Genomic DNA, 72,089 nt, shown 5'->3' with positions numbered 1-72,089 from the left:
TCCCTGAACACTGCTCAGCATGGAAATATTCATACAATTCCAGAATAAAATGCAAATTTCTCTATGGAGCAATCCTAGACTGACACCATTGCATCTGGTTATTGTACTTGGCGGTTCAAGCCCACCTAGGGACACGTCCTCATTTTGAAGCTCATTATTCTATGGATCTCAGCTTGATTAATGCTTAAAAGTCAGTGGGTACCTAGGCTACTGGATCATTGTGCTATAGACATTGCGATAGAGTAATCAATCCTCGACTACTTTATCATACGTTGTGCAATCATATATTAGCCATGTGTTGACTTAGTCCCCGAACGTCTTCATTAGCAATATTACTATAATTTAATCTGCCATATTACAAGTGCTATGGAGTGGCCCTTAATTTACATTTCTTCTATGATGGGATATAGCTGTCCTTGAAAAAACACTTGTCTGACATCTTTATTCATAGAATGCAAAAGGCAAGAGGCGACTTTGAGCATTGGAAAAAGACTCTTGTCGACCCACCCACCTCTTCATTTCCCTGAGCATGGCCATGTTGTAGGTGAGTTGGAGATTAATAATGATGTTGGGAGGGAGGTGATTCGCAAATGACAGAATGTGATGACGTGCAGCACGGAGCTGGTTGTAAACACGATTCCTCATCAATAATGCCTAATATTCTACAAAGTTATTGCCGAAAGGGATCTTCTGGTTCTTTAATATTAATATTTCATCGGTGGGGGTCCAATTTCCGGTACCCTTGCTGATCAGTAATGATGGCGTTGTAACACCTTCATTGTTTACACAGACTCAGTCCATGCATATGGTTGTGGCTATACCTGGAACTGCAGCTCAGTCCCATTCAAGTAAATAGGACTGAGCTGCAGTACCAGCAACAGCCACAAACATGTGCAGCGCTGTGCATTTCTCTTTCTTTTCCTTATATATTAGTTTTTTTTTTTGCTCTGTTACATTTCCCTGGGCCACCATATGGGTTGAGGGTGGGTTTGGGTGGGTAAACTAGTTAGTTGTTCTATGTATAGCATAGTTTTTTTCTTTTTTGGGCAAATTTTGATATGGCACTGTGGATTTAATTATGTTTTACATTTTCAATAAAATTAAGTTTAAATATAATGCAACAACACTCCAAAAAAAATAAAAATAAATAGATGTGGGACATTTATTCAGTTGATCAGCGGAGGTCCCAGAAGTCAGAGCCACACTGATCAAATACTAATACCATCAATATTAAAGTTCCATAACACCCATTTACAGGGTTATATAGGATCAGAAAGAAGGGTTGGGGTTTTTTTCTTGTTTTTTTTTTTTTGCATTGTAGCATTCATGTCAATGGAGCTGAGCTGCAATACCAAACACAGCGCATGTACAAGAGTGGTGCTGTTCCTGGAAGAAAAGAAAGTCCTTTATTCTAATGTCATGTACATGTAGTTGGTACTACATGCCTATGTTCTTTTCTGTGTTTGTGAAGGGTTTCTGTCTGGAAATGTTATGATGCACCATGGTGGGCACTATTATGGGGCTCCATGGTTGTTATTATTATTATTATTATTATGGAATTATTTGTAGCCAGCCAAGTTAAAGGGGTGCTGTGGTTAGCACTGACATGGGGGGCAGTGTTGTTGTCACTTTATGCTACCATTGTGTATGACCATCGATTGATATAGACTCAAGATTTAATATAACCTGCTCAATGTCAAGCCATAAATGAGATCTTCTACATGTTCATTCCTGCACGACACTATATTTCATATTATATTACACTTTAATAGTCCACATGACTATTTGTTGTATTGGTTAGTCTCTTATTAAAACTTCTCAACTCAAACCCTGGAAATTCAGGTGTCAAGGCATTAACCCTAGAATCCACCTACCACCTCCCCATGAGAACTGGTGGAAACCAATGATTTTCTTTCCCTTATTAAAAGTATTACCTCTGAAGAGTTACAAATTACAATCATTGGTTATAAGAATGTACAACAAGTGGCCATTGGTTGCGTTTGGAAGACCTTTGGTGCCCATACAAAATGCAATGTTGCAGCCAATCTGTGGGGTATATAGGGTTTAGGGGAATGACAGAATTTGTGTCCGATAGATTATCCATCAACAGTATATATTGGTCTTTGACTCTAGTCAGTCTCCAAAGGAAGGAGATGATGTCAGGATTCTCACCGGAGAAGTGAAACCTTGAGCCGTAATCAGTTTGGCAATGGCTAAACTGAGGTACAGAGTATAAGAAATCCCCCTATCCTTAATTCCTGGTCCCAACAATGAGGTATAGGCTTTTCTGGTAGTGGTCCCCAGAGTGGTCCCAGTTTAATAACAGGTATGCTACTGGAAACAACTGGAACTAGGCAGACGTGAAGTCGGGAACGGAACCACGGTTCATAACCAGAAGAGCTGTCAAGATGCAAAAAAAAAACCAGAGGATGAGATGAAGACATAAAAAGACAAGCCACGGGTCAAAACCAGGAGGTCAGACTACAAGTTTAAGGTTACACATCCGATGGAGCAAGACAAAAGCAAAATTCAGTGGCAAGGATAAGCTAAACTAGATCAAAAGAAGGCAACTTAATTCACAGGCAATGGTGTCAGGCCAGTTTGTACTTTAAATAGGCCGGACGTCTTCAGAGGGCACTGGTTGCTACGGCCACCCGACGTGGCTGGAAGATCATCACTGAATCAGGAGTGGTGAGTAGCGGGGCAGGTTTCTATAGCAACAAGACATGACCAGTGGCCTTAGACCAGGAAAGGTACGGCGGCTAGCAGGGGATCGTCGCTAGATCAGGGAGAGATAACACATGATAATTCTTCCTTAGTAGTTAAATTTCTTAAACTCAACTGGTCATCCATCGCGTCTTCATGCTAAATAAAATTTTTGACCACATGACCTACTTTTTGTTTTGTCCTGGTACACATCGCCCATTACTACCCATAAGATTATATAATAAGGGTTCACTTAATTATATTAGTTTTCTTCGGAGAACAGAAAAGTGAGTAACAGGCTTTTAATCTAAAGTCAATTTTAAGTCAACGACCAACAAATGGTGCCAAAACCTCACAACTCTCTCGATCATAGAGAACATTAATCGTTGCAAGTAGAACATAAGCCCTGACTGCGTCCTTTATCTTCCCAGTTTATGTATGAGTCTTGCCTCTAACAGCTGGTTTTGCTGGTATAATTAGGAAAAAGGATATTGTTGTTGTCACCAAAGGTTATTTATGAACAGCAAAAGTGCAGAATTGCAGCGTAAACATTCTCCTTTGATGGGCCGAAGATTTGCTCAAGTGTCTTCCATTTTCCACTGAGCATCATGAATGTTACAGGTAAGGACTTAAGTGGACATACTTTCCATGTGTAAATTAGAGACGTCGACTCAACTTCTTGAGTCCACAATCAATAAAGCTGTAAGAGTATTTTTAAACTTTTCTTCTGTGCCACATTTTCGTTATTATTATCTTGTAGTCCTTCCTAAATGTGCTGTGCAGCTTAAAATAATTGTGTTGCAATGAAATATTAATAGTCCTGCATTTGCTCAGTAGCCGGGGCACACCATCAAACATGTGCTTTACATTTTTTTTTTACCGGGCTTCTATTTATAATTCATGCGCCAGCTAGCGGGGCACTAAATACCTTTATACACTGATGCTCTATACTGAACTGTAAAAAATTTTTGTTTAACCATGTCAATAGGGCACTTGGGATATTCCACAATTAAGCAATTTACCCGTGTGTTAGTGAGCCGTTATAGCAGGGTCATTGCATGGGGTATGAATCCTTGAAACGACAAATAAGAGGATGTAAAGTCCATCTTGATTTTAGTGGTAATGCTCAGATCTTGGGCCTGTAGAGCATAGGAGTGTTCTATAGAAATGTGGATACCTCTGGGTTAGACTTGACTGGGTCAGGTTATGGCTCTCCACTGTCAAATCATAAGAGATATGAATGTAGAAAGCATCATTGGTGTAGCTATGGGGGGTTTGGAATATGTACTTACACCCAGGCTCTTGGACATGATGTTTCGGGGGTGGGGGGGGGGGGGCAAGGCCCCAACGATATATAAAAATTAAAGTAGCACTATAGAGTACAATTGAATACAATATTGATATTACTTCTATGCCCCTACGGTGGAGTACTCTTTGAATTTTGTAGATGCCATGTTTTGGTACATACACATTAGCGTTTCATTTATATTATTATTTTTTGGGCAGAAATTCAGAAAATGCAATTCCGTTGCAGTATTAATTTTTTTATTTTTTTTATGGGACATACACCAATCATCATAAAGGATGCTATAAATTTATTGTACAGGTTGTTATGGTTGTGACAATATCAAATCTTGGTATATTATTTTATATTTATTATGTAATGTTTATTAATATAAAAAAGTAATATTTGTGTTTTTGTTTTACTTTCTTATTATTCCTTTTTTGCTTTTTAATATTTCTTTCATTTTTCTATTTAAATCTACAAAACAGATATAAATTCTTATTCAATATAACAAAAATAGCTGACAAACACAATATACAAAAGTATTTATTACTCATTTTACTTTTTTTAATCCCATTGGGGAATTTTAAATTTTTCAACTATAGTGAACTGGTAAATGTCTAAATGCCAGTACATGATCCTTCGCACTAATAGTATACAGGCAGTTGTTGGGGTGTACCTACGTATGTTCTAACAACAGAGACTATGGTCAGACAGCCCTGGGGTCCTTCAATGAACTACGTAAGGTCCTCAATCGAGTCACAGAGTGTCCACACCTCGTTCTTTACCTTTGAGTGCCGTGATCAGTGTTGATTGTGGCACTTAAAGAGTCAACAGCGGAAATTAGAGGTTAACTCGTACAGCACTTTCAATGAGTTAAAGTGAATGTCCACCCTGGTTCAAAATTCTGTGCTAATTTCTTAATACTGTATATCTTTATAGCGCTCAGAGCTCAGTTATTCTGAAACAAAGGCACAAAACTCTGACATCGGCATACAGTTAAATATTACAATTTCGGTTGCCCGCAGCCACCACTAGAGGGTCCTTTGTAGCTTACTGCATACAGTTTATGCATTAAGGGGTTTTCCCATCTTGGACATTTAAGGCATATCCACAGGATATGCCATAAAAGTCCGATAGATACAGATACCACCTCTGGGACTCGCACCTATCTCTAGAATAGGGGCCCATAAACCCTGTTCTACGTTACTCGGCTCCCGCTGCCTCCCGGCCACAACCCGGTTAGGTGTTTGGGGGATACGGAAACAGTCAAGCTCATTGAGCTACTTGAGCTACATAGAAGTGAATGGGAGTTACGGAAACAGCATAGGACAGCGAGCACTCGGCTGTTTCCGTAACTCCCAACCACCTAACCAGGAAGTGGCCGGAAGGCAGCGGAGCCGAGTAAGCTAGAATGGGGTTTATTGGGCCCCCTTCTAGAGATAGGTGCAGGTCCCAGAGCTGGGACCCGCATCTATTGGACTTTTATGGCATATCCTGTGGATATGCCTTAAATGTCCAAGATGGGAAAACCCCTTTAAACGCAAAGATAACACATTAAACGCCTATGCTCCCTCTAGTGGTGGCTGCAGGCAATTAACATGTTATCTTTTAAATCGACGTCTAAGCATAAGGATTGGAAGACTTGTATCAGAAAAACAAAGCTCTAACTGTTGTATAGATATATTGAAAAATTACTCAGCACATAGTTTTCGACCTACAAAACGACATGATAATAAAAGGTGGACATTCACTTTAAAGTCATTTTAGGATTATTTATGTTAAATATCAGCCAGCAGAATACAATACAATTGGAACCGAATATATTTTTATCATATAGGGGATAGGAGTTAAAATGATTGTGTGTAGTTTTATCTTAAGACTCTCCAATCAGTTTTATTATCTTGTCTGTGTCACTATTTCTGAACTCTAGAAAGTGATAATGGGCCTGATAAGGACGAGAATAAAGAAGTAAACATCAGTAACGCTGTCAGGATCTGCACTCTTATAATTTAATAAAGAGGCTCCCCAGGATAACGTGGGAGATGAGGAGTTCTAATTGGAGAGCTGTGTCACCACTTATCGAATCTTCTCCATTATCTTGTCAAACGCTAATGTGGGGCCGATGTCTATATAATTATACCCTCCGAGTGAAACGTAAAGCTCTGTGCATTTCTATCATGCTCCAATAAATAATATACAATAGATCAGTGTGTACCTTGTCAAAACCATGTGGTAGAACACCTTTACTTGTTCAGTAAACAGGAGACATCATGTAAGACGATTTCTTAAGTGTCAGTGCATACCTGTGTCATTAAGGCATATATTAAATACACTCAACAGACACCAATTCTGATTATATAACAGCTACGGACCGTTGAAAATGTACAATAAGTACCAGTTTCAAAATGTCTTTAACCATTGTTTTGGAAAATAATCCGGGGGCTGCTAAAAAAGAATTAATTCTAGGCTTTTGCTGCTGCAGACTGACACTGTGTATATATACATTTCGTATTTATTAGGCATATATTTGGTTGTTCAGATATACCATTAAATAAATCACTTGTTTCTGATAAAGTTACTTGTTTCTGATGAACATTTAGCTGCTGTTGTTGGGCAATAATTGAAGTTTTATTGAGAATTAGGAGGTTTTGTAGTGCTCGTTTATGTCCACATGGTTTTTACAGGTAAAACAGCATACTGGTGAAATTTTTGACTGTAGCGTGGCTGCAACATTTGGCCCTTACCCTAAGAGATAAGCAATATTAAGATTCATCTCATTGAACAGCAAAGTGATAGTACCATTATTTATGCTAGCATTTCATTTTGGCTTGTCTTCCTCCATTAATCCAGAAAATGCAATAATCTGCCACCTATCAGGTCCCATTAAAGACAGATTAAAGGATTTCTACTGTATAGTCAGTATTAAGATAGTCTGTTAATAGCATTATATTAGGAAGTCTCTACTATAATATATACCAAAAGGTATTCACAGAGGTGGAGCATTACTTAAATGGTCGCTAACTTTTCCACAAACTTTCCACAAATTAATAGTACAATGAATATAGGAAACTTGCCTATTTCTCCATGGTTTACTGTTTTTATCCGTCTCCTTAAGACACCATACATTATCCACTTACTGAGGGATCAAATTACTCATGCCTATATAAGTCTATGGAGAGGGGAGCGGGAAGTAGGGAGCAGGAGAAGAAAGAGAGGCTGAGAGACAAACAGAAACGTTGCTGTAGCTTCTAGCAAGTATTCTAACTCACCCCAGTGCTGGATTCTCAGCTAGACTGTTCATTACTTCTGCATAATCACCTCTATGTTGCTGCTGCTTCTATATATTTGTAATAGAGATAGAAGAGGAATCTCCTTTTCTTTTTGTACTGTGTATAGGAGACATGATAGCAGTAAGGCTAGAGATAGAGCTTGTAGAGGAAAAAAACTGCTAAATAATGGAGAATACAAGTCATATGAGAGCCAGATATAGTGTTATTCCTCATATACACACATATGACAGCTTATTCTGAAAAGTCACATAAAAGTTTATCCCTATAATGCAATAGGTTTTAAGAAAAATCCTACTAAAAGAAAAGTGGCAGTATTGTTCAAAGCAAACGATCTTTGATAGGAAATTGACAGCGGGAATCTTATTGGATGCTGAATGTTTAAGCAGTCAATGACTAGCAGGGTAAAGCAGATCCCTTTTTTTTATTATTTGGTATTTAAAATTTGATGTTTCATTTCCTTATTTAACCCCTTAAGGACTGGCCTATTTTGAGCAATCTTTTAAAGTATTTTCATCGCCGTGTTCCAAGAGCCATAACTTTTTTTTCCTGCTGATACAACTCTATGAGAACTTGTTTTCTGTGGGACGAGTTGTATTTTTGCACCATTTTGGGGTACAAATAATTTATTGATGAAATATTATTACATTTTATTTATTTTACGGGTCGTTACAACTGTGACGATACCATAAATGTATAGTTTACTATTTTCAAACAATAAAATTAAACATTTGAATAAAGAAAGGGGTTTGTTTTTTTTTTGGGGGGGGGGGGGATAAATTCTGTCCTACTAGGAGACTCGAATTTGTGGTCATTGGATCACTTCTATAATGCTTAGTATTCCAAAGCATTATTTCCTGTCAGTGTATCACTGATGGCAATATTTTAGGTCATGCCTCTTACCTATGACAAAACGACTGCCATGGCATCCCATCGGCACCCCATGATAACGGTCGCTATATACTATGGCTTCTAAAGGATTAAACGGTTAGCATCAAAGGTTTCTCTGATCTCAGTCGATAAAGGGGAAGTCTAGTTTATTTAATTGCAGTCAGGTGACCGCAATTAGGACATAATAGTTCGTCCATTTGTGGGAAGGGGAACCTCCAGTCAAATTAGAGAAAATGGATAGGAGTATAGTTTAATGAGTGCTATGAAATAGTTTGCTCTATGAAATATGTGTGAGTCAGAGATATTGTAAATTATATTGTGAGCCCCATTGGGGTCATGCCAGATTGGCTGATGATCTTATTGGAGCCTCCCGACTCTCCCTTAAAGGGGTTGTCCGAGATCCCAACATTTTTTCAAAAACTGTGTCATACATTACCCCTTATACAGACAACCTAAATAAAGCATTATTTAAAAAAAAAATTCTACTTAGCACATTTCTTCTTTGAATTCAGCACAGTTTGTTTACATGCAGTTCAGCTCTGGTTTGTTGATCTTTCCTTGTGATGAAACTTTTTTCACGTGCACGCTCATTGCAGGCTGCAATGAGCGTGCACGTACCTTCCAAGAGTTCACGTGAGCTGTCCCTGCTCCTCCCCGCTGACCTCCTTCACTGGACTTGTCTCCTTGCTGACATTCTTGAAGGATGGTGACCAAATGTTCTCCCCCCATTATGTTTTTCACATTTATGTTTTATTTCTCTTTTCACCTCTTAGTTTCTACCCTAAGGGTATGTTCACACGCACTAATTACGGACATAATTCGGGCGTTTTTGCCCCGAATTACGTCCGAAAATAGCGCCTCAATAGCGCTGACAAACATCTGCCCATTGAAAGCAATGGGCAGACGTTTGTCTGTTCACACGAGGCGTATATTTACGCGCCGCTGTCAAATGACGGCGCATAAATAGACTCCCGCGTCAAAGAAGTGACCTGTCACTTCTTTGGGCATAATTGGAGCCGTTACTCATTGACTCCAATGAATAGCAGCGCCAATTACGCCCGTAATGGACGCGGCGTTCAAGCGCCTGCACATGCCGTTATGGCTGAAATTACGGTGATGTTTTCAGGCTGAAACATCCCCGTAATTTCAGCCGTTACGGACGCCCGCCGTGTGAACATACCCTAACCCTTGTCCGCCCTCTTCTATCTCATGTCTCTCTCCACTAAGGCTATGTTCACACAGAGTTTTTTGGCAGGAACAATATCTGCCTCAAAATTCCGTCTTGAAGTTTGCGGCAGATTTACCTCTCCCTGCACGTTGTTTTTTGCGTCGTTTTTCCCGGCGTTTTTTGTGCGCTGTTTGCGTTTTTCTTTGCCGATTTTTTTCGGGGCGTTTTTCGCTTACTTTATCTTGGCGTTTTTTGCTTGTTTGTTTGCGTCTTTTTTTGCGATGTTTTTGAATGTGTTTTCCGTTTCGTTTATCGTATCCTTTTTTTCGCGTCGTTTATCGTTTCTTTTTTTGCGTCGTTGTTGTCGGAAATTTTTTATGCGTTTTTCGTTGCGTCTTTCGTGTGGTTTTCCCCGTTTTTTTTCGCAGCCTTCTTTGCCTCTTTGTTTGCGGCTTTTTTCGCGTCATTTTCCACTATATTTTTTTCGTCGTTTTGCGTGTCGTTTATCATAGCCTTTTTTTCTACGCTTTTCGCGTATTTTTTGGGGTTTTTTTATTTCTGCGTTTTTCGTTGCGTCTTTCGTGGCGTTTTCCCTGTCGTTTTTCGTGGCGTTCTTTGCCTCTTTGTTTGCTGTTTTTTTCACGTTTTTTTTTAATGTTTTTCCCCGCGTTTATCGTAGCCTTTTTGGCGTTGTTTTTTTATTGTTTTTTTCGGCGTTGTTTGCGGCTTTTTTTGCGTTCGTCCAGCCCCGTCTTATGCCTCATGCACACTTGCGTGTAAGATTGACGCCCGTGAGAAACGCATATGAAAACAGGCCAATTTAAAATAATGGGTCGCGTGTGCTGTGCGTGGTTTTCACGATCAGCACATGGGCGAGATTCACCCTGTTGAGAATGGGGCCTTAGGCACGATTTACACAAGCGTAAATCACGTCCGTGTGCTGTGCTTTGAAAAAACGCACAACACACGCGACCCATTTATTTCAATGGGGCCGTTGACACATGCGTGACTTTTCACGCAGCGAGAGTCCGCTGCGTGAAACATACTGCATGTCCTCTATTGGTGCGTTATCCTGCACCTACACTCACATTGAAGTCAATGCATGCGTGAAAACCACGCACCGCACACACGTGTTTGGTGCGTGATTTACACAATTTGTTAGATGAAAAAAATGTGCTGGCTTTGTGAGTGCGTGAATAACACACGACAATCGAAAAGCACACCGATGCATAAGGGCGGATTTACACGAGCGTGTGCGTTTTGCGCACGCAAATACAGTGGCGTTTTGCGTGCATAAAATGCACTTGACAGCTCCGTGTCATGTTCATATGGTGCGCAGCTGCGTGCTTTTCCTGTTTACATTCATACTTTTTACTGCTGTTGCGCGAATCACGCACGTCCCACGGAAGTGCTTCTGTGTGGTGCGCGTGATTTTTACGCACCCATTGACTTCAATGAGTGCGTGATGCTCGAAAAACGCAGAAATATAGAACATGTCGCGAGTTTTACGCAGCGTACTTACGCTGGGCAAAACTCACGGACAGTCTGCATGCCCCCATAGACTTGCATAGGTCCGTGCGACCCGCGTGAAAACCACGCGGGTTGCACGGACGTATAGCACGTTCGTGTAAATCCGCCGTAACGCACACACACAGACATGATTGACGCAAGTTTTTCACGCGTGTAAAATACACACGCTCGTGTGCATGAAGCCTTACTAATGGACGCTGTTAGACAGTAATGAACTAGTAATACATTTTAAAATAAATGAGAACATAGAAAAAATATTGTAATGAAATAACACACATAACACTGGTTAACGATTTTATTAAAAATAAAAAAGGGTGTCATTGAAGTAGTCCTTGAACTGTAAAAAACACATAACTAAGAAAAAAAAAGTGATGCTTAGATACACTGCTCATGTGTGATACTGTCTGTTTGACCATGTATCTAAGCCTACCACAAGGTAGCCTTAGATACATTACCCAAGCAGACAGTGTCACACATGGGCCATGTATCTAAGAATACATGTTAGGCTTAGATACAGGGCCCCAAAACACAAATCTTATACAGGAATAAAAAGAATGTCATCTGGGGTCCTGTATCTAAGCATACATTGTGTTAGGCTTAGATACAGGCTCCATGTGTGACAAATTTTTTTAGCCACTGTATCTAAGCCTAACAATGTAGGCTTAGATACAGGACCCCAGAAGATCTTTTACAGTTTAATATTATACGCTCTGCTCCGGGACTCCTGACATCGTAGCAGAGCCTATAATAGCGTAGTGCGGCTCCTCCTTGGGCCTGCTCGGTGCTACGGCGCAACGGTGTCCCGCGGGCCGCAGATAACAGCCTCAAGGGCTGCATGCGACCCGTGTGCTGCATCGAGTTGTCTGATCCCCTATCAAAGCCTACTATGTGTAGGCTTTGATAGGGGAAGAACTAAAAGTACAGAGGTCACTGTACCTCTCTAGTCCGCGGGTGCCGTCCCTCTTCACTTTTTTCACTGTGAACACGCATAGGCGCGCTCACAGTGAAAAAAAGCTGCATAGGCTGGGCGGGCACCCGCAGAAACGACACATCTCCAGTGACGTGTCGTGTCCCATCCGAGGTCTCGCTGGGGCGAGACCATGTGATCGGGACACGACACGACAGTGGAGGAGGAAGAAAACGTGACGTCAGAAGACAGGTGATCTGAAGAAAAGAGCTGCCAGAACGGAGAACAGAAGCAAGATTGCACAGGTAAGTATATTAGGGAATAGTTAATGTGTGTATTGTGTGTTTAACTTTTAAATTAAAATATATCTCGGACAACCCCTTTAATGTCAGATGTCGAGAGAAAGAGGGATCTGTAATTTGGATTTCAACATACCCAATCCTTTGTACGCATAGAAGAAAAGCTTCTGGCATAAGGATCAGGCAGTAGTTTATGCCTTTCTCACCATTGAAATAAACATGGACGTTATGGCCACGGCTCGTGATTTAAAACATATATATGTATAAAATTTGGGCATAATTTTATTACAATTGATTATCCTGGTATGATTAAAAAGTTAAGTTTGAAAGCTGGGTAATGGAGGTCAACTCAATGCCTCAGCTGGTGATGGTCTTTGGGTAATTGTCCCATTGGCCATCCCTATATCCTTTCTAGTATATGTGACTGTGGGTTTCAAATCTGTCAGCAGTATTGATAATCGACTCCACTGCTTTATAAGAGGATCCATCTCTGAGACCGGTTGTTTTGGTGTAATATTCAAGTGAATATACCAAGTCCTGGGCCACTGAATAGTGCTTTGTATATCTGCTCAGTTTAAGTCTACATTTTATAACCAAGAAATATAATGGATCAGGTCTAGCGCCATTTCTTTGAGTACGATCCAATATCACGTCTTGCTCTGCTGGTACTGCCAACCTGCTATAGGGGCCAGCCTACAATTACTGTCGACAGTGGGAAACGGCTCATCAGAATAATGACTTCTTAAACGTATACTTTTTTCAGGATCTTCTATATATTACGTTTGGGTGTTTGTAGTTATACAGCTAAAATGGTTGATGTTTGATGTCCCAGAGCAAAGACGTAAGCATTGTTTTAACTGCAATCAATGAAAAAGTACTTTCGGTGTCAGAAAATCATCAGTAAATGCATTACAGAGAATTGACCTCTTGTGCTACTCGATCTTCAGACTCAGGACTCATTATAAAACCTCCTAATAACATGGTGCAAAAACCATTAAGTGCTATAACACTTAACAACCAGATAGATAGCTTCAGATAGTTTAATATTAGTTGAGAAATGGGCAACTGAAAGATGATGGGTGATTGGTTACATTAAAGGTGTTTTCTACTTTGGCCAATCCCTACTTGTTAGAAAGGTCCCTTAACAATAATAAGCCGTTCGCAAGGTGTCCCCCTTTTGAGACACCAATCGATCATCTGTAATTTCTAGGGAAACCTGGCAGTAAGTATTTCATTTATCTGCAGCGCCACCGCAGGGGAAATGAAGCATTACAAAGTGCCCAATTAAATCAATGGGATGTCTGTGTAATGCGGGACAGGACAGGTCCTCCAGAGCAAGAGACGCTCTTTATAACCACTCACCACTCTGGCCAAAAGATGAAGATCCTGAACAGAGGACCCACCCCCCTCTATTGACTTAGAATGCTCGAAAACAGTACATAAAAATGGTTCTTCTAGACTGGACAACCCTTTTAACAGATATAATTGACAGAGGCGGGGCAGGACAACTGCCCAGAGCCCGCATTTCCTAGGGGACACCATAGAGGGACCCCAAGGAGATACCTGAGAGTGGAGCATGAAAACCTTCACTACCCATGACTACCCGGGTCCTTACCATTAACAACTTCACTGCCCTAGACCACCAGGAACTTTACTATTAATCCTCTTCTCTATTTAGGCATTGTCTAGCGGTATTATTTGGACATTGAATGTCAGTATTGTGTGGGAAATATATGGCAGTGTTATGTATACAGTATATGGTAGTGTTATGTATATATGGTAGTGTTATGTATTTATGGTAGTGTTATATAGGTACTATATGGAGGTATTTTTTGGGCATTGTATGGTGGTATCATTTAGACATTGAATGGCAATTTTATTTCAACATTAAATGGTGGTATTATGTGGGAAATATATGGCATATGGGCCCCATATTGTAGTCTTATTTACTGTAGATATTATGTAAGGCATTGTGTAGTAGTATTATTCGGGCATTGTATGGCAGTATTTTGGTATAACCATTAGGGTAAAAAGGTGCATATGTATCTGTGATATGTATATATGTTTCAATTATGAGCAAAACAATCTAAAAATATTTATGGGGGTCTATTTTAATATTTAGTTGTTAATATTGATGGGGTTTATTTTAATATTTAGTTGTTAATATTGATGGGGTCTATTTTACTTGTTCAGGGCTTCTATATTCTAGAACATCGTCCTTGGAGAGAGGAATTACCCTCATGATACTCTGGATTTTAATACAAAGAAATGTAGCCGTTATTTATTACACATGCGTGAAAATTTCGGATTATGCTCTTTAATTAAGAGGTATAATAAAACACATTAACAATCTATATACCAAAAGGATTAAAACTAATGTATGTTTAATCTAAAAAGAACAAACTTCCTCATAAAATAAAGCAGATTATTATGGCTTTGAATACTTACATTTTGAACATTTAAGTGTTCCAGTGTTTTTTGTCCATAACCTTTAAATATCAATGAACATTTTGCTGTATTATCTTTTGTGTACACTTTGCTTTTCTGAAGCTTTTCTAATTAAATTAATATTCGTTTCCTGCAACCAATGCAATTGAACTGGCATTCATCTACTGCTGTAGGTTTGTCTTAAAAAATATGATGATATGAGTATTGATACTGAGTTCTTTCCTATGATAGATATATGACATGTCAGTGCTATTATTTTTGCATACCGGACAACAGTTCCAATTTTCCTGTGGACTGAAACTAAATTTATTTTTTTCATCCAAATTTGCATTAAAGCAACCATCCGGTCCTAGGAGAAAATTATAAATAGGATGGTATATATGGAGTAATATTACCTGGTACCCTCCACTTGCGCCCCATTGCTGTGGATCCGCTGCTTTGGGCTCCCCTCTGTGTTGTCCCAAAATGGGCAGAGCACTTCACAGACTGAGTCTAAGCCACTCCCTTTGTTATCGGATTGGTCAGAACTGCTCACGTGAGCTGCGTTGGCCAATCCGAGAACAGTTGGAGCATCTCAGACTCGTAGTAGGAGGAGCGTTGCATCCATATTGGGATAGCACAGAGGGGACCACAAAGCAGCGGATCCACCACAGAGGGGCGCAAGTGGAGTGTCCCAGTTAATATTACTCCATATACCTCATCATATTTAAAATGTTGTCGCAGGACTGGAGGGTCGCTTTAAAAGGGTATTTGCTTGCAATTTTGGGTCGCTCCAGTGTAGAACAGGGGAAAGGCTTAAGATATTCCACAATTTGGGAATCAAACGTTGGTAAGCAAGTTTTCGTATATTTTTATATATAATATGAAATACACCAGTCAAAAAACGGCATTATATCAAAATGGTGCAAAATATATGTTGCTTCAGCCCCCTCCCACCCAAATGTAAAGTGAGGCTCCGCCTTCATTAACCCCTTCCTGCATCACAATGTTTATGTACATTGAGGCTGAGAAAAGAATATAAACACTGTATGTGTCCATCAAATCCACATTATTCTGAGCAGCCAATCATTGCTCAACGTCATTTAACCATTAAATAGCCAGATCAGCGCTGATGACATAGCTTGGGTTCCTCCTGTCTGTTTTTAGGGTACGAAGCAATAACCGTGTGTAATGTATAGGTCATCCCCATGATCGTAGCTACAAGAAAAAGCACTTAGCAAGCAGCTACTAAACTGCGGCACATGATTCTGCTCAATCTGTGTGTTTGTAACTCCACTTGAATTGCTCTTTTTCCGCAGCAGTGGGTTTACAATAAGATTACATGTCTTCCTTTTGTGTTCATTCACTGACTTTCTGATAACCATCCTAATCACAGCCCTTTTCGGAGAACAAGATGCGCTTATGTAATTAGGTCTTGCCTTCGGTAAAATACAATATGGATCAATACGTCGTTTTCTTCTTTATTATTCATTCTATTGAAACGATTTGAGAAAAGGAAAAAATAAATGCAAAGCACTTTCAATTTTTATGACTCTTTTTTTTATCTACCCGTTATTGAGAGGTAAACTATCATATATACATTAGTGCGTGTGATGGGGCAAATGATATGGGGTCGGGCTAATGGATCTACAGATACAGGTTCAGGGCACCACGGTGATAGTTTTCATTATGAAGTACGGTAGTTTCTTCTTTATGAAAATAGTAAAATATGAAATAATTTTTTCCTATTTTCTGTTGTCTAAAACATGGGTGCGTCTTATAGTCAGGTGCGTCTTATAGTCCGAAAAATATGGTAATATACCGGGACCGTAAACTGTTGAGACGGTGCATCCAAAGGCCCTTTTACATGGGCCAAGTATCGGGAAAACGAGGGTTCATATGAATGCTCATTCCCGATCCAGGCCTGGTATAAACAGGTCAGCTGATGAATGAGAAACGCTCGATCATCGGCAAATCTGCTCGTTTACGCAGCCAATAAAATGGTTGCTCATCGGCAGTACATCTCCCTTTATAAACAGGGAGATCTGCTGGCAAATAGAAATGTATGGAAACGAACGATCATAGAAACGATCGCTCATCCCCATACATAGCCGATCATCATGTGAAAGAATCAAACGAGCGCCGATCAACGAGGGTCTTAAATTTAATTAAATTATTACTCTCCTCTCAGAAGGAAATCAGAGGCACCCAGAGGTACAGGATGGTCCCACAGATTTCCGTAGAACACATAATACTTCCCTGTGCATGAGCCCTAAGTTAGTAATTTTCTACCAAGATAAATTACTTGGTTTGTATAAACGGAAAATGTTTGTCCTAAATATCAGCCTCATATCTTTTCTTCATTTCCACTTTGGCATCTGCGATCAGTCTGTGTCAGCGGTGGGGAAGGAGACAGCCTGAGACAAGCTGAATCCAACGTTGTCCCTCGAAGAGACAAATGACATAAAGGGAAAGCTGATTATCAGCTCCGAGTTTGGTCATCATTAAAAGTACAAAGGATCAAGGCCTTACTTTGGCTGAACTATTAATCGTATAAGAGAAGCTCACTCTTGGACATACTGCCTCACTTTACAGTCAATTAACTGCCTAAGTTAGCATTCAGTTTAGTATCTACTTTTCTGCTTATTTTTTCTTTTCCACTATAGTGTGAGAAAGATGCCAAACCTTGCAAAATATGTTTTATGATTTGGCTCACATTGTAGATTTATGTTCTAAATCAGTGGTGGCCAAAGATCAGATTGTGATCTACTTGTAGACATCATAGGATGAACTAGTAGATGTTGATGTATTGCCCCCAGGAAGTTTACCTTTTGGCTTCCTCAAAGATGTTGGAAAACTGCCTCCTCGTAGGTTCCCGTTCAGTGTGTCTGTCACCAGACTATTTAAGGGAAAGGCTCATTGGCAAAGCATATACAGTAGGGTCTTGTAAATCTCTGTCACTCTCTGACAGGTAATATTCACTCTAGCCATGGGCAGAACTATCAGGGCAGCAGGCATGGATAGCAGCATCTATGGGAACCAGGGGCTTAACTAGATAGTGTGATGTCCAATTCCAACCCCAGCATAGGGCCCTATGCCCCTCCCAGCGTAAACTCCTCAATCCCCCTCAGATCAGACTCGAGACCCCTGAATCAGACATAAAAAGGAATTTACTCACCGCTCTTGTCTTGCCCCCTATCCCAACAGGTTGCAGCATCAAGCTCCGGCACACAAGGTCTGTGCTGTGGCACATACAAGGTCCTGACGCTGGGTAGCATCAAGACCATGAGACCTGCGACCATGATCGGAATGTTACTGTTGGGGGCCCACCTTCACTCAAGGTGAAGTGCAGTGGGAGATTCCAGTGGATAATGGAGGGTAAGAATGGTAGGGGCAATAGAAAACTGAACGCAGATTGCTGGAAGACTTGAGGAAGGGGAAAGAGGGCCATAAGATAGGATGGAGGTGAAATAATTCTAAACTTTTCATGTCATAAACTTACCTGCTGGTAATGGTGATCATAGAGAAGTAGGGCCTCTTTCCACATTTTTCTAAGGGGCCCCAGGGTGGCTTGTCATCCCCATGACTCTAGTACAGAGCAAGGAAGAGGAACAGCATAGTCATGTGTGAAGACAACATGGTTGTAACTAATTGTTATCACTATTATGGGGACTTCAATCACAGTTTTGGGGGCATTGGGGCATCTAATAATGGGGCATGTAATAAAAAAACTAAATGTACAGCAGTGTCCTCGTCATGCAACTTGTACTTGTCCCTGGTCTTCTGGTGGATCACCTAGTTTGGCCACTTATGTTCTAAATTCATCTTAACCAAACCACTGTGAGATCTGTCAGCAGCCTCGAAAGAGTTGTGTCGTTCCTACACTCCCTTTGAAAAGGAACGACAACTATTTCTTGTTACATCTTTCCTCTAACAGAGCCATATGAATGAACAGAGGAAATGGACAACGACGTGGAAATCATGATTTCATTTTCTAAATGTCATTATATGTCCCCTATATAGTAGGAAAACCAAGTTCTATAAAATTCGTTTTTTTACTGACATATATATAATCATTTTTTTTTTATCTCTCACATTTTTAGCAACGCTTGATCAGTTTACTATGTCACATTGGCCATAGCTGTTATTTGATCAGAGGATAGTTAGGTAACACACAGCCTCAGGACCACCAGGGCTCTGGCTGTTAGGCGACATGCTACATGTGGCTATTGGCAAAAACTGAACTTGTGCCCAAGGCCAGGATTAAATCTAACATTCAAAATAAGAGGGACATTTTGTGATTTTAGTCAACACTAAGAAAATTGACATTTCCAAGGACAAATCTTTGAAGCCTGGAACTGTCCCCGGAGATGATGGGCCCCAGGTGAATGGGCTGACATACAAAAAATAATCATAAAACGTCAAAAATTAATTACGGTCCTGAGCGAACATGATCTTGACATTTCATTTGGACTTGTCCCAGACTTTAGGTCATAACAAAGGACATAATGAAGCTCTGCGTGTAAAACGAATATATGAAATAAATATCTTTTATCGTCTGATCCAGAGTCATTTTTGAAATTTTTTTGAATAATTTATTACACCAACTAATCTGTTTTGGAAAGATCCAAACTAGTCTAGAGAAAATGAGAGCTACAATCTGATTGGTTGCTATAGGCAAAAAAAGCTAGTTTTCTGTATGTTTCTTGTACAGAGTCCTAATTTAACACACATGGTAGTGTATGAGGCCCTGCCGTACCTCTGTATGCCTCCAATTTTATGCGGAGGCATATGTAGGCATGCTCAGTGGGATGCCTTATAATGGAGTTATTCTCCCCAAAAGCATCTCCATAAAAAGAGAATATCATCTCCATAATACAATGCTATATCGAGTCACCTCTTCTTACTGGGCAAGGTGTTGATGGGATGGAGCAATGGAGTAATATATTTATTCACGAGTTAAAAAAGAATTCCTCCCAGAATGTAAAGTTTGTCCATATATTAGAAAATCAGTAGTTAGATCAGAAGCCAAAGTTTGGTAACTATATTCCTTATACTTATAGAGATAATGACATCTTATCATTCAGTTGTGGCGGCCATTTTTGCAAAACTGACAACAGGAAGTGCAGCCATATTGGTTTTCACTTTCGAATCAGCTTCTCAGAAACTGATGGCTCTCATTTCATCAGCATGTCCTGCCAATAACAAAGGGACAATTTCACCATCACTTTCTGCTAACTTCACATCCAATATGGCTGCACTTCCTGTTGCCACTTTTACAAAAATGGCCGCCACAACTAAATGAGGAAAGTGGCTCTATCTCTGTAAGTTAAATAGACATCATTACAAAACTTTGGCTACAACTCTAAGTTCTGATTAGCTGATTTATGGCCAAATTTTAATTTCAGCGTGCAAATGCTCTTTAAGATGCCCTTATATGCAGGCAATACTGAATGGACTATAGAGTGTAGAGATAGTAAATAAATGAAATAATGAATGTTGGTTACTTCTTGTAACCCTAGAGCAAAGTAACCAGACTGTACGTTCATTCCTTAATCATGTGAAATCTTTTTAATCCATATATCTTTCGAATTCCCGTCTGGATCTGAAAACCATTGATGCTTTTCAAGCTAAAAACAAAGTAGGTCCAAGCTCCGACATCTCTTCTGATATGTCGTCTCATGCATTCACAACTCCCACCATGAATCTTCAGACTGCAAACCCCCTCATACTGTTCTGCTTTTATTTATGTCCTTGGCAAAGGCTATTGTACGCGGCATTATGTTTGTAGGTTGCTAGACAAAGCTTTGCTCATACCATTTGATATGACCTACTTGTGGGTGTACAGAAATCCACAGCTCCAACTTTCTCTGAAGAGATTTTATTACAAAATATCTGGGTGGTTTACAAAAGTATATATAAAAAACTAGAAAACATTTTCAGGTCTGGTGGGATATAGAAATGGATTTGAGACTATCATTGTCCAAGGTGGTTTGAAGAAGATACTGTTTGGTTAGAGGGGGGGGGGGGGTGATCGTGTTTGTGAGAATAATATGGAAGGAGGATCAAAAACTTTATCCAGCTCATTTCCATGGTAACAAGTCTGTAACAGCAATCCGACTGCAAATGAGAGGGTCAGGAAACAGCAGCGTTATAACCTCTCTCGATGAATCAGCTTTTTAACCATCTGATTGCTCCGAAGACTTCCGGCATTCCACATTTAGCCATCTCTTCATTCTTATGATAGCAAACACAAACAAACACTGAATAAATCATCAAAGCAATAAATAATGCATCATATGCTCATCCAGAGGGGAAGCAAAGCCCATCCATTGGTACTTTGTACTCTGGTCTAGGGATCAAATGCTCTTGCCTTCTTCAAGTAGTCATTTTCGAGATTGGTTTCTCTAGTAAACAAGTTACGCATCTCACGTTGAAGAGACTCCTGGGGCAGTCATGTAGTACGCCGGTAAGAGGATGGCATTTATATATAAGGGGTTGTTTAACGAGGACAACCCCTTTCCATATGCCCTACTAGGGCGTTTGAATGTCATGGAGAGGTGTGTCCTCTTCGCGCTATGTCTATGTGCTCTGGTGGACTTGGCTCATACATGCATTAAATGGAAGGCTTTTTTTATTTTAATGGGCACCATGTAATACTACATTTCCACTGCGGAGGAGCCAGACCCATGAATTTTCTACATTTGTGAGATGGCCCCTTTAAATTTTGTATTGTTTTTGTAAAAAAAAAATAATTGTCTTTAAATTACAATCTATTTTCTAGACTTTTAATATACTGGATTTACTATTCTCCCTATTACAAGGCTTTATGGATGGACAAATCCATATAGTCATTTTATTTTATTGTGTTTTCAATGGAACATAAAAAAAACTGTCAATAAGAGATGGACAGATCTGTTGGAAGGGTGAATAGATCTTAAGCAAAATTTTATCAAGAATTGCTCAATATTTCAGAATTTCACTAAAGTGAAGGTAGGCAAGGAAGTATTAAAGTGGATCTGTCTAGTCTTATATCTGAGAGCAGCATGGGACAGAAAAGGAGAAACTGAGCTCGGGAATATATAGTTTTCTATGGTTTGATTCAGTATTTTCATGGAAAAAAGCTGTTTAACTGTTGCTAGGACTCATAGAGAAAGCCTGTGAGTCCCGCCTCCCCGCCCACACAACTTTGTATACATGGAAAACTGTCAATCACTGTGTGTGGGCGGGGGCAGCAAGACTCACAGGCTTTCTCTATGAGTCCTAGCAACAGTTAAATAGCTTTTTCTATGAAAATACTGAATCAAATCACAGAAACTGATATATCCCTGAGCTCAGCATCTCGCCCCCTTTCATAAGCTTTTATTTGATAAGACGTGACAGATTTGGTTTTAGAAAGGAAGGAGACATCATGTAATGTTTCCTGAGTAATAAGAATGAGCAAAACAAATTACTAACTAACCATAAAGGTGTTCGGGGACTTTACAAATTGGACATAGGAATTGCAAGCGGGACAACCACAACTCCTTTCCAGTTTCTGATCACACTGTCAGAAGACAAAGGGCACGTCCGCCTTTGCTATCAAATTTTGTAAGGCTCCAATGCATATAAAATGCATACAAAATGAAGCAACTTTGCAAATAATTTTTTATTAAAAATCTCCTACTGTTATGTGAGTACAGTAAGCATGCAGACCTACATGTCTTCATGGTTACAAACTTCAAACATACATTGTACAGTCTCATCCTGCATTCATTCCCTCTTCCATAAGTTCCCTACTTCTTACTAACCTATATTTATTGGATAAAAGGAAGTATGGAGACACATAAGGCAGCATAGAATCTGTAAACACAAAGCAGTAGACCTATGAAGAACTTGCTTCTGATGTACTTTAGATGCATTGGAGCAAAAGTGGACATATCCTTTAAGTGGACTATCCCTTTAAGCCTAGTCATATCCCTTTTAATTTATATATTCAGAGGTTGATTAGATAGTAAATTATGTTGGTGATGCTTTTATGCGATAAATACTTGAGAATTTATTCTTTGAATTGTAGTAGTTTTTTTTTAGATTTCTAGTGTGCCATTGATGCCTTGGACAACTTTGTGTAGAAATGATTTTCCCAAATATTCTAAAATGAGTTTGAGAGACACCTGCCATGTTGATTTGTCATTTTCATTCAAGCAATATTAGCACTGTATGTTCAATCTTTCTTTAATACCATGACAATTATATTATGTACTCCCATTACCATGATGAATGACTGTCTAAATAACGACCTTAGGATCCAGTAATCTTATAACAGTGTCGTAAGACCACATCAGAAGTAGCTCCTTCATACCATTAAGCCACCATCAGATGTTGATATCTGTCCACTCACATGATAGTCTCTTCTCCCCAGAATTTTTAGCACCTATTAATATAAAAGAATACAGAATTAGTGCAACGTCTTCCATATGGTATCGGGATGGTCCTCTGGTCCCAAATTCTACTCATCGTGTCAATCTTCCTTGTTGGAAGCTGATAAAATGGCGACAATAACCATAATGTGGTGCCAACGTTCATCGTTGAGTTCTCATCGCATGGATAAGTATTTCATATTTTTCAAAAAGACCAACATAAGATACTTTACACTCAGGGGGATCTTGACATATGCAGCTACTGTAATAAAAATGTATTCATTATAGCAATACATTATGTAAACTAAGTTTTGGTGGAGGACACCTTCACATGTACCATACATTCTCAGTGGTGCACCTGGGGGTCCTAGAATCGAAAGTTCTCATTTTGGCGTTGCTTGGGGGAAGCTGCCTTGTAGCCATCAATTTTTTGCTAAAAGGCCAACATAATGTAGGAGACTTCAACCTGAATTGTGGCCATTATAGTAATACATTATGTAAACTGAGTTTTGGTGGAGTGCACCTTCATAAGTACATTATCAGAGGCGCATATGGGGGGTCCTAGCATCCAATGTTCCTCTACTGGCGATGCTTGGGCGAGGCAGGCTCACAGCCATGGTGGCTTCTACAGGCACTTGCGTGCCGAGTTCTTGTATTTATACTGTTAAGTAGTGGAGTCCTACTCCAGAACCACCATACGTCGAAGTGACGTACATTTCCCAGATATTGTGGGTTCTACAGGCAACCAGAATTTTTATAATTTAACTCTATGACTTTGTGACGGGAAGCAGGGATTTGAATATTTGTTAGAGAATAAACAGACTTCCACCCCCAAAAAGAAATTATTATTATTATTATTATTATTATTATTATTATTATTATATTAGGACATAGTTTGGACCTCTTTATCTGCACTCTTTAGCCCTTACTGGAATAGACCACCACAAATTATACTAGTTATTCTTACACCATCCTAAACCAGGAAAAATATTAGGTATTAACCCATAACCACTTTATAGCATTACAATTTTTGTCATTAACCCATTAACCACACCAGACCCACTAAAGATGACCACTACAGGGCGTGACTCACCTTGCTTGGGCACAGAACTCTTTGATTCACATGCCCCTTGTGCTGGTTTTGTGCTTTGTGACACCTCTTCTTTAGTAGTAAAATCTGTAGATAATGGCAGTTCCTCTGGAGCCCCAGTCATCTTGACACAGGAGTGAGCACAGGCCATTCCTTGTTGTCCATTGGTCTGGGAATACACATTATTGACCCTGGCTTTCCCTCCTTCCTCCTGGCCACTGTATACTTTATATCGGATCATTAGGATAATGATAAAAACCAACACAGAAGCTACAATGATTCCACCAATGATGATGATCATGGTGCCTCCAAGGAACTGGGTGTGGAGTGGTTGGCACTGTCCATTCTCCTCTTTCGTGTTGAACTGAGCACATCCTACAACACGTGTGGCAGTGAGTGAAGTCATCCCGTCATCATAGACAGCCAGGACACAGAGGTCATACTCACGTCCAGGAGCCAAGTCATTGACCAAGAAGCTTCGATTGTTTGGCGGTATCATTCTGTATGAAAAGGATAAAAGGTCAAGGTGAGGGTGCATATAAAGTGATGAACGGACTGTAGAAATGGAAATGGACTGTTGTCATTATGAAGAATATTATGTGGTCATATTTAGCATTGATTATCCATTATCCATGTAGACTGTTGTCTTATTTCTGTTTTAGTGTCTTGTTACTTTACCTGCTGACTATAGAGAAGTCTTTTGTAAAACTTGGCGATTCTTAATTATTTATAGTACTACTTATGTTTTTATTAACATAGATTCATTTGTCGGCTTGGTTACTTCTTCTCCTTGAGGAGGTTCTTTGATTTACAGGCATCTTTGGTGTCTTCATTTGATTTACGCAATGTTCTTTGCCATCCTCACTGTGATTATGAATCTCATGTTTCTGTTATGCTGAGTTTTATGCATTTTATGGTGTTGTGTATAATTATTTGTCGTTAATATTAACCAATTTTTCAAATTGCCTTGTTTCGTATGATGATACAGAAAAATGCATAACATTACAGGCGGTGCCTCAGTTGTTAACATTACAGTCTCGAAGCACTGGGTGCATGGGCTCAAATCAGGCCCTGGCAATGTGTACAGAAATTTTGTATGTTCTCCCTGGATTTGCCACAGGCCTTCTCAGTATGCCAGTCAATTGGCTACCTACTAAATTGGCTATGTAGCCTGAGTGCATGTTTGAGCCATGGAAATTAGATTGTGACTGACCAGTTGTGCTTTAGGAAGTGCCCCAAGGGCCCAAGGCCAGCGGTGGCCAGCAGCCTCTTAGTCACTAGGGCCTACAAAATAAAATGCAAGTCATAAGTGTTCCTCAAATACATTTTATTAACCCAAATTAAGTGCATTATGGCTATAAAGGTTGGTAAGGGGCACATGGTTAATGCCCATGGTCTCTGATCACTTTCAGTCCACCCCAATGATAAATAAATACATGCATGGCATGGTGGCAGGGGCAGCCTTTTGATAGATGTTGAATAATAATTGATTTTCTGATGGTCACAAATGCCCCTAAGGCGCCTTTTTATCAGTGGTGGTCGTACACCCGTAAGGCCAGCCATGTGGGGTGGCTGAGGTTGGCACTGTTGCTTTGCAATGCTAGGGTCAAGTGTTCAAACCGACCTGTTTAGCATTTATGCTACAATTTTCTTTCACATTAAAAGGGTTTATTAACTGGTTAATAAGGCTATGTCAATACCCCATAGATAAAACATGTTAGTATTAACATTTTTATCAAAACTTAAAAATAAATTTCAGTGGAGGTGTAAATCCCCCTGCGGCCGCCCACCACCACCACTCTACAATCCACTGAAGAAAAATAAAATAAAAAGCACTTACTTAGAGATCGATGATCCAGTAGCTGTAACTGAAAGTAACATCAGCCCTGCCCTGCTATTAAATATGAGTGACAACACTGGATCTTCACAAGAGCGTGGAGCATTGACGTACTATAGTAGCCAAGGCCACCAGAGGAAATGATTTTTTAGACCCACCACTTTTAATTGCATCATGGTCCTTGTTGTTATCATTGTACACACAGGACATATCACCAGTATATCTAATAGGTTTTTTTCTGAATCATCCCATAAGAAATAGACCCTGGGGACAAGTAATTGGCTCCAAAGTCAGTTCCAAATGGGGTTTTCTTCTGCTTGGCCTTTTTATATAGATAGATTTGTGTTAGAACTTGAACCCACTAGAAGAGCCTCTGGTACTCTGGTGGGCCAGTTCGACCCTGCTGTGGAGTCCTGTCTTTGTCACGCACAAGCCATGTCCCCCAATCCTAAACAATGGCACAAACATACACTACCGTTCAAAAGTTTAGGGTCACTTAGAAATTTCCTTATTTTTCAAAGAAAAGCACAGTTTTTTTCAATGAAGATAACATTAAATTAATCAGAAATACACTCTATACATTGTTAATGTGCTAAATGACTATTCTAGCTGCAAACGTCTGGTTTTTAATGCAATATCTACATAGGTGTATAGAGGCCCATTTCCAGCAACCATCACTCCAGTGTTCTAATGGTACATTGTGTTTGCTAACTGTGTTAGAAGGCTAATGGATGATTAGAAAACACTTGAAAACCCTTGTGCAATTATGTTAGCACCGCTGTAAACAGTTTTGCTGTTTAGAGGAGCTATAAAACTGACCTTCCTTTGAGCTAGTTGAGAATCTGGAGCATTACATTTGTGGGTTCGATTAAACTCTCACAATGGCTAGAAAAAGAGAGCTTTCATGTGAAACTCGACAGTCTATTCTTGTTCTTAGAAATGAAGGCTATTCCATGCGAGAAATTGCCAAGAAACTGAAGATTTCCTACAACGGTGTGTACTACTCCCTTCAGAGGACAGCACACACAGGCTCTAACCAGAGTAGAAAGAGAAGTGTGAGGCCCCGCTGCACAACTGAGCAGCAAGACAAGTACATTAGAGTCTCTAGTTTGAGAAATAGACGCCTCACAGGTCCTCAACTGGCAGCTTCATTAAATAGTACCCGCAAAACGCCAGTGTCAACGTCTACAGTGAAGAGGCGACTCCGGGATGCTGGCCTTCAGGGCAGAGTGGCAATGAAAAAGCCATATCTGAGACTGGCTAATAAAAGGAAAAGATTAATATGGGCAAAAGCACACAGACATTGGACAGAGGAAGATTGGAAAAAAGTGTTATGGACATACGAATCGAAGTTTGAGGTGTTTGGATCACACAGAAGAACATTTGTGAGACGCAGAACAACTGAAAAGATGCTGGAAGAGTGCCTGACGCCATCTGTCAAGCATGGTGGAGGTAATGTGATCGTCTGGGGTTGCTTTGGTGCTGGTAAAGTGGGAGATTTGTACAAGGTAAAAGGGATTTTGAATAAGGAAGGCTATCACTCCATTTTGCAATGCCATGCCATACTCTGTGGACAGTGCTTGTCAGTGCAATTTCATCCCACAACAGGACAATGACCCAAAGCACACCTCCAAATTATGCAAGAACTATTTAGGGAAGAAGCCGGCAGCTGGTATTCTATCTGTAATGGAGTGGCCAGCGCAGTCACCAGATCTCAACCCCATAGAGCTGTTGTGGGAGCAGCTTGACCGTATGGTACGCAAGAAGTGCCCATCAAGCCAATCCAACTTGTGGGAGGGCTTTCTGGAAGCATGGGGTGAAATTTCTCCCGATTACCTCAGCAAATTAACAGCTAGAATGCCAAAGGTCTGCAATGCTGTAATTGCTGCAAATGGAGCATTCTTCGACGAAAGCAAAGTTTGAAGGAGAAAATTATTATTTCAAATAAAAATCATTATTTCTAACCTTGTCAATGTCTTGGCTATATTTTCTAGTCATTTTGCAACTCATTTGATAAATATAAGTGTGAGTTTTCATGGAAAACACAAAATTGTCTGGGTGACCCCAAACTTTTGAACGGTAGTGTATATTACTCAGGCTGGCGCCAAGCTAAAAAGTACTTATTAGGTTATTCTGAGTTCATTTAGGCTCGGACTCTATTTTATCAACCAAAGAGAAGAGCTGCTACAATAGGCAACATGTAATGCATGATGTGAAATGTCTAATTTCCCCTGCAGCACCACACTGAGTACTCACTGGCCACCGACCCTCCGAAAATATTTAGGCCACTTCAGACAAGCAAAATAGGGGTGAATTTTTGCCCCCATAATATTGCTGCAAATTCTGGCATTATAGGCATATATATTGCTCTTCGAAGCAGGACAGTATTTGCACCCATAATACGCTCGTCTGAAACCGACCCCTGTCAGCTTATCACTGCGGGGGGCAAGGGGAGCTTTCAGGAGATCCTTTCACTATTCTTTCTGTCTTATATATGTGTGTAAAGCTGCGTTATTTTTGTGGGTTCTTTTTGTTCAAATACAGATGTGTCCACCCTTACCTTTGCTTGAATTTAGTTGAGGCCTGAAATTTCTCATGAAATCAACTTAATATAGTATCAAGACATGCTAGCAAAACCCTAGACAGGCTGCAAACCACATCACAACCACTGGGTGGCCACACACAGACACATATAGAATAGACATCTCGTGACAAAGTATCGCGAAATGATGTTTCTTTTCTAATCTGGTAATCTTGTACCACACATCTCATCAAACCTTTAGATAAGGGGAAGATAACAAAGGACACATCTGTATGCTGTGGCCAGATTTTATTTTAAGGTCTATAGTAAAATAATTGTAAGTTTTCATGCACAGCGTGTTGATTTTTGCCATTTTTGTGGCATTTTTGGGATGAGTAACATTTTTATCAAAGTGAAGCATGATTTATGTATTTAAGATTTCTGGTGTTTTATCCATAGGCTTCTCTAAAGGACTTAAAAAACGCCAGGGAACAAAAATGATACTAAAAACACTTGAAATGCACGGTGTTTTTTTACATGCGTTTTAAAACAAAAAGTGGGTGTGAAGGAGACATTACAGTCAGAGTACTCATGATTCTAATTTAAAAAATAGGGATACTTGCCAGTGACTCTCAAATACAAGCAAACCTAAGACAACGCAATAATGACACATAAAGCTTTGAAAAAATGAGCTCTATGTAAATCAAGAGAGTTTTTATATAGATAGAAAGCCATTACAAGAGAAAGCGTCGCATTTTATAACCAGCTTCAGGATCTGAATCAATTAAAAGTAAATAATCAACGCTTTAACTAGGACAATTTCTACCCTAGGCAAAGAGTTTTGTAATTATGCCCCCACCCCTAATCGAATGTTATATTTTAGGCCATAAAAGAGCTACTAAGAATTAACAGCATCGTATAGACACATCTTTAGCTTCGCGGTCAGTCATATACAGTGCACAGTATTTTCTTACACTGTTTTTCAATTTAACGTTAAAAAGTGGGTCTCTTTCTGGGACTCAGCCTGTCCATGTATTATATGTACAGCCCATTGATAGCATGTAATGCTAAATTTGCCCTGTGGGAGTGCTACAGAGGAATTAAACACTTTTTTTTTCAAGAAACCCTTCTACAAACAATGGATTATCCAAAACGGACACCACTGGCACCATTCATTCTCAGGAAGATCAAAAGAGGATAATACGAAATAAATCTAACATGGAGTATCCTCTGTTCAGTTTAGGGCTGAATAAGCACCCAGAAAAGGTAATCTATATCTTTGTCTTATGCTGAAAATGATAAGATCTGTCAACAGAAAATTAATAAGTATGGCCAGTTTTCTAAGCCCTATAAGTCCTCACACTTTGCAAGTCCGTCTAAATCTAGTGCACCTGCAATAAACTGTGGCATCAATGATGTAAAGCGGGCAGCTCATTTATGGACATGGTCATGAGGTTAAGCAATGTAGTGTAGGGTCTTAGGGATATCAAGGACATGACATAAACTAAGGGCCTGTTCACATCAGCGTTGGCTTTCCGGTGAGGGGTTCCATCTGAGGTTTCCTTCGGGTGAAGCCCTCAACGGAAAGGCAAATGCAAACCTTAGCTTCCGTAGGTATCACCATTGAAAACAATGGTGACGGAAACATTGCTAATGGTTTCCTGTTTGCCTTTCCGTTGAGGGGTTCACCCGAAGGAAACCTCAGACGGAACCCCTCAATGGAAAGCCAACGCTGATGTGAACAGGCCCTAAAACTGCCCCATCCTGAGTCCTGGAGTCCCTTTATTAATAAATAATTTGACTTCCATTTTTAGAATATTGTGCCAATAAATTTATTTTGTTTCCTAACTGGTCCTGGCAGATATGTATCAGTAAGAAATTGCGTATTCATTCTTCATCTATTTAACATATTAAAGGGTAACTAAACATTCAACAAACTTCTAACATGTCATAGTGACATGTCAGAAGTTTTGATTGGTGGGGGTCCGAGCACTGAGACCCCCACCAATCTCTAAAACAAAGCGTCAGAATGGCTCGTGTCGTGTGAGCGCTGAGCCGCTTTGTTTCTATTCAGCTTTTTCTGGAAATCAATGTATCGGAGTATGGGCTCAATACAAAGTCTATGGGCCAGTACACCGCTACATCGGCTTTCCGGCAAAAGTCGAACAGAAACGAAGTGGCTAAGCGCTCACATAAGGACTTCTGCCGTTTCGTTTTAGCGATTGGTGGGGGTCTCAGTGCTCGGATCCCCACCAATCAAAACGTGTGACGTGTCACTTTGTTTATTGAACATTTGTTGAACGTTTAGTTACCCTTTAATTATGTAAAATAGATGAAGAATGAATACAAAATTTCTTACTGATACTTATATCCCTTTGTCATGCACCACCCGTTCAGGTCCTGCGCTAGATATAACACAGTATATCAGTTTTACCTGGAGTGTTCCTTTGGCCCTGTTCACAGAGTTTTATTCAAGCAGAAAAAATCTGCCCCAGAATTCCTTCAGGAATTTTGAGGCAGATTTTGAACTGCCTCTATGTATTTTTCAGCGTTTTTTGCAGCGTTTTTCATGTGTTTCCTCCTATTCGGACCTGCTATGGTTTCCTTACTCTGGAGCCTACCCGTGACCAACTTTGACAGGTGACAGGGACGGCGTCCACACAAGAAGTCTTGTAATAGCCACCCATTTTTTCATTGTATCTCTTATTCTCTTCGTCTATTCTTGAGCTCTACTGGATGATTTGATTGCTAGACTGTGGCAGACGTCCTTTTCCAGGCTCGGTGCCATATAGGATGTGATTCTGTTTCAATAGGGTGCTGATGTGTTATATACCCAATATTTAGTATCTTTTAATAAGTATAATTAACCCCTTCATGACCAGTCTGGCCAAGCTATTTTTTACGTTTTTCCATCATCGCATTCGAAGAGCTATAAATTCTTTATTTTTGCATCAACATAGCTGTACAATGACTCGTTTTTTGCGGGACTAATTGTATTTTTTAGTAGCACCATTTTGGGGTACATATAATTTATTGATTAACTTTTTTTGGTGGGGGATAGAAAAAAAAACAGCAACACTTTTTTGTGTCCTAAATTTACGCTGTTTACCGTGTGGTATAAATAACACAACAACTTTATTCAGCCGGTCGTTACGATTGCGGCGATACCAAATGTATCTAGTTTGTTTTATGTTTTACCACTTTTACACAGTAAAAACACTTTTTTTTTTCAAAATTATTAGTTTTTTTGTCGCCATATTTTAGGGGCCATAAATTTTTTAGTTTTCCGCCGATGCATCTCTATGAGGGCTTTTTTTTTTTTTTTTTTTGCAGGACGACTTGTTGTTTTTATTGGTACCATTTTGGAGTAGATGCAACTTTTTGATCACTTTTTTTGCATTGTTTTTTAATCTTATATGCGGGTTAAATAATATAATAGCTTTATATGTGGGAGCGTTACAGATGTGGCGATACCAAATATATGTAATTTCTTAAAAAAAATTTTTTATTGAGCGCCCCATCTGAGGGGTTAAACGAGCGGGATCGATACGGATATTGATCCCGCCCACTCGAGCAGATCTGCTCCCAGCCTTCAGCTATCTCCAGTAGATGAGAGCAGGGAGATTTACCTGCTCCCGGCAGTGCTAATTTATACCGATGCAGTGTCATAAAAAGGCTACTGCATCGGAATAAAGCCCATTAGTGGCCGCCGTAAAAACACCTATGGGCGGTCACTAGCGGTTATTTTTTAGTATCTACTTCTGGTGACATCTATGTGAACGGCAATTTGACGAGCTAGAAAAATACACTGGATATAGCTAATAAATATCTCATATAGATTGGTCATTACCTTTTTCTAGATGAGAATTCTTATGTTGCTCACGAGGGCCAACGCTAGCTACAAATAGTAACCCTACAATCCTATAATTGGATTGTCCAGTTGAGTTCCATAATAGGATTCATATATATTCGTACACTGTATGATAGATCACTGAGAGATCGACCTTTAGGAAATGATGTATAAAACTTAGAGGAAGGTTATATTTTAAGCAGTCTATGTATTAATATTCTATTTATACGTGAATTTGTTTAGAAATGCCAAGGTGGCGTGAATGGTTTTCTTTTGAAAGAAGAGGATTATTTGTGGATAATTCCACATCACACATATTAAGAAGCTATCCGCTATAATTTATTACAGTAATTAACTCCCTGCCTCCACAAGTAATGGAAACGCAGGGTCCCATCGTTCAGTGACCTTCAATTCTCCAGCCTCTTGCCTTGCCAATAACGCCACATATTTTGGACTCAACACACTAAAACTGTTCAAATAATACCCAACGTAATACTTTTTTTTTTTTGTATTATATGGGAATTCATTAAAGTCTGTGATATATCTTATTAGATAAAAGTGACATGTACCTCACCTTCCAGCAGCCTTTAGTTTCCTTTTCTCTGCCTGCAGGCTCTATGGCAGTTTTCAGTCCACAAAAGAATCTTATCTTGAGTTATACAGTAAATGGAAGTCAGGTAGGAGGGGAGGAGGGGGATGCAGATGCAGTTTTTTTTCCTCTATTTCTTTGTGTCTGTAAGGGTATGTTCACACTGAATTGTTTTTATGCTGTTTTTGACTCTGAAACCGTGTTGGAAACTGCGCCAAAAAATGGCCGAAAACGCCTCCCATTGATTTCAATGGGAGGCGGAGGCATTTTTTTCCAGCGAGTGGTAAAAAACAATTACTGGAAAAAGAAGCATCATGCCCTTTTTTCAGGCGTTTCCATTTCTGACCTCCCATTGGCATCAATGGGAGGCAGAGAAAGCAGTTTTCACAGTGTTTTTGCTTATAGCGCTCAATGGCCGCGGCCGAAAAATGCGGCAAAGAGAGTGCAGGCAGGTCAAAATCTGCTTTAAGGCAGATTTTTCCTCCTGCAAAAAATTCTATGTGAACAAGGCCTAAGACTGCATATGTACTGTGAGACTGGGAGTAGAAATGGGGACATATCAGATTTATTTTATAAAGATTTATACATTTTAAAATGCTGCACCACTTTTGACTGGTATTGGCTAAATAGTCAGCAACGAAAAAAATCTAGCATGGTTTTAAAAATACCTCCATAGCCTTTCTCCTTCTTTTACTTAGTATAGAACAAAAGCTCCAGTTGGTTCCCGGAAACGGTCAACAGGTAGGATACCATTTGACCGTTTTGGAAGGTTCCCCTTTAATAATACAGCAAACTTGTTCTCGGTTTTCAATAGGATTTATTACGACTAATAAAGTAAATGGGTTGTTTTTATTGTGAATAGCGTCATATAGATACGTTATAGAAATCTATGAGTATTTTCCTTTTGTTCTGCTGCTCGGGCCACCACTTCTCATTTCATGGTTAGTGGCTGCAAAGCAAAGGAGCTGGACTAGCGCTACTTACAGCCAGTATGGTGCTTCCTATTTGTATGTACTCTGGAATAGGGGCTGGCGGGGAATATGCCCTAGGTGTTGAGTACAATGGGGGTTGCCAACAAACCACAAACCACTCTGCCTTGGCCAGGGTACTTGACTAGGGCAGTGACCTTTGCCATGGGTGAAGGGAAACCTGTCAGGTTTCCGAGTACACACGAGCAAGACTGGACGGACGTGCCTGGACCTGTGTCATTCATTTCTGTTTGCCTGGCTACTGTTGGCCCAGACTTGGAACTACTGTGCATGCTAAATCTATTAGCACACCTGATAACACAGGGTAGAGAAGAAAGAATTATACATGTATGGCCACCACATTGGGCATCACTGGTGAATACAGCATGTCTTGGAAAGTTGGCACTCTATTGGACTATGAAGTCTGTGTCGAGACTACCCCTTTAATTTTAGCCTAGTCAGTCATGAGATACTAATAGAGATAAGGATCACTCTGATCTGCCCATTAACCAGAGAAAAAATTTACTTTTGTAAAGAACACTGTGTTGTTTCAGACTTGTTAGAACGATCAGGCACGATGTTAGCCGCGGCAGTCATCAGATATTACAAGAAGCACAAAAATACTTGTGTAATCCTTTTCCAGGGAACCATCTGTTCCTAAATAACCTCAAATGGCTTATAATATTTCGATATTTTTTTTTGGTGTGTAAAGCCGAAAGAATGTTTCCTGCATTTTCTAACATAGTTAAATTGTCATTTCTTAATTTTTGGTTGCAACCTTTGCATGACATGAACTAATCTTGTGTTAAATGGACACTAACTTTTCAAACAATTTATGCTAATCTAATAGTAATAGTAAACCTGATATAGATCAATTTTGTCATTTACTTACTGTTAAAATGTAGGTTTTTTTATCCATGCAAATTCTGTGTGAAGTTACTGCCACTAGGTGTCCCTCTTCCTGTAATCTGCTGTCCAACCTCTATTGTCAAGAAAAGTCCATCCCTGTTCACAGAGCAGAAATTACGGACTGCAGATGGTGGAGGGGGGGTGTCTTCACTGCATGCCCATACAAGTCTATGAAGAGGGGAGGGGGAGTAAGAGTCGGGAGCAGAGAGAGTGTGACTCATTAGCACATGTTGCATGTAAGTCTATGGAGTAGGAAGCGGTGAGCAGGGGGAGAAAGTAGAAGCAGAAAGAGGAGACACAGGCTGCTGGTAAGATTTGTATGTCACCCCAGTGCTGGAGTCTCAGCTACACTGCTCTGTAATTCTGTATAATCTCATTAATCTCCTCCATGCTGCAGTTTATAAATAAATAAATATATATATATTATATATATATAAAATAGATAGAGACAGGAGAGCAGGATTATCCAGAAATAGTGTTATTCCTCGTGTACACAGCTTATTCTGAAAAGTCACCTGAAAAGTTAGGTATTCTTTAAGCACAAAATATTAAAATAAAGCTACACCTTCTGAAGACACAGCACTAAGATATGCCATCACCTACTTAATGATGGTGGTCTGAACATTGAATAAGGAGGTATCAGACGCAGCGAACCAGGTACCATATCTGGTATTGCAACACAGCTCACTTCATTCTCAAGATAGGTCCGGGTCCCAGCAGTCAAACCCCCACCGATCAGCAAGTGAAAGGTTTTCTCAGTACATAAGGCCAAAGACTAGGTAGTCTAGTTAACAGTTTAGCGAATTGAATTACAGAGTCAGACTCACCCACAAGAGAACCGATGGATCTTCTGGTGGAACCTGGGTTATGGTTCATTAATGAGCATTGAACAGGATTAGGCCCATGAGATGTAGGAGTCTAAAGCTGATATGGACTGTGTGCAATGAAAACAACAGAGTTAATGATGTGATTAAACTAGACATGTACTGTTTATCTGAATGGTGGACCTTCAGAATCATCTCCTCTGGCGAACCTAAGGTAATCTAGTCCATTACCGCTGATATATTATTATACAATACTCTATGATGCTATGCATTCTGGAAGGGTTAATTTTAATTCTTTCTCAAACTACATTGCCATAAATGTGTAAAGACCACACTTCCCAGAATGAAAATCAGTAGAGCAAGCTCTTCTGGGATATATGAGGTCAGCAGTCAGAGGAGCCAGCAGAATTCTCAATACTGCTGTGACGGAGAATGGCGTTTATGGTAGCTCAAGGTCAGTACAAGATAAGAAAAGAAGAATTCACAAGGTTGCAAAGCATTAGATTACATCTAAAATACAAATTGTAAATGATTATCCAAAATTAATCTACACTTTAAAGGGGTTGACTCATGAAAGACATTGGTGGTATATCGCTAGGCTATGATGAGACAACCCCTTTAAGCTATATTGTTTTCCATAACTCAATATTTATAAGGATAAGCATGATATTTTATGTTATCACCAGGGATTGCGAAGGGTTTACCACCAGGGATCAACACATGCCGGCTTCCCTAGGGAGGAGGTGAGAGATGCTGGCGGCCTCCAGGGAAGGTAGGATGGCAGTGATCGGCGGCCGTCAGCATTACACCTAGTAGTGGCTGCAGGCTAACAGAAATTTGTCAGTTAACTCAGACTTTGAGAAGAGACGCGGGGGATTTGGAGCTCTGTAACAGAAAAATGCAGTGCCAACCCCATTAAAGATATATTATAAAATTAAACAAATTTTTTTTTAGATTTTTGGGCCTAAAAATGAAATAGTATTCCAATTAACTTTAAGAACTTGTTTGTTTGTTTGGTTTTTCAGTGCCCTACATTACTGGGTGCCCATTACAACCATTCTGTAAATACTCTGTGGTCCTCCAAAGTCAAGAGTTATGCTGGTTGCACCAATCAGCGTCAGTTAACAGAGTGGATTCCTGAGCAGCTTAAAGGCTATGCATAACTTTTGTTTTTATATACAATATGTTAGTGGTTACCTGGAGTTAAAGTAGTTGCTCCCCCCTTCTATGCAGTTTCAGTCTTTTCTCATGTGAATATGTTTCTCCCAGTAATACATATTGGATGTGATGTCTGTGAGTCCAGGATGCTGCTGTCTTCACTAGCTCTCATGTATCAGCACAGATATATTCCTGTACTGCTTTCTCCTTCTATAGCCTAAGAAGAATCTCTTCTTCCCTGTGCTGGCAAACACTGATGCTAAGGAGTGTGTGATTTTCTCCTCTTTCTTATCTTTAAAAAAGATTGGGAAAGCGCTTCATAGGACAGACACGTAGAGAGAGACTTGGTAAACAGTAACAGCGGGGACTTTGTAAAGGCGTTACCCTTTGAATGTTCTACTCATCTTATGGTGTTTTGCACAGGACACAACACCTATTGAAGGCTTGGGTATACATTTGTTGGCTTTCACCTTGTCTTTTGAACGGGATTCCTACTCTCTTTACATAGATAGACAACCTATGTGATTCATCCCCTCCCCCTGTGTTCTTCCGTCCCTATCCTAACTCTGATACGGATAACCTGTGTAATTTGCCCACCCTGACCACTTGAATGTTTCCATTTGCTCCGCACTTTGTACAACCTCCTCCTCCCTGCTGCTTTCTCTAACACTAAGACAAGGGAGGGGAAGAGCAGAAAGAGCCGACATAGTCAGGATCAATGTGCTATTGGATCTATGTCAGAAACAGTATGAAAATTGGCTGCGTACAGGAGTTGCAAACTCATTGACTCTACAGCAGCGAAATGGAGACTAGAAATTGGCTGTGTACAGGAGTTGCAAACTCATTGACTCTACAGCAGCGAAATGGAGACTAGAAAGTTTCTTAAAGAGTACCTAAACTTTTGTTTTTTCCCCATAAATTAATAGTACAAGCTAAGATAAGAAACGTAATATCTTAGTACAGAAAAATGCTTTTTACTCTACTTATCAGACTCCTCTTCTACTCCTCTCTGCCTCCTGTACTGATCACTTACTTACTGATAAAATCCATACACAGGGATCAGGTTACAGCTACTACCCATTAAAGTCTATGGAGAGGTGAAGGGAGGAGGAGGAGGCAAGTGGTGTTAGAGGGAGACAGAGGAGAGAGACACACAGATGCTGCGGCAGCTACAAGTAAGTGTTTTATCTTACCCCAGTAGTGGATTCAAAGCTACACTGCTTAGTACTACTATATAATGTCCTCCATACTGCTGCCTTTATATGTGTGATAGAGATAGGGAACAGTATTCTTTCTATCTGCTATGAAGTCTCCCATACACAGCACAGTCTCCTCCTCTAGAGTTGAGCTCAGGAAAAACTGACAACTAGAAATAGAGCCTACGAAAGCGGAAAACTGCTTGTAAAATGTGGGATACAAATCATATAATGGTCAGATATAGTATTATTCCCCATGTACACACACATGACAGCTTATTATAAAAAGTAATCTGAAAGGTATAGGTATGCATTAATTTTGCATTTAGGAAACAAATTAACAATAAAAAAAATGTCATTGCAAAGGTGTCCTTAACCTTTAACGTTGCCTAATACAAAAATAAAAAAAATTAGATGTCTGAAGCATGAACCCCCAAAATTGTTGTATTGCTGGACAAAGGTTCAAGCAGCCACTAGCTAGGCCTGATACAACTACAGATAAAGAGCATCAAAGCCCTCACTGAACAAGCATCCAAGATCTATCCCATGGACTTGTTCAAAAGTAGGTAAACCTCCATATAGAATTGCTCGACATCAAAGGTTAAGTACCTTTGTAAATGTTTTGCTTACCTTGTGCAGATCCACATTTGTAATTGCAATTTACCATATTTTTTGGACTATAAGATGCAGTTTTTAGCAAGAAAAAATCTTGCTAAAAAGTCCCTGCGTCTTATAGTCAGCAGTCAAGGGACCCGGCTGCGCTGGGCCCCCTGACCGCTTCCTTACCTAACCCCTTACTGACGCATGATGTGCCAGCGCATCATGGAGCGGGGGGGTTATGTTTGGAGCGGGCTCATGCGTTGAGCCCGCTCGATACACTCGATGCGCTGCTCTAACGGCCAGGGATAGCGATGACGCTGTTCCTGGCCGTTTAACTAGTTAAATGCCGCAGTCAATAGTGACCGCAGCATTTATAGGGGTTTTTCCACAAAGGACATTTATGACAGATAAACGGGATGTGGGTTTCGAGTCCAGATAGACCTCTGGGACCCGCTTCTATCTCTAGAACGGGGCCCCCTAAATCCCGTTCTAGCTTTTTGTGCTCTCCCGGCCACTTAATGATTACACGTCGCATTACGGAAACATCGTAACTCACTGAACTACACTGTTTACGTAACTCCCATAGTACTGAATAGTAGTTAAAGAAACCGTGTACAGTAGCGCGCATGCTACGCTGCTTCTGTAACTGCCATTCACTACTATGGGAGTTACGGAAACAGCGTAGCTCAGCGAGTTACGCTGTTTCCGTAAGTCATCCATGTATTGCAGTGTATTGTACCAGCGTTCGCCGGTTCAAGTCCGCTAGGAGAACTAATACAATGTGTAAAAAAAAAAAGTTAGATACATTTTCAGGAGTGTAAGATAAATAAAAAAATATTAAAAGTCCAAGAAAAACCTTTTCACATTTTTCCCCAAGCACAATGTAAAAATTATAAAGATTGGTATCGCTGCATTCGTAAAAGTCCGAACTATTACAATATACCATTATTTAACTCGCACGGTGAACGGCGTAAAAAAAATAAAAATGAAAAAAACTGAATCTTTGTTTTTTGGTCACCTTAGCGCTAAAAAAATGAAATAAAAGGTGATCAAAAAACGTATGTACCAAAAAATGCTGCCAATAAAAACTACAACCATCACACCGCTCAATCGATGAAAAAACATAAAAGTTATGGCTCTCACAATGTGGTGAAACAGAACAATTTTTTTTAACCTAGTTTTTTCTTTGTGAAAATAGTTAAATATGAAATAATTTTTTCCTATTTTCTGTTGTCTAAAACCTGGGTGCGTCTTATAGTCCGAAAAATACGGTAAGTCAAGTGTCCGTAACAGAACCTGCATGTTCTGTAGTCTGCTTCCGCCAAGCAGTACTTCATTTACCTATTACAGCTTGTACTGGTTTTTCTAGGGTTAGAAACAGGTAGACCAGCAAGCTGACCCTTCCACAGGCATTTAAAAGCAGTTCAGAAAAAATAAATAAATCTATTAATTTATACCTTATTGTTAATAGCAATCACGACTGGGCATATTGTGGCTACTTATATCAGACATTGCAATACAGTAAATGGGATGTATTATAAGATCATAAAAAGAGTTGATAAATCCGTGACCTTAGCAACATTATAAATCATGGTTATCATATATGTGATCAAATAAGGCAAGAAATAAGCCAAATTTCACATGAATAAGCCCTTGACGAACACATGGCACACACCAAGGTTGAATGGCTCATTTTAAGCCATTACTGCTTCACCTCCCATAAGGCAATAGAAAAACATGGAACATTAGAGATTCATAGAAATGGGATTAAGCTGGCTCATGTAACGGAAAGACCACAGAGCAACAGAAACTGGACAGACTACAGTGAACACAAACAAGACTGAAGACCAAAGACTGAAGATTATGGGTAGAAGAACTAGAACTGATAGCATGCTAATATAAAAGAAGTATTGGACCAAGTCAAAAACGGAGACAGTAAACTGAAGCCATAGATAAGTGCTGGATGGCAGGCAGAGAATAAAGCCTGAAGAGATAATACGCTGGGCTTACCATAGTGAATGTGCAAGGCCTGGGAGAGCCTTTTTATAGAGAATACTTGCAGAAGAATATATTGAGATACATTTTTGCTAGGGATTATTATTTCGTATTACAATAAACCATGAATGTAAAATGTAAAACCAGCCACTTAGTGCAGGGCTATTCAGCAGAGGGCAATTCGGAAAGGTCCTAGTGTTGATTCCCAGAAGATCATGAAGTCTCCCAAACTAATTGTATATATTATATAACCTGTGATTTTACAAAATCATTCAGGATTGCCCAAATATACTTTGTGCAGTTAAGGACTGAGTTTCTGAGTATTCATTGCCCTAGTCCTCAGAACCACCTAAGAAAACCTAGTCACAGTCCTTAGAGTCCCCTGGCCAAAACTCATGTGAATGTCTCTACCTCAGAGGACGTTGGAAAAATACTGCCATAGTATCAAAAACGAGGACTAAATAATACTGTCATACAGGGCTTATAGTGTCATACTGTTTGCACATGTTCGAGCATACAGTGCTATTTTCTGCCAGGATTTTCTACCATACAATATATACAAGATATACATACAATATATACCCCCAAATACACTACCGGTTGGCAATCCAGATCGGGCCAGTGACGTTGATTGCTGCGGGCGTCCGGGGCATATGCTTCAGATTTTGTTCTCGTGCACCCGAATCAACAGGCAAAGAGCCCTACAATCAACTGTATTTGCGTCTTTGGGATGCGGATACAGTTAATAACTGGGGAGGGGCACGGGGGAAACTTGCCGCTCAGCGTATATCTCAAAGGAACTGGTGAATATTGAATTTGTTTTTTCCCTCTGTGGTTCACTTCATTTTAAGGGTGTTATGGGGAGCCCTATTACTAATAAGGGATCTATGGGTACTATGGTGGACACAATATACATAGGGCACTCTGCGAAGAATTATTACTATAGGGGCACTATTGCTAATAGGGGCACTCTGGGGGAGCATTGTTACTACTGGGGCACTATGGGGCAAGATTTTTGCTAATGGGGCATTCTAGAGGAGAATTATCTCTACAGGGGGCACTATAGGGGAACTCAGGCACAGTTACTTTGGGGCAGTATGGGGGAGCATGGTAATGATTAAGGGCATTCTGGTTGGCACAGTTACTTTTGGGACACTGTAGGAGAGCACTATTACTGTTGGGAGCACTCGGCTTTACACAATTATTTTTGAAGCACTGCTATTTTCAGGGGCTCTACCTACTTGGCAAAATTATTTTTGGACCAATTAGTGGGCATTATTACTGACAGGGGCATTATCATCTTGGCACAATTATTTTTTGGGGACACGATGCTTGTGGCACTATTACTGTCAGGGCCACTATTTGCTTTGCACAATTATTTTTGGAGGCACTATGTGTGGCACTAATTACTGTATTAGGCACTATCTGTTTGGTACTAGTATTTTCAGGCGGACTATCTGTATGGCACCAATATATCTGGAGTACAATATTTTGGGGCCACTGTGCAGCACAGCAGGCACAGTATTAGGGGTAGCAGCAGGATGACACGTTTACGGCACCAGGATAGGGTGTCTGTGTTGAAAGGGTGGAAAATATGATGGAAAAGTAAAGAACCGAAGATGGCTAGACAGCAAACTTTTCAGAGACGTGTCATGGCTGGAGCGTTCATGGCATCTGGGCAAATAGTAAAAGATGAGGAAATAGAACATTTACAATCAGATAAGACGTCACCTGTGACTCTCTGGATGTAATTGTGTATTTTGTCTGTGGCTGCGTCTCATGAGTATAGAAGAGGCTGGACGCAGCCTGCAGGGCTTAAGGGAAAGCCGACATGACCGTCCTGGTAGGGAAAGGGTTAATTAGGTGAGGGAGAGTTGGAGGGGGGACGGGGAGGAGTTAGGGGGGACGGGGGCCGTTACTGAGCTTCCCGCTGTTTTTCGGCATTGAGCCGGAAGCAGCGGGAGGATTAACACGGGAAAAGTAAGCTCCCCGTTGCCCGCGCTACTCAGCATGTCAGAGGCAGTAATGTTAGAGCGGCTGCGTGCCGCTGCTGTGCACCACGGTCCCGGATGGCTAGAGGAGACCGTGGCTGCAATAACGAGGATCCCGGACGCCGTTTCGCCACGTCAGGCCCGGCGTTCGGGGTCTGTTGCAGGGGACAGGCTCCCCTCCCCCGGCCCCCTTACAAGCATGGCTATGGCGGCGGGGGGGAGTCGGCAACAACCGCTCCTGCTCAGAGCAGGCAGAGAGCGTTGCCGGGGGTGACGGCGACTCAGGCCGGGTCGACCCGTCCCTCTCGGCGGTCCCGACCTCCAGAGCGCCTCAGTCCGGAGGCAGTCCCGCGGACACGGCGTCGCAGAGGGAGCCCGATCCCGGACGCTGCAGGCCAGGCAGCTGGGAGGATCGCCCCTTCCCAGGCCCTGCGTCCTGGCAGGAATCCCAGGCCGCGACGGGGTCCGGCGGTAAGCAGGGAGTCGCAGGCTGGGCTCCCTGTCACCCCTCCCCCATCAGATGGAAGATTTGGAGGACAAGGTACGGCCGCCCCGCCTGGTGATGTTCCGGCCAGGGGGCAGGCTTCGTCAGGATCGTCTAGACGGACGCCTAGATCTGCAGCGACGTCGAGGCAACAGGTCCGGTCGGAAGTCTGGGTCCCGGCGGTCGGGCGGCAGGTTGCCGGCCCATCGGTCAGCGCGTCTTCATCCCCGTTCCGAAGATGTCGTTGGGATGGACAGTCGTCGGCGAGAGAAGAGCTGGAGGAAGGTGAACTGGACGTGTATCGTCGAGGTCAGGATGGTCCGGCTGACGGGAACACAGCGCCTGTGCAGCCCGGTGAGTGTATAACTCCATCATTGTCTTATCCAGCGATTTTTATGTCGGGTGTCGGCGGGGGGGCTGCTAGCATTGCATCGGTGGCCGGTAGTGGCGCGGGCGGACGCGACGGAGCGGGTCTGGCGGACTTAGTGGGTTGCTTACGGGAGCTGGTCGGGCGCCTAGATAGGGCCGCGGCGCCGGTAGTCACGGAAGTGTCCCCTGCGGTAGTTTGGGAAGGCCCCAGGGACGTGGGATCGTTACAGGCGCGGCCCGTGACGGCGGTTAGAGAGGCGGTCGCGGTGTCGGTACAGACCGAGGCACAAAAGGATGGCGATCGGGTGCGTATTGATGATCGTGCTCGGGGGGAGGTATACGTTTGTTTTGAAGGTCCGTTGGGGGCGCATTTAAAGCAGGAGGTGCGCGAGCGGATCTGGAAGGACGAATATGTTGAGATTTTTTCTCTCTTGCCGCTCGCTAAATTTAATTTGGATAAGAGCAAGCGGGACGAGAGTAAAAAGGACGAGGAGGAACGGCGGCGGTATAGGCTTATCCCGCAGACGTTCGTTAATTGGTCGCAGGCGTTCGCCATATTGGCTAGTGTGATAGGGGAAAAGGCGCCGGAAAATTGTTCGGCGTTGTTTTGTTATTTTTATGCCATTGGGGAGGCTCATAGGGCGTATGGGGGTCAGGCGTGGCTGCGATACGATGAGCAATTCCGTCAGCGGAAGGCGGTTCGGCCGGCGATTCGGTGGGACCAGAAGGATATTGCTCTCTGGTTACGGGTTACGGCTCCGGTTAGGCAGTCCTTTCCCGGGAGCGCCGGCCAGGGAGGCCAGTCTAGTCAGGTTGGACAAAGCGGCGGGGGAAAGGCGGGGTTTTGCTGGCAATTTAATGAAGGCCAGTTCAAGTTCGGGGCCACGTGCAAGTTCAAGCACGGTGTTCCGAGTGTAATGGTGCATCACACGGGGCGGCAAAATGTCTGCGGAAAAAGAGGTCAAGGGGGTGTCGCCGGTGAGGGTGGAAAAGATGGCCCCTTATCTAAATGAGTATCCGGATAGGGCGGCGGCTAAGTTGCTTTCCGAAGGGTTTCGTGTTGGTTTTGTTATTCCTCCGCCTCCTTATGAGGTTCCGGTGACGCGGAGGAATTTAAAATCGGCTTACTTGCATGCAAAAGTCGTGTCGGAAAAGTTGTTAAAAGAAGTTTCGTTGGGCCGCATGTCGGGGCCGTTTGTTGAGTCGCCTGTAAAAGATTTAGTTGTGTCCCCGTTGGGTGTTGTCCCTAAACGCGAGCCCGGAAAATTTCGTTTGATTCAACATTTATCATATCCCAAGGGTTCCTCGGTAAATGACGGGATTGATCACGAGTTGTGCTCCGTAGTCTATACCTCATTCGATAAGGCGGTGGGTTTAGTGCGGGCTGCGGGTCCAGGTGCGCTGCTAGCAAAAACTGACATCGAGGCGGCGTTCAGGTTGTTGCCAGTTCATCCAGAAAGCCAACGGCTATTGGGTTGTTTTTGGGATGGGGCTTTTTACGTGGATCGGTGCCTTCCGATGGGGTGTTCCCTTTCTTGTGCATACTTCGAGGCGTTTAGTAGCTTCGTAGAGTGGGTAACGAGGGGAGTATCCGGGGTCGACTCGTTGATCCATTACTTAGATTTTTTGTGCGTTGGCCCGGGGGGTTCGCCGGTTTGCGGTAATTTGCTTCATGCACTACAGAAGGTGGCGAGGGATTTTGGGATTCCTTTGGCGTCAGAAAAAACGGAGGGCCCGGTAGTGACCATTTGTTTTTTGGGAATTGAAATAGACTCGGTGGCAATGGAGTGTCGTCTCCCTGCGGATAAGTTGGGTGCTTTGAGGCTGGAGGTACGGCGGGCTTGTAGACTGAAGAAAATGACGCTGCGGGAGCTTCAGTCGTTGCTGGGGAAGTTGAATTTCGCCTGCCGGATTATGCCGATGGGGAGGGTGTTTGGTAGGAGGTTGGCGGCGGCAACGGCGGGAGTGCGTGCGCCGCATCATTTTGTGCGACTCAAGGAGGAGCACCGAGCTGATCTTCAGGTTTGGGATGACTTCTTGGGCCAGTACAATGGTCGCTCGCTATGGATGGCCCCAGCGCAGGATACGAGTGATTTGAATATTTTTACGGATGCGGCTGGGGCGGGCGGTTTTGGAGCTTACGGGGGAGGTCCGTGGTGCGCAGGTCAATGGCCGGCTAGTTGGGTGTCCAGTGGACTCACGCGGAATCTGGCCCTGCTCGAGCTGTTTCCCATCGTGGTGGCGGCTACCATTTGGGGGGACAGGCTCAGGGATAAGAAGGTCCGTTTTTACTGCGACAACATGGGGGTGGTGCTGGCCATTAATAATATCACGGCGTCCTCTCCTCCGGTAGTTCAATTGTTGCGACATTTAGTGCTGGTGTGTTTGTCGTTGAACGCGTGGGTGGTGGCGGTGCATGTCCCGGGAGTACGGAATTGTATCGCTGATGCTCTTTCTCGCTCGCAGTGGGACCGGTTTCGGCAATTGGCACCGGGAGCGGAACGTCTCGGTTTGGCTTGTCCGGAACATCTTTGGGATCTGGTATCGGTCCCGTAGAACAACTGTTACAAAGGTCTTTGGCGCGCACGACGTGGAGTGCTTATGCTGCTTGTTGGAGGCAGTGGGAGGAGTGGGTAAGAGATTTGGGTGACGTCAATACGGATAGAGACAGGTTGGTGGCACTTTTGTACTGGTTAGGGGACGCCTGGGAGGCGGGGTTTTCAGTGGCAAAGGTGAACCGGTTCATATCTGCGGTGGCGTTTGGGTTTAAGTTGCGGGGTTTTCAGGATGTATCGAAGGAATTTCTGGTGTCGCAGGCTTTGAAGGGGTTGCGCCGAGGTAGGGTGGAGGCAGATAGTAGAAGGCCTGTGTCGTTTTCTTTGCTTAGCTCGTTGGGCGGTTCATTAGCATCGGTCTGTCGTTCTGCAGACGAAATGGATTTGTTTCGGTTAGCTTTTTCGTTAGCGTTCTTTGGGGCATTTAGAATAGGTGAGTTGGTGTCGCCAAGTACTAAACAGGCAGGGGGGCTGAGATCTGGGGAGGTGAGCCTATTCGCAGATCGGCTGGAGGTATGGTTGCGTCGGTCAAAAACTGACCAAGTAGGGAAGGGTAAGCTGATAGTTTTGTTCGCCCTCCCGGGGTCGGTTATGTGCCCAGTAGAGTGCATGCGGGGTTTTACGCCAAAAAGGGGGTCTCCAGATTTGCCTTTGTTACGTCATGTGGACGGGTCGTTTTTGTCCAGGTTTCAGTTTGGAGCTGTATTTAAAAAATGTTTGACGGCGGTTGGTGTTGCGGCAGGCTCATATTCATCTCATTCCTTCAGGATTGGCGCAGCAACTGAAGCGGGGCGCTGTGGGTTGGATGATGAGGGGGTGCGGCGTATTGGTCGTTGGGAGTCCAACAGGTTTAAGTCCTATGTTCGCCCCCATATGTTATGAGGTTTGTTGTTAACGCTTTAAAATGTTATATGGTGGTGCCTAATTGTTTTTTCCGTTTCAGATTCGCCTCCGTGTTTGGTGTGGTTGATGGGTCATTCTTACGTGCACTGGGGGGCTTTGAGGGCAGACGTCCGCCCGGATGGTCGCCAGTTGCGCATTTCGCGACAGGATGCGGTTGTGCATTGGCTGGGTTTTAGAGGTATGTCGTGGAGCAGGGTGTTGGCGGAATTTCAGACATATGCTCGGCTTGATAGGGTTCCGGAGGTTTTAGTGCTGCACGTGGGTGGGAATGACTTAGGAGTCCGCCCCTTTTGTGAGTTGGTGCGGGATATCAAACACGATATGTTGTGTTTGTGGGTTTCTTATCCCAAGTTGGTGATAGTGTGGTCGGACATAGTCCCAAGGAAACATTGGCGGTTAGCTAGATCTGTGGAGAGAGTCAATAAGGCTCGCATTAAAGTTAATCGGGCGGTGTCCCGTTTTGTGGCAAAAAGCGGGGGCATTTGTGTGCGGCACAGGGATTTGGAGTCAGGAGTGGGGAACTTCTGGAGGAGTGATGGGGTTCATCTGACCGAGGTTGGCATTGATATTTGGAGCTTGGCGATAGCAGAAGGCATAGAAAGGGCGGTGGTGGTGTGGAGGAACTCACAGGCTTAAGGTGGTCAAGGCCTGTTTCGCTGTGGCGGGGGGAGTCCTTGAGGCCAGTCAGTACAAAATGGTGGGGGGGTCGCATCGGGGGTATGCGTCCCCCAAAAAAGGTACATGGTTGAAGACTTCATCGGGTGTTATCCCTTTGAAGTGGTCTTCTGGTAGAAGGTATATCACTTGAAGGCTTCATCGGGTGTTATCCCTTTGAAGTGGACTTCTAGTGGTCGGTATATCACTTGAGGGCTTCATCGGGTGTTATCCCCTTGAAGTGGACTTCTAGTGGTTGGAGCCATCTGCAGAGGTGAACGGTGCTTCCGAGCTGGTTTACGGCTGGAGGTAATTGGTGGTTTGCAGATGGCTAATTCGGTGTGTTCTTAAAAAAGGAATATCTGAAGGGGCTTCAAGGACTTCCTCTGCTCGGGTTAATGTTAACGTTAAATTGTTATTTACTATTCTGACCCATGTTGGGTCATGTGAATTATTAGGAGGAATTCTCTGGCGGATTCCTAACTAGTTATCCGAATGTTTCGGATTTAAATAGTTTTTATAAAACTGTGAAATTAATAAACGGCTGCTGTGGCCATTTCACATCCAACCTCGGTGTCATGTGTCTTTACTAAAGTGGGGGTGGTGGGATAGTATGGTCTAAGGTTAACACACGACTCTACTTAGGCAGGTCAAGAAGAGGCTGGACGCAGCCTGCAGGGCTTAAGGGAAAGCCGACATGACCGTCCTGGTAGGGAAAGGGTTAATTAGGTGAGGGAGAGTTGGAGGGAGTTGGAGGGGGGACGGGGAGGAGTTAGGGGGGACGGGGGCCGTTACTGAGCTTCCCGCTGTTTTTCGGCATTGAGCCGGAAGCAGCGGGAGGATTAACACGGGAAAAGTAAGCTCCCACCCTCCCGCCCTTGGTTTGTTACTCCTGTGGGTCTTATGTACGTCCGTCTATGAGCGTTGTGTTTTTATTTGTGTGCTTATTTAACATGTTTTTTCTTTTTTCCGGAGTAGGTTCTGTTGTCATGGCAGCTGGCGGGGGGAGTCCTTGAGGCCAGTCAGTACAAAATGGTGGGGGGGTCGCATCGGGGGTATGCGTCCCCCAAAAAAGGTACATGGTTGAAGACTTCATCGGGTGTTATCCCTTTGAAGTGGTCTTCTGGTAGAAGGTATATCACTTGAAGGCTTCATCGGGTGTTATCCCTTTGAAGTGGACTTCTAGTGGTCGGTATATCACTTGAGGGCTTCATCGGGTGTTATCCCCTTGAAGTGGACTTCTAGTGGTTGGAGCCATCTGCAGAGGTGAACGGTGCTTCCGAGCTGGTTTACGGCTGGAGGTAATTGGTGGTTTGCAGATGGCTAATTCGGTGTGTTCTTAAAAAAGGAATATCTGAAGGGGCTTCAAGGACTTCCTCTGCTCGGGTTAATGTTAACGTTAAATTGTTATTTACGATTCTGACCCATGTTGGGTCATGTGAATTATTAGGAGGAATTCTCTGGCGGATTCCTAACTAGTTATCCGAATGTTTCGGATTTAAATTGTTTTTATAAAACTGTGAAATTAATAAACGGCTGCTGTGGCCATTTCACATCCAACCTCGGTGTCATGTGTCTTTACTAAAGTGGGGGTGGTGGGATAGTATGGTCTAAGGTTAACACACGACTCTACTTAGGCAGGTCATGGACTTTCCTCTATATTCTGTAGTACTGAATTAAATAAATATAGTAATATCCATCGAGGGACCGCGTTTATTAAGACCCTAGTAATGCCCCTGATACCGATCACACTGGTCCCCCACGATCCTGCCACAATTACAAGTACCAAGTAGATGTCAGGATCCTCCCAAGTCACAACAGTCGATCTCCACCTCTGTATGGTTGCCTACCCCTGGTATACACTATACAGACCACTTTGCAAAAATACAGCTGGGAGAAAATTTACAGCAAGCCAAGTGTGGTGGGAATGGACAGAAAAACGCCCCTAAATAGTGGTGGCCCTTGGGCAAAAGCCTCTTTGTCACTTAAATATAAAATTTGGCCTTGAAACCACTACACTGTAAAACCTGGAGAAACAATAGTAGAGTCTGCATCTGTTTATACTAGCAGGCGAATGAGTGACCAGAATACATTTAGGGAATTTAAGGGAAAGAAGTTCATAAGTTTACGTAATGTTTTCTCCATATCTGTTCTGCATCCTGCAAAAAAATTCTCGAGGTTGACGATTCCAAGCAACAGCAGCTTATGTCATAGTTTCCGACATCATTAACAAGACTAGGTGGACTATTGTGCTCAACAACCCTCGAGCTTAAACTTCCAGTTTTCATTGAAGTTAGGCCTTGTGGACACGGCCACAGTATGGATCTATATGGTGTGAATCAATAATACGGTGCCAATAGCCTGCCCTTTCTCCATACTATACCTCTGTGTTCTAATTTTACATCAAGATCCATTATTTCTACAAGAATCCGAAAGAAAAAACCTCATGACTTGGTTTTTCACATTCCCTATTACTGTAAGATACTACCCTAGAAGAATTACTTCTTGATAAGAATATCTTCATGGAAGCATCATATGGTAGCACATCGGCAGTACATAATATGGACCCATAGGGACTCTGTGTGCTGCCAAACAGGGTTGGCGCACGTGGCAATGCCATGTGCAGGGACCCTTAGGTTTTAACATAATTTTAGCACAAGCTTTAGTCTAAGAGGATAATGGATATTCATTCACCTTGCACTCAAGATAACATCAAGACGGTCCAAGAAAGAAGATACAGATAATTCTTGCGATGTTGCAAAAAAAGATCTTACTAAAGGCGCTTTTTCACTGGCCAATTATCGGGCAAACGAGCGTTCAAAGAACCCGATAATTGCGCTGTGTAAACAAGGCAGCGATCAGCAGATGAACGAGCAAACACTCGTTCATCTGCTGATCGTATCGTTTTAAATGTAAAAACTATTATCGTTGTCGTCAGCGCATCTCCCTGTGTAAACATGGAGACGCACTGCCGACATGATACAAATGTATGGGGACGAGCGATCGGAGTAACGAGCGCTCGTCCACATACTAGCTCCATGTGAAAGGAGCAAACGAGCGCCTCATTGATCGGCGCTCGTTGCACCGGCCGGTCTAAAAGTACCTTAAGTAATGAAATTGACCGGTGCTGAACACAGGGACTGATAAGTTTCTTGTCACAACAACAATAGTGCAATCGTCTGTAAGTATCCTCTCCGGGGCTGAACTGACAGAACTTAATCCCGGGCCAAGACGAGAAGGATCTACTAAGCGTCAATAGTAGAAATAGAACAAACTGTCTTGACCCAATATAATGAAACGAATAAACAACACGTACAATGGAAAATATACATCAAGAAATAAATATTGTTTATTAGCTATTAGAAATATGGCCTTGGCTGAACCTGGATGTCATTTCTATGGATCAAGAACATGGAATAAGTGCATTTTACCCTTAAAGGGATATGCCGGAAATGTCTGATAGGGGCAGGTCCCACCTCTAGGATCTCACATATTGGAAGAGTGGGGGTCCTATGTTGTCCCCATAGAATATAATGATGTATTGGCGGCTGTGCTTGGGCGCCCCCACATCATCGAAGTCTATGGGAGTTATGAAAAGAGCCAAGCACTGCCTGCTAAATGTTTAAGATGGGAATACCTCTTTAAATAAATAAAACTATACATCTTTTCTGGTCAGGACTGCAGGAAAGCGTGATTAACAAGGACGGACATAGTGGATCTGAGGTCAATGCGGCCCATGACCTTTGGGGTATCTGTCACAGGTAAAGGTTCCCACTATGTTTGGGCATAGTAAAAGCCCATACAGAGGAGAAACCCACTTTGCATTGCCTCCAAATCATAAATGATACGTGATGCTATCTTTCATATAGGTAAAAATAGTTAAAGATGCAAATGAATGGGCCTCGTTCTCCACCTGTCTCCTCCTGGTCCCAATGTTGCTCCATCTCAGGGGGTGGAGAACAATAGGGACACTCACAGTTTTTGCAAAAGGACCCTCGGCTGCCTGTGAGCGCCCGGTGATGACCGTTATGGACGCTGTAATGGCAACCATGTTGGTTGGAACTGATATATTTAAGAAATGGCTCAATAGAAATTTACCAATCTGACAGAAGAAGACATATTTGTGTATAGGTTCAGATAGCACCAAATATGTGGAAGGATGGGGTCTTGCACGGATAGGGGCCCAACCCGAAGATGAGTATAAAAGAGTATCCGGCACACCAATTACCAAACAAAAGGTAATTTTATTTTGTTTTTAATGCCAGTAGCAGAGTGCGACGTTTCGGTCTAAGCGACCTTCATCAGGCACTGAGCCGTGCTGGAAAAATTGCATAGACGAGCGCTTGTGGTACTGATAGATAAATTTCATTTTTCATTTCGTTTTTTAAAGCAGTTCTGTCAGATCTGAGGGTACTAAAGGATAGAGGGTTAAATGCTGAGCTCAGGGATATATAATTGTCTATTATTAATTCAGTATTTTTATGTAAAAAGCTGTTCGAATGCTGCTAGGACTCATAGAGAAAGCCTGAGAGTCCTGCTAGCCCCGCCCACATGCAGTGATTGACAGTTCTTTACCTACACAAACTTGTGTGGGCGGGGGAAGCAGGACTCACAGGTTTTCTCTATGACCTGGCAGCATTTAAACAGATCTATACATAAAAATATTGAATCAAATCATATCATAGAAAATAATATATCCCCAAGCTCAGCATCTCCCCCTCTATCATATACTGATCTCACATACGAGACCTGACAGATTCACTTTAAAGAAGTAGCTCTAGGAACCATTTCTATAATTGCTCCTATGAAAAACCACATTATGGTAATCCATTTATTTGAAGTCAGAGGGAAAAAAAACAAGAAAAAGCAGTGAGAAACGCATAGGGATACTGTGGGTTTGAGGCTGCGTTGTCCAAATGGCATTTTTCTTAATTCTGTTTACTACAATGTAACATAAATGCAGCAATAAATTACTGCATGAGCCAATATGCAAAAAAACATCCATGTGAACGTACCCTAACAGTATAGTCTACAATATAATTCTATATTTCCTTTCTATAGCTCCTTTATCAGTACCGTAAACGAGATCATTACATAACTACACAGGCAGCAGCCGGGGACTGCACAATAATCACTCTGTTTTCTCTGAGCTTTACAATAAAAATCCATAAAGGCCAGGAGATTTCATACAAACAGCAGATAAGACAAGAACAGACGAACAAAGTCCAGCAGCTATTTCGCCGTCACACTTGTATCTGACCGCTGACAACCGTTCAATAATGAGGTATTTGCATACAGCTGACGAGGATTCAGACAGAAAAATGCTTAAAGGAGAACTCCAACTAAGAACCAAAACTCTCATATGGAGGATTAATCAAAGGCGTAGCTTTAGGGTGTGCAGAGATAATAGTTGTATACCCGGCTCTTCTGCCTGAGAAGTCAAAAGTCCCTCTGTTATATAAGAAAACACCAGTATTATAAATGGCACATAGTAGGTGGGTCCCTGTTTCATATTATGCATTGGGGCCCAGGAGCTTCATGTTAGGTCTGTATCAATAGGCAAATGGATATATGTTATGTGTCAGAATAGTGATACAGTGTTTTCTGATAGATTTTTGCTGCTTCCCTTCCTCTACTCTAGTGTTAATGGCTGGCACACACTGTCACAATAAGCCACGCCCAGGATCGTCAATGGCTGGCAGACACTGTCACACTAAGCTCCGCCCAGTATCATCAATGGCTTGCACACACTATCACGCTAAACCCCGCCCAGGATCGTCAATGGCTGGCACACACTGTGACACTAAGCCCTGCCCAGGATCATCAATGGCTGGCACACACTGGGACACTATGTCCCGTCCAGGATCATCAATGGCTGGCACACACTGTCACACTAAACCCCGCCCAGAATCATCAATGGCTGGCACACACTGTGACACTAAGCCCCGCCCAGGATCATCAATGGCTGGCACACACTGTGACACTAAGCCCCGCCCAGGATCATCAATGGCCGGCACACACTTACAAAATAAGCCTTGCCCAGATTCGTCAATGGCTGGCACACACTGTCACACTAAGCCCTGCCCAGGATCATCAATGGCTGGCACACACGGTTACACTAAGCCCCGCCCAGGATCTTCAATGGCTGGCACACACTTACACATTAAGCCCTGCCCAGGATCGTCAATGGCTGGCACACACTGTCACACTAAGCCCCGCCCAGGATCGTCAATGGCTGGCACACACTTACACACTAGGCCCCGGCCAGGATGGGAAAGATTTAATAATGGGCATTAGACCTGATGAATTATGGTAAATTATTTTAAACAAATATATAAATTGTTATAATACATTTTCCTTCTTTAAGTTTCAAGCTTTATTATCACAAGCATCTACAGAAGTCATTAGTGTAAAGATATGTAGAGACCGGAGCTGGATTTTAACTTATGTTTAAGTATATGTAATAGAGCAATACCAAGTAATAATAAACGTGTCTGTTTGGTGGTTGTGAAAGTAAACTTTCGGCGACAGTGGTAATTTAAATGGTGCACAACGTAGACAATCATAATTTTCTGTCTGTGGATAATGTTTATCATACAATTAGGCTAGAGATCCGTAGGGCCTTAACAACGGGCTACCAGTTGTGGTACAATTGTGTGATTTTCCATGAAGTGACCTCAATGTTTTCAACCATTGCGAAATATTTCCTTGTTGCAAAGAAAAAGTGGTCCCGCCCCCTAAGATCACCACCGATCAGCAGAACAAAGGGCCAGTGGTCAGATTGCACAGTAAAGGGGCCACGGAACTCCAGTTAAAGCCCTGCCCCTTAGTTCTTCTGTTTGGCGGGGGTCCCGAGGGTGGTATCCCTACTGATCACACATTGATGGCTTAGTCTATGGATAAGCTATCAATGTAAAATCCAGAAAACCCCTTTAACAAGGAGCTCTAAAACCCATATTCTTTCTTTTTCCTTCAAGGAAATATCTAAAGACCACCATACATCCAAAGGTTCCTACTTTTTCTCAGGTATTTAAATGGGTTGTATAGCATTAGAAAAATAGGTCCACTATTTTTGAAGAATGAGCGCCACTCTTTTCCATGAGTTCTGTCTGGTATTAGAGCTCAGTCACTTTTTAGTTGAGAGGCAATACCAGATACAGCCCATAGACAAGCACCATTTCTAAGGGGAAAAAAAAAAGACCTGTAAATAAATAGAAGGCAGTGAAAATGGCACATGTGAACCCAACTGTAAAGGGGTATTCCCAAATAAAACAACTATAACATATGCTCTGGGCCATATCCATGCGTGGCTACTTGACTGGATGCAGTGGCCGCTTCACCTGGTGGGACGGGGGTCGGGTGGTCCCATTCTGGAAATAGATGTGAGTCCCGTGGATAAGGCATAAATGTTTACGTTGGGAATATCTCTTTAAAGTGGTTGTTTCACAAAGACAACTACTTCCCAGATTTAAGCCTGGTCTGGCTTCCCACAACCCCGGCAAACAGTGGATTCTGTCCTCGTATGTATCACATGGGGCCATTCGAATGTCCAACCATGTAATAAATGGCTTAAGTTCACCAGAGTGAGAGCCACTGCTTATTAGCGGCTCTTCCGCCTGGCACATAGGAACGGGGGTCCCAAGCAGGGAACGCCCTCACTCTATTATGTCTATGGACATGGGCGGTGAGACAAGCCCTCTAAGTATTTATAATGATTACATGATAACAATCAATAATTTTAGAACCACAGACATAATTGTTAGTATTATTATTATTATTATTTACAGATTCGACGATATAATGGCGTCTATGTCCACTTCTAGTAATGACCCTTCAGAATGATAGGTCAATTATGTGACTTCCAGTATTCTGGCACCAGGAACAATCACTTTAGCATGCGGAGTTTCTGCATAACCGATACGCTAGCAAGGTCACCATCATCTATGAGATTTTATCCACAAACGTCCATCTGCTACCAAACCATTGCCAAAAAAATTGAAGTCTATGAGCTGTGCTATGCAGCTGGTAGAATCATAGCCGGGGGCAAGTATTGACCGGAGTCGGTATTGACTGTTGTGTAGCAGTTAGGAATTTATCTACTGAAAATACTATTTGTGTCTGATTTCTATGTAACCAAAAGTTCAATATTAAAAGAGGCATGTCGATTTCTGACCACTACCGTGGCAAGAGAGAACACTTCTGATGATACCATTGTATTATCGGATTGTTATTTCTGCTGCTCCCTTATATGCTGTATAGGCCTTAAAGTTAAAGGGAAACTAAACGTTCAACAAACTTCTGCCGTGTTATAGTGACATGTCAGAAGTTTTGATTGGCGGGGGTCCGAGCACTGAGACCCCACCAATTGCTAAAGCGAAGCGGCAGAAGTGCTCCTGTGAGCGCTGAGCCGCTTCGTTTCTGTTCGGCTTTTCGCGGAAAGCCGATGTAGCGGTGTACAGGCTCATAGACTTTCTATTGAGTCCATACACCGCTACATCGTTTTCCGGAAAAAGCCAAACAGAAACGATGGAGCTCAACACTCACACGAGCGCTTCTGCCGATTCAGTTTAGCGATTAGTGGGGGTCTCAGTGCTTGGATCCCACCAATTAAAACATCGACATGTCAGAAGTTTGTTGAACGTTTAGCTACCCTTTAACCTCCACCTTTTATCATCATTTCATTTTTAGGTCCAAAATTATGTGCTGATTGATTCCATAAAGGGGTATGGGACGCTTATTATACTGATGACCTATCCACAGGATTTTCAGTCATGGCAATACCCATCCCCCACCACACTTGACCTCACTATATTTGTACTGTAATTTTGCAGGTGCATGCAGCAATATATATCTTAGTCACATCCAGCTTTGTCTTTCTGACACCCACCTGTAAATCAGACTGTCATCTGTTGAGCTGTTGTACTGAATCTGGTACATTCGAATACCAGGAATATTCCTATCTAGAAACCACTGTATAAGGGCTGAATTGTGGCTGAGTTCAGCAGTTATGACCTTTCGTTCAGGGTGGTTCATAGAGTCATTGCTGGAGGCTCCAGGCTTAGCTGGCGTGAGAATATCTGAAGGCCCTTTATCGGGTCTGTGCCTCCTTTGACTGGCATTGGCTGGATGAGGTAGGGGGCTCACTGACAGCTCTACAGATGCTGTGGCATCCCCTGCAGTATTTGATGCTATGCAAGTAAACGGTCCGCTGTCTCTGACTGTTGTGACAGAGATTTCCAATGTTCCATTTTCATAGGAGACAGCTCTGGAGGAGTTTGAAACAACCTTACCCTCTGGTGACACCCAGTGAATGGAAGGCTCGGGGTCACCAACAGCTTTGCACTTCAGAACAACGGCCTCTCCCTCCATGACCAATATGTGTGGTGAGTGGTGGGTGACAACCGGAGGGTCACACATGAACTCTTCTTCTGCTATACTCCAGAAATACTTCCCTAAAAGATTAGTGGGTGATGCACAGGTTTCAAGGTCATCCTCCCTAGTCAATCTCCTGAGCCACAGAAGCTCACAATTACAGTGCAAAGGATTTCCCCCAAATCCCAACACGAGAGATGATAGGGGTGATCCTTTGGACCTTGCGTAGACTGGAATGCGTAGAAATAAAGGATCTGGAGGAATAGTCTTTAGTTTATTTGAAGTCATGTCCAGTCTGGCCAATTTGTGAAGATTGGTGAAAACACCACTGGGCACAAAGTTGATAAGGTTGTGATCAAGACTCAGAGAATTTACATTGGTCAATTTTGAAATGGTTTGCCAAGGAATGAAAGCCAGATTGTTGTAGGAAAGGTCCAGGTCTTCCAATGTACCTAAAAAATCCTGAAAGGATCCTGGAGAGATTTCGCTGAGCTGGTTGTTGCTGAGGATGAGATGTCTCAGGTTCTGCAGTCCTCTAAGCTGCTCATATCCCATGGAAAGTATGCGGTTGCTGTCCAGGTGTAAAGCACGTAGCCCACGAAGATCAGCAAAGGTGAAAGGCGTGATTTGGCTGATTGTGTTTCTGGATAGTGTGAGGTGGAGTAGACGGGTCATGTTGGTGAAATCCTTTCTTCTTATCACCGTGATGAAGTTGTCGGTGAGTCTCAGCTCCACTGTCCTCCTATCGATGACTGATGGGACAAACAGGAGGCCGGTTTTAGCACATAGGATTGCTAAGGATTGCGCAAGGTTCTGGCACACACATCTTTTGGGACAGAGTTGAGCACCCGCTACACCCAAAGCGAGTGATAAAATCCAGAGGATTATCCCCTTCATGATTCTGGAGCTGTGAAGAAAGAGGTACACAAGGGTTAGTATAGCAGTAGGATTATATTCTGGAGTTTTTCAGACATATGTAATAGGTAAATTCAGTTAATAAAAGACTAATTCTTAGAATAAAACAACATTTTCCTCATGATAAGCATTCTAAGTAGTTGATATGCCATAAAACTTTGATCGATGTTGGTCCAACCACCGGCGTGCTCTGGGGTACCCAGTCCCTGTTGCTAGAAGAGAGCTCGGTGCACATACCTGGTTACTCTACAAATGGAAGATATACATAGAAAAAGCCAAGCACCCCCCTCCCCCATACATCATGAGAAAACCCATTCGATTTTATTTTAACATACAAAGACCACATCAAAGAATGGATGAGACTTGGCACAGAGACATGTTAAAGTATATTTTCCCATAAAATAAAATAAATCACTTGCAATATGTTATTAAGTTCTTTAACAATTTCTTCTTTATATATGTTCCCAGGAAAGCTGCCTCACATCCCAACTGGCTGCCATTACGACTCCCATTAATGAAGTCATCCAGCTTTCTGAAACTCATGAATGCAAAGTTTGTTTTTGTACACAGTAATTTACATTTTCCATTCTTGTATGGCCCAATACCTATGCAGATATGAGGGAAAACTTGAATTAAAGGGGTTATCTCATAAAGACAATGTCGGTCTATATTCCCTATGTTCTTTCATGGACCTCCATTCATTTTAAGGGCTGTCATGTAATGGTACATTATTCTGCAGAATGCATGGGAAATGTAAAGCCAAGCGCAACTTCCGCCGGTGGTAACTAATCGCCGGTGGTAAAGAAGCCGGACCCACAGCGATCAGCTGATGGCTTGACAATCTTCCATTCAACAAGGGTTTGTCTTCATGAGACAAGTCCTCTAAAGGAATACTGTTGGCAAAGCTAATATACTGTGTTATACTTAATGTAGGGTCTGAGGGATCACCCCTCAGTCCGTACATTATGTATAACACAGTATATTAGCTTTGCAAACAGTGTTCCTTTAGAGGACTAGTCTCATGGAGACAAACCCTTGTTGTATGGAAGATTGTCAAGCCATCAGATGATCGCTGTGGGTCCGGCTTCTTTACCGCATGACACAGGGATTCACAGCAAACCAAAGAGAGACTCCTTGTGTCATGCTCCGCCCCCTCAGGTCCTGCACATAGCATAACACAGTATGTTCCTTTAAGGGCTACTGTGGGCAAAAATAGACGAATGTATACAAAGAAAAAGATCAGTTCTTGTATTATGGTATATCTCAGAAGACGTTCATAAAAAATAAGGATATTGATGTAATGAGCCAGACCAAGTAAACTAAAGAACTGTTAATGAAGGAATACCTTATGGAATTGATGGGGCCTGAGAACATCTCATACATGTCAAAATATGTAGTCCCCAAAAATTTGAGAACTAAAGCTTTATATCTAAGCTTTTGCTCATTGTATCAGTATGTTATTCTTGTCATGCATCGAAAGTTCAACCGCAACGATTTGGGGTCTTGGATGTTTAATGATATGTAATTTTCCATAGATGATTATAAAAGACTTGTAAATCCTTTTTCAATATGTGATAGATGTTCAAGGTTGTAGACTATTACACAACAGCCATGGTTTTCAGTAAGTGCAGGATTGTGTAGAAAACACTTGGAAATGGTATTGGGAGATAATCACACGAAGGTGGCAATGTGCCCTGTGGTGTAATCTGACATAATCAGGATTAAACTCATTATTAAATACATTAACCTTTCTATTACAATTCTGATTAAATTCTGGTTATTGTGGGATGGGGTAACATTGCGATTTTTGGCACAATCCAACCTGAAATATTAAATTGTAGCCATAATCATTTTATGTAAATGGTAAAATTGATTGACCCAATGGAGATGATTGAAATTTGATTCAAGTACCAACAGCCCATAAAAATATTCCTGTGTTTAGTTTTTCTGCTCAAATAATGAATTATTAGGATATTCATCTAACTGGAGCCAAACCGTGTTTCCAGACTAATGCCTCATGCACACGACCATTGTGCCACTCAGGCTGTTATTGACGGCATCCGAGTGGCAACCGATAGTCTTCACGGACACATTCACTTTAACGGGTGAATCATGTCCGTTAAAAATGGTCCGAGTCTCCGATCCGAGGAAAGATAAAACATGTCCTATCTTTCCTCGGATCACTGACGGGACTCAGACGGCGCACACGGTCATGTGCGGGCGTTAGGGTTCAGTCACATGAGGCAGATTTTGTGGCAGAAATTTCTGCCACAAAATCTGCCATGTGTGACTATACCCTAAACAAGAACAGATATATTCCATTCCATTTCAATTGGTATAACTTTGATCAGAAATCTGGTTTCCAACCTGTGGCTCTCAAGCTGTCACAAAACTACAATTCCCAGCAGCCGCTGGAGAGCCACAGGTTGGAGACTACTAAGGTAGGAATATACTCTTTTCATATTCTATTCCAAAACTGTCAGAAGGGCCGGTGAGTTTGTATGGGATTCCAATCTTTTTTTTTTTTTACATGGTTCGTCAGCTACAATCAACCTCCAAGAACAGCTTTTAATCTGAACTGTCACTTCTCCTGATATGTCTGCTTTGGTAAATACTTGTATTCTGCATGAAATAACAATTCTGGATCAACTTTTTGTTGCTCCGATTCTCTATTATTCCTGGTGGAAATGTATGAAAAATTGACAACTGGGTGTAACTGGTTGGGGGTGTGTCCCTACACAGACTGGCATTGCCCAATCAGTGCTGGCAGAGTGAGACACATCCCCTACAACAAGGAGAATGTTAACACCCAGTTGTCAATTTTTTTATAAATATTCAGGAGGAATAACAGAGGAACGGCACAATGCAGAGTTCTAAGAAAAGATGTTCCAGAATTGTTATTTCATGGGGAATACAAGTATTTACTAAAACAGACATGTCAGGAAAGAAGACAGGTCCAATCTAAAATGGTCATTGGGAAAATTGGGCCACCCACGAGTCCTTTAGGCACACCACTAAGATCCTCTGTGGATGCTTTACCCTTTTAAAACTTTCTTGACTTTTGTATGTGAATGCAGATTGCGGAGATTTGTATGCCAGGGATGTTTTTTTTTAGCTCCTGTCCCATGGCTTGAGTGCTTCCCAGGCCCCATGACACTGGCTTTAATTTGCTCCTATACGTACAAATGCTTTAGTAGCAGCTGAACCCAACTGTTGTCTGAATTCGAGATTGAAAGTGTTTTTGAAGCAAGCCGTTTCCTTTGCATTCTCCACCACAAAGCCGTTTCCTAGGCTTCTGCAGCATTTCCCGCCCTTGGGGTGGGCTCTCTTTTCCTCTAATGGTGAATATTGTTTTGATGAATTGACAAGCCAGATATCATTAATGTATCTCAGACAAGCAGTGATTGAGTCTGAGCTTTACTCATCTTCCTCTACAATTAGCCGTCTCAGAAATAAAGCAATGTCTTAATTTAATCATCTCCATGCAAAAATGTTGCAACGACATTGTGCCCATTAAATAAATATGCATCGTGCAGCATTAACACCAATTGCAAAAAAAAAAATTCTTATTTGTCTAACCTTACAAACTCAATGTGCCATACCCTAATGCTGCCAGTTAGGACAAGCCTTTAATGAGAGGCTAACGAGCAAATTATCTGTGGGCAAAATACATGATTCAATATGAAGAGTTTATAGTAATGGTTCAATTTCCTCTGCCCGGAGCCAGCTAATGGCTAGAAAAGGGAGGGAGAGATGAGATGTGATAGAGACAAGACAAGAATAAGGGTGGAGGGAGACAGTGACAGACAGAATCACGGAGAGGTTGGAGATGTGCGGGGAAGAGATAGGACTGGAGAAGAGAGTGGGGGTGGAAGAATACAGAAGGTAAAGCAATTATACAAGAAAGGAATAAGAAGGTTAAAGATTCTTAGATAATTAAACAGGGGATTGGAACGCCTAGAAAAAGACAGCTTCCAAATGATAATAACAAAACGAGGTAAGATGAAATTATTGAATGAACGCATTTGGGAATATCAGAATGCTTATAGGGAACCTGTCGAGCTAAATATTATGTCCAATCTGCAGGCAACATGTTATAGGGCAGGATTTGCTGAGTAGATTGACATATGGTTTTGTAGGAAAAGATTCAGAACAACTTATAATTTCTTGATTTAAATCACTGCTCATTCTGAGCTTAGGAGTCCAGTGGGCGGTCCTTCTCAATGAGTTACAGCATTCCCTGTAGAAATAACTGTCAATCACTAAATAGGACCGCCCGCTGGACTCCTAAGCCCAAAGTGAGCAGTGATTTAAATCAATAAATTACATTTTTTATGGTCTAAATCTTTTCCTACAAAATCATATATCAATCTACTTAGTCCCTCCTATTCTATAACACACTGATGCAGATCGGACAGCATATTCAATGTGAGGGGTTCCCTTTAATCCCTTTTACCTGTTTTTCTTATCAAATGGTAAAAAACGAAATCAGTAACAATCGGATGCCCAGAAGAACCAAAGGATCCCGGTACTTCAGGGTGCAAATATATATATATATATATATATATATATATATATATATACATATATGCAACATGATATTGAGTTCATTGTGTTGTCCCAGGAAAAGTTAGAATTTTGTTTTGCGACTAGCTAGAGTTGGCCTTGGAAGGTCTGCCAACTTCCCGAAAGGTTTGAAGGTCCATTGTCTGTGCTAGAAGGCTATTCTTCCTGAGATATTAATTCTATATTACACAGGACAATTGGACAAGGAATGAAAAGAAAAAGAGATTAAAAGAAAAATAAGAATGGGAAGAACTTAAGAATTTCTCTTGGATTTAATAGAGGTGGAACGTCCTTATTCATTGATGCGTTTGAGTAATTATCATGAAGAATATGATGAGGATCCGAGTTCTACAGTAGATCATTGTGTTGTCTTTGCATAAGTCAAATTGAGTGCCATTGTATCCCATGAGCTGGCCCTGGAAGGATTGAGAAGTTTCCTTCACTTCTGTTTTCTACACTTGGATTTTACTGTTCATCTCAGGTGGAAATACCCTCACAGATTATAGTCTCAATGAGACAAGTTCATTGGATTTGGATCTATAGTCCTGTATGTTAAGTTCAATAGAACCATGGAGAAGGGGGGGGGGGGTCTGGGTGTTACATCCAGAATACGGATAGTTAAACATGGGTACAATATGGCCATCTGAATAAAACATAAGAGACATATGGTTGAGAAATAGAAAAAGACTGAGGAAAGAAGTCTAGCAGAACAGAAATGTATTTGACTTATATCATCCTTATTATAAATTTATAACGTTTACTTACTCTGAATGTAATACCAAGTTCTATTGACCATTAAAAACATGAAGAACTGAGCTCTAGTTCATTATATTGTGCCGGTGAAGTCAACAATTTTGTGCCACCGCTGATCTAGAAATAGCCTTAGAAGGATTGCCAAGTTTCCGAAAGAGAAGGTCTAATTGTCTATACTTGGAAGTCGTCCTTCCTCTTAGATGCAATTGGTCTTACAGAAAAAGAGATAGTTGTTTCCCATGGAAAAAAAAGAAGCAAGAATAAGGTAAGAAGGACAAGACAAATGAGGAATAAATCATTTTATAAGGAAGGTATCAAGAGATCCCTCACAAGTGGTTCAAGATGGAACACAGGTGGAAATAAATTGACTGAACGAGGAAGAGGATCAGACTTGACATCATAATAAGACATCTTTGTGGTCTATGCATCACAGAAATATTGGAGCGCTGCGTATGTATCTGGAACAGTATCTTCTAAAATGAAATTGCAGAATGAATGGATAGAAGTGAACCATATTATATTTATCTTCTAGTGTAAGGAACACATTGTACTTGATCTCTACCATAGATAATGGTGCTGTGTTATACCCTGTCAAGCACCACAATGTATTAAGCAACAGGGAAAAAAAGACTATAGATGTCTCCTTCCCAGGGGCAAAGATAGAACAGGTGGGGGCTGATAGGTTTCTCCCCGGCTTTTAGGATCTGTTTGATAGAAATTGAATGTTTTCCGTCTTCTTGGTGCTACATGTAATAATGATCCGGGATTATGCACCAGTCCATAATTATATTTTGAAGTTAACTCCATATATCAACTTTCATGTAATCCCATAATTTAGTATTCTAAAATCAACTCCAAATATCAAGTGTATCATATAAACCGACTAATTGTTGCAGATTCGGCACATGCTAGAACTTCATCCTGGACCGGCAGAATACATATAATAGATCAGCATGGTGCCATAAGTCCTAGAATTCAACCAGTGTCATCCAAGCATGGTACATCTGTGACTTCTATAAGTGGCTATATATTGGCAAATTGAGCCCAATTTAAAAAAAAATCAAGCTACAGGTCCACTGGGGATAGGGGTCCATGGACTGATTGGCTACATCGCCTATTTTTATGGGTTGTCATAACCTGTCCAAATTGCATCCAATGTTGGAAAACAAGACTGAGGAAGCAACCCTAGTTTAATGGAAAAGAGATTGGGGGCAAAAAGGCAGCAATTTCTTACATTCGAGGTGGTTAGGGGTGAGGTGATGTCTACTATTCCTAAAAAGGGGCCCCGTTTTAATTTTTGCTTTAGGGTCCCCAGTCTCTAAGATGTATGCCTGTAGTAGTAATAGTAATGTATTACAATAGTTCATATAGACAACCAAACCAAATAGAACTCTATCATTCATCTCAATTATTAGCTCTATAAATACAGTCCAAAATGACAATTTAACAGTTCATACTGGCTAAGATGTTGTCAAGTCAAGGTACCAGTTGGTCATAAAATCTACAATATCCCATACAATATTGGACAAATGGTTTCATTGTACTGGCTAATTGGTTGGTAGGTTGGCTGGCTGGTTAGTTGGCTGGCTGGTTAGTTGGGTGTTTTGTTGTCTTTTTGTTTGTTTGTTTAGTTGGTGGGTGCATGGGTTGGTTGGTTGGTTGGTTGGTTGGTTGGTTGGTTGGTTGGTTGGTTGGTTGGTTGACTGGCTGGTTAGTTGGCTAGCTGGTAAGTTGGCTGGTTGGTTGTGTATTTGTTTGGCTGGTAGGTGGATGGGTTGGTTGTCAGTAATATTATTCACTTTTCCCATATTTTTAAGCATTTTATGAAGAAGTAACTATATATGCAGGTTCACAATTGTACCTAGTAAATAGACTCTCTGCTGGAAAATAGGTAATTCACAAATGAACTTCCTATCTGTTAACGCTCTTAGCCATTCAGCAGAGCTGACTGAGGTTCCATGAAACCCTTCCAAGCAACCCTGACTCAGGAAGAGTTCAATTTCTAAGACATTGGGGGCAGTGGCCCCTTCTTCTGACTACCAGATTGGCCCTTCTATGGGCCATTTAGTAAGAGCCATTGCGCCTAATAACTTTGATACAGCAATCTATATATGTCCTAATCTAGAGTTAGCCTGTCCTGGTAGCAGGTTCCCTTTAATCATGGATATACATTATATATATAATCAATGTACCTGTCAGAGAAAATACACCAGATACTATAGTATTTGAAAAGTCGATGACCAAACCAAAGCAAATACAACCTTTTTGTCTTTCAAAAGATTCCCTTTAAAATTGTATTAATTATTCAGTTGAATTAACATTCAATGTGACCAAAGCTGCTTTACCGAGCTAAAAATAATTGTCAATCCCATTACTTTACTGAACGGTATAAGGTTGCTGGGTATAGGATTGAATTCATCTCTTAACAGATAATTTATTTTGCCTTGGTAGCTTCTCGCTCTCTGAAAAAGACTTCAATGAGACATCAGTAAGCAATTTCCACACATAGGAGCTGTACGTGTCTAGTATTAACCTCTGGAACAGAATACCTAATATACTGTATGTACACAAAGACCTGCGATGATCTGTCTGTCCATACAATAGGGGCCACTCAAGAACTTGGTTTATACATTTATGGAAATATTTTTCACCATGTTATTGGAATGATCTGAACCCATAGGAGCTGCAAAAAGTGGATGTTAATGGAATTATGTTCTACTGATTGGTGGGGAATGAAATATAGTCCTATAGAGAAAGGATGGGATGATTGACATTTTGTATTAGCATTAGTCTCCATCCCCTACACAGTGGAGGAAACCATCTTGCGGTGGCAATCAATGTGACTTTGTGAACGGACAGCAAATGTAAGTCCTCTGCTTCTAACACATGGCCAGCCAGATAAGTGTTTGATCCTTACGATGACAGAGGATCATAATAAGTGGAGGAGATTGAAAAGCAACTTCATATGGCAGTGTTATTAAATGGTTTTAGGATTAATTTCTTTGATCTAATTTCATGGCGGCTTAAAGTGGAGCTTCAGTTTTGTGGAGTGTCAAAAGATTATGTGGTAAACAGTTCCTATGAGCTATTTACATCATAGTCACAAGTAGAAGTGTCACTTTAAGCTCCTGGTGCCCCGATGCAATTGCTCCAACAGGGCCCCCCAACTATTGATGCACTTTTATGTGGCTAAGGAGCTCTGACACCCAAGTATGCCTGAAACCGCTGCACCCCCTAAAGTGGCATACATATAAGAGTGGTGGCCCCATACAAAGATCAAAATGGGCCTCCCCATTATGTGTTACCACACTGGACAGAAGGGCTTGGAAATTTGCTTGCCCTTCCACACCTTTTCCATGACCCTTGAACTAATTCCCTATCTTGTTAACTAACAATGCCGTTTTTCTGGAGAGCGGAGTCCAGCACAGGTTCTCATCACCCAGTAACAAAGGGCATAGAATCAACCTGGGCTTTGCCCCCTGTGTCCTAAAGCCCCCATAGCAATTGCATGGTCTGCCTCTATGGTATGTATGTCCTCGAACCACTGCACACAGCCCGGATAAGATTACTAGTTAAGAAAAATTCACACTGTCTGCCAAGGAGATGGTCACTCCACATCCCAGGCACCCATGGAGAAACATAGGGCATCAAATGGGGAATAACCGTAATGCACGGTCCTAAGGCGAGCTCACGGAGAACAGAAACCTCCCGTTGAGCAGGAGGGCAAAAGCTTGCCCTTCTGCTCAACGTGCGTTACATTGTCCCTTCTCTTAGCATCAGCAGGAATTCAGCAATGAGCATTCAGCATTGGATAGCATTCCAAAAGGACCAAAAAACGGCAACTACATAGGTAGGATATGCCATGACTGGGCGGTGGGTGCCTGGCTGAGAGGAACCCAAGATGCTTTTTTCTCTACATGTTGTCACTCCTGACCTCATGCTAAAGTCAGAAGGGTCTCTGAGCTGTCTCTGTGCTGCAATCCATTAATTATTGGGATTGGTGGGAGACCCAGCGATTGAGTCACCAGTGAGCCTTGTGCCAAGCCATCACTTACTGTGCTGAGTACACCGCTTTACCATTAAGCACGGGTCAAAAAATAATAATAATTGCTTAAGTGGCAAGCAGCCATCAGCTTATTTTTAAAGGTACTACAAGGTTCTGAAATGTTAAACAAATATTGGTAGTGGAACATTTGCAAACCATTTGCCCCCTGGTACCTGACAAGCCGTCATTTTTCCTGTGATTGTATACCTCAGAGTTTCCTTGTGTTGAAGACTGTGGAAAGCCGGGCAGTCGTCCAAGACATACTCCCAGCACTAAAGGTGTCACAGAGCTTGAATTTCAAATTTCAATTGCCTTTCCCTGCAGCGTTATTCAGTACGCTGGTTGGGTATCTCACAAATGGTATTTGGTCCTAGCCAGTAGACCTCCACCGGGGGAAGGGAGGTGGGCTACACTGCTATATTACTTTTAACAAGGAGTCTTATTTGATTAGATTTTGCTGTATGGGAGGAGAATCCCTTAAAGCTGATTTGCATAAATAAATAAACAAATGTGACAAGTGTGTATTCCATATGTATATGTAGCAGAGCTGAAAGCGTATTGTGCACTGCTGTAATTCTTTGCATTGAGATAATGCTGTAAGTTTAACTGCACCACTATGCAAAACCATAAGACATTGCGTTATCAGTATTAAATGACAACCTCGGCTCTTAGTATTTGTATATTTCACAATGCACCAAGAATCAAGTGAATATCATATCCTCGCATATTGGCTTGAATTACGTTAAATACAAGATTCCCATAGAACAGTGCTCCTAATGGACAAATGATTATGGCCAACAGTATATATATATATATATATATATATATATATATATATATATACGTGCTTCTCATTACAAGACACTCTGAGATATTACTATATTATACAGAAAGAGGAGCATCGAGATATCCATCCTATGAACAATGCTAATACCATATTGTAGAATATTTAATAATCTACATGTTATTTGTACTTGTAAACAAGAGAAATCAATGAATCCATATTTTATCTAGCTTGCAAGCAGTGTAGACTGTTGACTGAAGCGTCTCTTTGGGGTTACTACCTACTGTTGTGTAAAGAACATTATTGATCTTCTATACGGACGCCATCACCGTCCATTATAAAACATGAAATTACCGGTCATACATATACAAGAACGTGTCAGTATTTATACACCACCACAGCTGGAAAGAAAGGTAGTAACTCTCATCATCTTATTATAGGCCAATAACATTGTTTCAGAAGTAGTCAACATGAGCTAGACACAGGCTGTGGAACGGCAAGTGCCATGGTGCCCTATACTGGCAGGTTAGGGCTTGTGGTTCCACAACCGAGAGGTCTTGTTCACGTTCTGTTCATAAATGATAAACTGCATGTGACAACAAAGCTCCGTCATCTCCCAGTGCAATCCAGAATCTGCTAATAACTGATGATCTGTCAGGCCTGGGGGAAATGGTGTGAAAAGATTATTGGGTTAAGCATTTTTTAACCCATTGGGATAAAAAAATAACCAAATTGGTTTTCCAAAAATATTTCAAAAACACTGAAGAAAAATCCGGGATATAGTTATAGAACCGTAATATCTGCTGCAAAAGACTTGAAGCTCTGAAAATGAGCAGAGAGCATCTAATGGAGCAGATAATGGGGCTGTAATGGTTAATTATTTTATCTGACCTAGTATTTTAGCCATCTGCAGAACTAAATTGGGATATTCTACCAAGAGCAACATGCGATAATACAAGATATCGTCCACACAAATAACAGATTTTCGGTACCTGATATGCATTAGTGGCCGATCACATTTTGGTCATTGCTGGATTTCTGGTATTTCCCCAGGAGAAGGGAAGTTGAGAAGAGCAGTATGGCCTCAGGAAGAGATCCCTTTGCTTCATCATAGTAAACACTTTGGATGTAAGTGTAGTTTGGGGTTCACTCCTTATCTGATGCTGCAGAATTGCACCAGGACCCCATATTTATTGTAAGGTCATTTGGCACAAAGGTTGAATAAACTCCACTGGTCCAACGAAGACTCATCTTGATGTCAATGATGATCTCTGGTGTCTTGGAAGATGGATTAAAGCTGGTGTAGAAAAATAAGTGATCAGTGGGTCAGAATCTGGTGTTGTTTTAATAGACTTGGCTTGTAGATAGGACTTGGAACAGAAATGGTTAAGGTACCAGCTTCTTGAGAACAAGAATGTTTTGTCAATGGGTTTGCACTTGATGAGAAGAATTGAGAAAAAGAACTTTGTTGTGTAAACTGCTCCTCAGAAGTCAACGTCCAAGGTCCTAATTTTGTCCTCAGGTGGTTACACTGTGGTTTTGGATTGCAGTTTAGTCCTCAAACTAAGATGTTATTGGCTAGATGTGGTCCTCAAGAAATGTGTTCATGACATGCGTTTGTTGGTGTACCATAGGGGTTGGGGAAGATTCTTAGAGGTTGCTCTGGAGGAGAAGGTAGCAAGGGTTAATTTCTGTTATGAAGAACATGTTCTTGCTATTTTAGAGTTGTGTTGTAAGGTCAGGAATTGTACCACTATAAATACACAACACAAGGGGGCGTAAGGGAGGAGGTAAAAATCTGAGAAGTGTATGAGAGCAAGAGGTCTAGATGCATAGGAGTCCTGTTAGAAACAGCCAAGTCTGAGCTACGTGACATCAACCCAGAAGACCTCTTCACTATTGAAGGTCCTGGACTGGATCTATCCTTCCACGACTAAAGCATCACTGCACAATGTCCTCCTGGTCACCACATAATCCAAGAAAAAGAAGAGGAAAGCAGCACCTCTAAAGTCAGCTGTGGGGGAGCAGTAGACAATGTATTCCAGATGCATAGACCACAGTCCGGACTCCAGATCACAGATGTCTTTCTCCAGGTTTTCAGGAATATGTGATTACAGATTGGGACTACTGGATGCACTCTTTGGCTTTTGCTGGATTCAGACCCCAGAGATGTGTTAAGCTGTCAGGTCTCTGCAGCGGCTCAATGGTCCTCCTCTCAGCCTGTCTCTGGCAGACTGAATGTGGGGGAGTATGATCTGCTTCATACATATGTAAGAGAGCAGGCGCACTCCCACCATCTGACTTAAAGCTGCAAGTCACTGACAGCACTATCTCCAAAGACTGCAAAGCTAGGAAGCTTGCACATCATCACAGTGGTTCAGGACTCTGCTATATCCCAGCTCACCATACTTCAAGATAAGGTGCAATTACCTGGGCAGGCTGATAGCTATTAAATCCAATTAAAACTATACTTGGAGGGAGGGGGGTAGTAAAGACTATTTTAGTCCATTCAAGCAATCCCTGACGCTGCTTAAAAAGCAATGTCCACGTAACTAGAACATATACGGTACATATATATATATATATATATATGTATATTGGAAGTAAGAAGACCTTCTGTGTGAGATCCATACATGACATTTCTATAGCTTCTTCTCTTACAGCTCAGCAATGCAGAGCCTGGTTACATCAGTCTCCCCCTATGTCCCGGCCATTGCTTCTGTGCTCATTAATTGCAAACCAATATACTGATATATTCGACAAAAATCAATCTTTTCCAAACAGAAGCAATGAAATGTAAGATTTGCTGAAATTTCCCCTCCTCCCCTCTCACTTCTTCCCAGGAGACCCCCTCCCCTCCCCAACCTCTAGAACATTGTCTTGGCTGGCATTGAAGGGATTTGGTATTTCAGTCCCCACATAGTTGCTGCCTATAGATGTCTGCAGAACACTTTGATCCTTGTCCCAATCATTGAAGGGATCATTAACACTACCAATGCGTTGTCAGCCAGCAGCACTGACCTGTACACACATATATACAGCCATTACACAGTCCTCCCACTCATGCACTGCAGACTGGCAGCTCTCCCCTGGGAATCTGTGGCCCAGATAAGCAAACTTTTATGGCTTTAGTGACAAACAGCTTTAACACATTCAGAGCTGGACAGAGTTGTGCATCACTTCTACCTGCTTCTTCTTCTTCTCCGAGCACAGCCTCTGTATTATTGGTATAGTCTGACTTTCAGCACCTAGGACAGCGACTAGGTAAGTGATATCTGGACAGACATAAATCCACAGAGCCACAGATGGATGATACAATGGCCTATACAAATGTTCTATATACTATATCTAACACAAAGTGCATCAAAATAATACAATATTGAGATTACTATATGAAGGCACTGAAGAATCTGTGCTAAAGTGACACTCCACCTGTGAGATCAACCTCTGTTCACACTAGTGCTTTTTTATTTATTTATTTTTATAGTCAGAATAGTGTAGCATGTTGTGGTATTCTATTCTGTAAAAAGAAACAGAAAAAGAATATAAAACAAATAAAAAATAAACTCAAGGTACTGATTCTCCTTGTGGAGATCCAGCTGGAAGGGAGTCTTAAGGGCAATGATCCCTGGGAAAAATATGCAAAATAGCTCTCCTCCAGAAGACGGAAAGCTGTCTCTCTAGTGCCACCTATAGGTGACTATGATGAAAATCAATGTCTGACCTTTTAAAGAGCTTTGAAACATGACTCGAGTTAATAGTCAAAGAAGATTTCCGCAAGGAGAATCAGTACCTTCTGCTGCAAAGGCATCTCACTCAACCAAACATATCCTTACTTTGTACTGATGAGGAGCAACAACTTAGGAACAGTATTGTCTGCAGATAGGTATCTCTGATTCCCTACGGATCATAATGGATCATGACAGATTTAGCAAACAGATCAGGATGGATCATAATGGATCATGAAAAATCCATAAAATGGATCATCATATCTATCATTGATCCTGAAAAATGGAAGCCAAGACGCCAGAATGAATTTTGTTCACAATAGTGTCATGACTTTCGTTCATAACTGATAATTATGCCGAATCCGTTTTCAAATGCATCTCGACTGATCATGACAGATCCTGATACGGTCCATCTGGTGTCCATCAGGGTGTTTGGTATTCTTGTCACCAAGAATAGCGCTGCAAACTACGCTATTCTTGCCATCAAAAATAATGGGACCCCTGATTTTAACCTAAAAATGATAACGTGAA

At 41.7% G+C, this 72,089-nt stretch overlaps 1 protein-coding gene across 1 annotated transcript; it reads right to left on the bottom strand.

Annotated features, from left to right (window-relative positions):
* Positions 1-20,358: 20,358 nt before the first annotated feature.
* On the bottom strand, positions 20,359-70,053 carry LOC142659812 (leucine-rich repeat and fibronectin type III domain-containing protein 1-like protein). Its single transcript, XM_075836292.1, has 5 exons — positions 68,823-70,053; positions 56,283-57,674; positions 23,996-24,492; positions 22,845-22,916; positions 20,359-20,740 (listed from the first exon to the last, which is right to left on the bottom strand). The coding sequence occupies exons 1-4, from the start codon at positions 68,831-68,833 to the stop codon at positions 22,858-22,860; spliced, it is 1,959 nt and encodes a 652-aa protein (XP_075692407.1). The 5' UTR covers positions 68,834-70,053; the 3' UTR covers positions 20,359-20,740; positions 22,845-22,857.
* Between the last annotated feature and the right edge of the window lie 2,036 nt (positions 70,054-72,089).

The sequence above is a fragment of the Rhinoderma darwinii genome, chromosome 8, assembly GCF_050947455.1.
Source record: "Rhinoderma darwinii isolate aRhiDar2 chromosome 8, aRhiDar2.hap1, whole genome shotgun sequence".
In the NCBI taxonomy this organism is placed as follows: domain Eukaryota; kingdom Metazoa; phylum Chordata; class Amphibia; order Anura; family Rhinodermatidae; genus Rhinoderma; species Rhinoderma darwinii.
Note: the sequence above shows the minus strand (reverse complement) of the source record. Positions and strands in the feature narration are given on the sequence as shown.

Bases quoted from the DNA above. Each gene is read 5' to 3' on its own strand.
- LOC142659812 (XM_075836292.1), bottom strand. The intron at 24,493-56,282 runs GTGGGTGTCAGA...CTTTTCATACAG, and splicing joins GATGACAGTCTGATTTACAG to AATGATACCGCCAAACAATC. The intron at 22,917-23,995 runs GTGAGTCACGCC...TTATATTAATAG, and splicing joins GAGTTCTGTGCCCAAGCAAG to GTGCTAAAAATTCTGGGGAG.